Source organism: Furipterus horrens, unplaced genomic scaffold (assembly GCF_987537825.1).
Source record: "Furipterus horrens unplaced genomic scaffold, mFurHor1.1.pri manual_scaffold_17, whole genome shotgun sequence".
Lineage (NCBI taxonomy): Eukaryota > Metazoa > Chordata > Mammalia > Chiroptera > Furipteridae > Furipterus > Furipterus horrens.
The window spans coordinates 55,316,537-55,388,625 of NW_028327187.1; the positions used below are offsets into that span (position 1 = coordinate 55,316,537).

Below are 72,089 nucleotides of genomic sequence, written 5' to 3' on the forward strand. Positions count from 1 at the left end.
CTAATTGGAAACATGCAACAAATTCTGGGAAAAGTAGTTTTTCTTAGCCAAGTTCACATGGAACAGAGTTTTCGTAGCCCTGCCCTTGTCAACTTGGCACCCATACACACTTCCAATTAAAGAAAAAAGCAAAGCCTTGCCTTCACCTATCATAATGCAACTATTCCATGTACACTTGAGAACATTCTAGCCCTCTTTATAACATGAAATTCAAATTTTTATCCATCTTAGGTGATTCTCATGTTCCTGAGTCCTCTTTCATATCCTATAACATGTACACTGAAATCAAAGGTAAGCATAATTCATATATTATGTGTAAATAGAAATTAATATGGGAAAAGTAAAGTAAAATAAAAATGGTTAATATAAACTATGCTATATTGATATCAAAGATATTGATGACTATTGCAGTCCAGTGTTTTGCAACTCATCTGGTGGTAATAACTGGTGTTTTCAACTATCTTTATCCACTACTCATTCTATATTTTCATTGTCCTCTGCAAGACACTTAGCTGGTCAAGATTCTTTGCTCTGTGGAATGACCTAATTCTTCAATCCTGGAAGGTCTGGATTATTAGCAGTCCTGTTTATATGGACTTTTGTATTTTTGCATTAACATTAGTCACAGGGCATGGGTGTACTATGAGATATTCCTGGGTAAAACCTGCAATGCAAACCCCCATTGTGTGCAGCAGTAACATTTTATCATGATAACCATGATCTATCAGTCCAATTAGTACTGTAACCCCTCTTCTTTCCTATTGATCCAGTGACATGAGTAACCGAAAATGGCTAAGTGGTAATCTCAACTACATGTTCAATGGAACCATCGTGACTCCAATGGTGGAAGCATCCATTCATTTGAAAATTGGGGCATTTGAAGCAGGAAAGCCTAGTTCATTGGGATACGAAGAAAGAATTGTGCTTGTTTTTTAGTAGGGGAATAATGAGAGTATCCACTCACACTTTCACTTTTTGATTCCCAAACCTAAAAATCCAGGCTACTGGAGAAAAAAACCACCATATTTGGATGCTAATTTAGAGAACATACCACATCACAGAGGTCACTGTCCTGCCCCATTAGATGATGGCTTTTAGCTGGCTCTTTAACTAAGTCATCTAAAGGCCATAGAGCTTTCCATTAGGCCAGCTGTTTCACAGCGATGGGAAACACAATCAGAACTGTGAATTTCATGAATATCAGCCAATTGCTATACGCTGCTGTAAAATAATATTTTTTTCAAAAATGATGTTATGTAAAATAGTATGTTGATATAACAATTTATAAGATTTTGGATGGTAGCTTTGGCAAAAGCATTTCAGGAAAGGAAGGTGAAACTCTATTTAGAGTGTGTGTCTATTCCTGAAACAATGTCCCTTCCATTATAGAAGTCCATAGTAATTGACCTAAAACCAGGTAGCTCTCTAGACCCCTGAGAAATGGTGACACATTGTGTTGATATCCAATGTAGCTGTAGTCAGATCAGGCATGTTAAATGAAGGTCCATGTTTCTGAGCCTATGCATAACCTCCATTCCAGCTGGCATGGACACTCTTTCATGAACACATTAAATGAAGATGGGTATTTGGAGGGAAAATGGCAGCTGATATTCACAGAATGCATCTTCTTATCTACCCAATTGTTAAATTTTTACTCTGATGATGTTGCTGTTTGGTGAACATTCACATGAAACACAAATACCTTCACACTTTGTTCCTATTGCATAAGTATACAAAAATACTTCCTCCTTGCATCTTTTTATTACCCATTTTACAATCATGTTGCTTCCAATGGAAAATCAGTTAAGCCATTAAACAATTTCCAAGAACCAGGGTAGATTTATAACTTTGTCTCCACATTTTCTTCCATTCAAAATGAGGAATATTCTCTGGCATTTCTGTTAATTAGGTGTAGAGTTATATCCTCCAATAAACGTATTTTCTCTTAAGGATATGCAATGGTAGTTACTGTTGTTTAGAGCTATAATCTCTGACTGATACAGACATTGATATGAAGAATTAGGTTTCATACCATAAAAATTAAGGAAATTATGAAACTTTGAAGTTGATGATCTGGTCTATTAAGAGTAAAAGCAGTGGAAACCCCAATTTATATTCTAGTATGGAAATATGAAATGAAATAACAGAGCCCATAGAATTAACTGAAATAATAAAACAACCAATTAAGTAGTCTTCTGAAATATATAGCCTTTTGAAGTCATGGCTTTGAAGGACCTCATTGTTGCCATAGAAATCTGAAGGTTATAAGGAATTCAGAGTTTGTGCCATGAGTTGAAAGCTTCTGTTGGTATAAGAATGTTCAAGGAAATAAATGACATGATCAAAGCCCTAAATTCCTAGCTTAAGTGTTCAAAGCAAATACTGAACAGAGTCAAAATGCAGATAGAATTTCTTATCTAATGCAGCTAGAGGACTAAATTAGCCAAATTTATATTTAGGACTTGATCCTGTGAATTACAAAATTTCAGAATTAATTGATTTCCCAGCATGGACTGGTTACTTCTTTCAAAGTTAGTCGTTGAAATAAAAAACTGAAAACTTAAGGATGGGAAAATTGAGAAAATTAAAGGAAACTCAAGCCCAAAATACCCACTTGAACTTCCCTTGCTGATAGAATGGTTCCTCTCTTTGTCCAATGAGGCTGTTTCTCTCTGTTTAAATACTCCATAATTTCCATGCCTGTGATACGTAAATTGCAATGAAAGGACAGTTTTTCTAACATCACTACCCCACATTCATTATTCTCTTCAAGCATATAATTAGAGTAAGATCTCATTAACCCCATAATTGACGCAGAGGAACAAATATCAAGTCAAAAGTAGGAGAAAAATGTTTATACATTAAAATAAATTTGAAATTGTGGAATTTTAAACAGTGGTATTATTAAAACAAAATTGTTAGAAATTTCTGTTGGAATGGATAATGAGGTTTTTTCATCCCGAGGAAAAGATACATAATTTTAGACCTGATTGAATGTATTGATATAACAATACTTTCTAGAAATTCTGCAGTCAATGTGCTAGCTCCAGAAGCTTTACACAAGACTGAAATTAGTGTATTATCATTATTATTATTATTTTTTAATGTTATTTTGCATCCCTAATTACTTTTGTTTTTTAAGTATATTTTATTAATTATATTGTTACAATAGTTCCAATTTTTTTCCCCTTTGCTCCCCTCCGCCCAGCACCCCCCGTCCCCAACAATTCCCTCTCCAAGTCCATGCCCATGGGTCGTGCATACAGCTCTCCTGTCTCACCCCTTCATATATTCTTCTTCTTTTTTAAAAAAATAATTAATTAATTAGTTAAATATTTTAACAATAAAAAATAACAATCCCTCCCTCTTAGACTTAAGACCCTTTACAATCTTATAAAGGACAATGGACGAAGGTCTCGAGCTCCTCTAGCTGCTTCAAGCTGGACATGGTCCTCATCCTACCTACCCGTGGGTCAAGAAATCCCTAATAAGAGTGGGGGTGTGGAGGGGAGGGTGGCCTTCCCACAAGGGGAAGGATCGTGATGACCCCAGGTTGCTTGGCTGTCTCTGGACAACGGCATGCTTGGTTTAACAGGTTGGCATACCTGTTGTATTCTGGGGACAACAGGGTTAAAGGACATCATTCAATCTGTAACCACTAGATGACAAAAGACAGGTATTAATTTTTCAATGTCCCACATTAGGGAAAAGAAGGGCTTCTTTGGAGGAAGGTATGCCAGGTACATCTCACCTGTCCAAAACCCTTTTGCCCATTATACTTATTTTGGACTGAGGGAAATATTTTAGGTTTCCCCCCTCTCAGGCCTCTGGGCTCTTTCTGTCCAAGCCATTAGGATAGAAAAGAGAAACCAGTTTTAAAGTGAAGCCCACAGACCACCCCGTTCTTCACCAACCCAGCCACTTAGTTAAGCCAAACCATTGAGTCTCAGGAGGCAGCAATGCAGACAGGATTAAGTGAGGCCTATACGTACAGACAATCACTCAGGTAATGAGATCGTAGGCTTATGCCCTTTGAAAACAGAAAACACATGTTAATTTATGTAACATAACCCACATACAAGTCTCTAAATCTGTAGGACTGTCTTATCAGAAAGACATCCAGTTGCAAGGCATTTGACATTCTTCTTGCCTGTAAATTAAACATCTTTGATAATGCCACAGACATAGTTTAACTTTCAAATGAAAACAAATTTTAAATGAAAAGAAACTTTAAAGACGGTTAGTTGCACTACTTTATAGTCTACCACTGGGCATTGTGATCTTTGAATCGTGATTTTTCTCCCGAAGATTACCCTCCTTCTCATTAAAGGGACTGCATTAAGTCCATTTTTAATTTATCCTGTTCATTTGCATAAACACAACAAGAGCAGCAAATGATCACTTATGATCTTTAGTTCTGCTTTGCTGGAACTTACGCAAGGAACATTTAGGGTGACCTTCAGTCTCCCCTTCAAGGCACAGAAGCAGATCCACATACCTGGCATTCAGCCTTGCCTGTAAACACCTGTCTTTTCCAGGTCCTCCTGGTTTTCCATTGTGCCTTAAGGTCCATTCTAGCCATCTTTCAGGAAAACAACCTTCATTCCTTCCCTGGAAAGATTGTTATGGACCGCTCATCCATCCAAGGTACCAGGCCTTTTATCTCGTGGACTTTTATTACCTTTGAAAGTCAGTCCCAGTTGCTCAGGGCTTTTTGGTAACAACCAAAGCCCAAGCATGTCTCCTTTAGACATGACATTCTAGTCAAAGTCTTAGTTAAAAAAGAAAAAAAAAAACCTCTATTAACAATTGGTCTTATTAGTTTTATGCAAAGAAAGTTAGGTCATTACTTACTTCTTTAGAATGCCAAATTCTGTAGGGATCAGATAGGGAGAAAAATATACAGTGTGAAGGAAAATCCTTGTCCTAATATTCACTGAACTTGCATTTCTATTCTTTATATTTTTATTTTTCTCCCCACTAAAAAATTTTCTGTTTGTTTTTCCATTACAGTTGTCTCACTTTTCTTCCCCTCTTGCTTCCCTGCACCCTGCCCCCCTTCTTCCACATTCAATCTCCACCCAGTTGTCCATGTCCATGGGTCATTTATACATGTTCTTTGACTAGACCCTTCCCCTTCTTACCCCTTCACTCCCTCCCATCTCCCCTTTTGTTACTGTTAGTTTATTCCTTGTTTACATACCTCTGGTTCAATTTTGCTCATTTGTTTGTGTTGTTCATTAGTTTCCTGTAACAGGTGATAGCATAAGGTAATTTTCTTTTGTTGCCTGGCTTATTTCGCTAAGCATAATTCTCTCTAGTTCCAATCATGTTGTTGCAAATGGTAGAAGTTCCTTCTTTCTTTCAGTACTTATTCATTGTCATTTTCCCCCTTTGTACTTGTGTTCGTCTCTGTCTCTCTGTTTCTTCATCTTAAAGCAGACTCTTTAGCATCTCTTGCAATGCTGGTTCTTCTTTTGTCTCGGAAACTCCTTATTTCACCTTCCATTTTGAATGAGAGCCTTGCTGGGTAGAGTATTCTTGGTTATAGGCCTTTGTTTTTCATTGCTTGGAATATTTTTTGCCATTCCCTTCTGGCTTGTAGTGTTTCTGCTGCGAAATCTGATGATAGCCTCATTGGAGCTCCCTTGTATGTTATTAGTTGTTTCTCTCTTGCTGCTTTTAGGATTCTCTCTTTGTCTTTGAATGTTGGCATTTTAATTGTGATGTGTCTTGAAGTGGGCCTGTTGGGGTTCATCTTCATTGGGACCCTCTGTGCTTCCTGGACTTGCACGATTATTTCTCTCCTCATGTTAGGGAAGTTTTCTGTCATTAGTTTTTCAAAGAAGTTTTCTATCCCTTGCTCTTCTTCTTCTCCTTCTGGAATTCCTATGATATGGATATTATTACATTTCATGTTGTCCTGCAGCTGTCTTATAGCCTCTTCAGTCTTGTTCAGTCTTTTTTCATTTTGTTGCACTGTCTGTGAGTTTTTGTCTACATTGTCCTCCAGCTCGCTGATCCGATCTTCTGCTTCCTCTAGCCTGTTTTTAATTCCTTCTACTGTGTTCTTCAATTTGGAGATCGTATTCTTCATTTCCTCCTGGCTCTTATTGATAGCTTCCATGTCCTTTTTGATGCTGGTATAATGCTCAGTAAGTTCCTTATAGTTCTTCTGGAGTTCACTGTAGTTTTTCTGGAGTTCTTTGTAGTTTCCGCTGAGCTCATTGAGCTTCTCCATAATCCATGCTTTCACTTCCATATCTGAGAGTTGGCTCCCCTCTATTTCATTTAGCACTCTTTCTGGGGACTCTACCTTTCCTTTTGATGGGGGGTTGTTTCTCTGTCTCCCCATTTTTGTGACTCCTATTGTTTGTTGGTGCTTCTTAGAATTATCTGCACTTCCTGGATCTGCCTCTGGTGGCATCAGATCCTGTACCAGTCTGGGCCTAGGCAGCCTGTTGGAGACTTCCAGGGATCTACTGCCTTTGTCTGGCTTCTTTAGTTGTTAATCTATTCAATCTGTGATTAGCTGTCAGGCTTAAGGACCTTGGGTATGGCAGCTTAATTCCTGTAGGCAGGGCCTTTGCTTCCCCTCAGGCTGACGCCACTTGGCCGGGAATGGTCTGCCTGAAGCACCGGGGATGAGTCAGCACTGGGACCCAGCCGGCCGCTTCCCCAGCTCTCCCCTTAAAGCCACTACACCAAACTCTCCCCAAGCATTTCCAGTCCTCTCTGTCTTCCCTCTGCTTGTGCCCAGGGTAAGTGGGGGCAGTATATTTTCATGTGATCCGCTTAAGGGCTCTTTTTCTCTAGCTGTTTCTCTCCGGCTAGCAAGAAACCCTGTGGCTTTTCGCTTTTCTCAGCTGGATACTATTTTACTTTCCACTCTGTTGCTGTAGGCTGGGAAGCTCAGCTGGGGGTTTAGACCCTGCCCTTCTCAGGGGGAATCCCTGGCTGCTGAGCTGTTTCTCAGTCCCTTCACCTGCTACCCGTGTGAAGCCAGCCAACCCTTCCGGGTCTCCGTACTCCCTACCTGTCACGTTTTGATATAGCGGCCTTTTCTGTCTCTCCGTGGTTATAAGACTTCTCTCCAGCTGGTGCTCGGTTGGTTATTCCAGATGATTTCTCCAAAATTACGTTGTAAATCCAGACTAGTTCTAGGAGGAAGTTAGTGTAGCTTCCACTTACTCCTCCGCCATCTTGTTTCTCTCATTATTATTATTTTTAATTAGTTAATTAATTTGGGGGGAGGATCCCTGCTCTATAACAATTCCCCCCATTCATACTTAAGACCCTTTATAATCTTATAAAGGACAATGAGCGAAGGTCTCTTGCTCCTATAGTTGCTTCAAGCTGGACATGGTCATCGTTCAACCTACCCTTGGGTCCAGAAATCCCTAATAAGAGTGTGGTTGTGGAGGGGAGGGTGGCCTTCCCTCATGGGAAAGTGTCTTGCAGACTCCAGGTCAGTTGGCTGCCCCCAGACAACGGCATGCTCGGTTTAACAGGTTGGCACCCTTGCATTCTGGGGGGAACAGATATGGCAACAGGGTTAAAAGGCATCATAAAATCCATAATCACTAGGTGACAAAAGGCAGGGATGAATTTTTCAATGTCCCTCATTAGGAAAAAAAAAAAAAGACTTCTTTGAAGGAAAGTGTGCAAGGGACGTCACATCTGTCCAAAGTTCTTTTGCCCACTATAGTTAGTTTGAGCTGAGGGGAGTATTTTAAGTTTCCCGCCTCTCAGATCTCAGGGCCCTTTTTGTCCAAGCCATTAGGATAGAAAAAAAAAAAAAAAACAGTTTTAAAGTGAAGCCCAAGTCCACCCAATACTTCACCAACCCAACCAAATTGTTTAGCCAAACTGTTGAGTCTCTGGAGGCAGTGATGCAGACAAAATTAAGTGAGGCCTATACGTACAGACAATTACTCAGGCAATGAGATCATAAGCTTATGCCCTATGAAAACAGAACACACATGTTACTTTACGCAACATAACCCACAAACCAGTCTCTAGATCTGCGAGACTTATTGGGAAGACATCCAGTTGCAAGGCATTTGAAATTCTACTTGCCTGTAAATTAAACATCTTTGATGATGTCACAGACATAGTTTAAATTACAAATGAAAACAAACTTTAAATGAAAATAAAGTTTAAAGAGAGTTAGCTGCACTAGTTTATAGTTTAACATTGAGCATTGTGATTTTTCTTGAGTCATGATTTTTCTCCTTAAGATTACCCTCCTTGTCATTAAAGGGACTGCATTAGGTCCATTTTTAATTTATCTTGTTCGTTTGCATAAACACAACAAGAGCAGCAAGTGATCACATATGATCTTTAAGTCTGTTTTGCTGGAACTTACACAAGAAATATTTAGGGAGACTCTCAGTCTGCCCTTCAGGGCAAAGAAGCTGAGCCACATACCTGGCATTCAGTCTTGCCTGTAAACACCTATCTTTTCCAAGTCCTTCAGGTTTTCCATTGTGCTTTAAGATTTCTTCTAGCCATCATTCAGGAAAGCAACCTTTGTTCCTTCCCTGGAAAGATTGCCGTGGACCAGACAACCATCCAAGGTACCAGACCTTTTTTCTCATGGGCTTTTATTACGTTAGAAAGTCAATCCCAGTTCCTCAGGGCTTTTTGGTAACAATCAGAACCCAAGCATGCCTCCTTTAAGCATGACATTCCAGTCAAAGTCCTGATTAACAAAACCTCTATTAACAACTGGTCTTATTAGTTTCATGAAAAGAACCTTATGTTATTACTTCTTCAGAATGTCAAATTCTGGAGGGATCAGGTAGGGAGAAAAATACACAGTGTGAAGGAAAATCCTTGTCCTTCTAATATTCACTAGAATTGCATTTTCATTCCTTAATTTTTATTTTTCTCTCCGAAAATTGTTGTTTGTTTCTCTTTTTTATTACATTTGTCCCACTTTTTTCCCTATTGCTTCCCTGAACCCTGCCCACCATTTCTCCCACAGACAGTCCCCACGCAGTTGGCAATGTCCATGGGTCATTTATACATGTTTTTGACTAGATCCTTACCTTTCTTTCCCCCTTTTATCCCTCCCCCTCTCCCATTGTCACTGTTAGTCTACTCTTTGTTTACATACCTCTGGTTTTATTTTGCTCATTCATTTGTGTTGTTCATTAGTCTCCTGTAATAGGTGATAGGATAAGGTATTTTTCTTTCATTGCCTGACTTATTTCACTAAGCATAATTCTCTCTAGTTCCATCCATGTTGTTGCAAACGGTAGAAATTCCTTCTTTCTTTCTGCTACGTAGTACTCCATTGTGTAAATGTACCACAGGTTTTGGATCCACTCATCTACAGATGGGCAGTTAGGTTGTTTACAGCACTTGGTTATGGTAAATAGTACTGCTATGAACATAGAGATGCATAGGTTATTTTGAATTGATGTTTCAGGATTCTTCAGATAAAATCCTAGCAACAGAATTGTTGGTTCAAAAGGCAGTTCCATTTTTAATTTTTGTGGAAATTCCAAACTTTTTTTGTAGAGTGGCTGCACCAGTCTGCATTCCCACCAGCAGTGCAGCAGGGATCTCTTTTCTTAGCATATCCTCACCAGCACAAGTTGTTTATTGATTTGTTGATGATGGCCAATCTGACTGGTGTAAGGTGGTATTTCGTTGTGGTTTTTATTTGCTTCTCTCTCACGGCTAGCGATGTTGAGCATTCTTTCATAAGCCATTGGATCCTATGTATGTTCTCTTAGGAGAAGTGTTTTTTCTGGTTCTTTGCCCATTCTCAATTATGTTGTCTGTCTTCTTGGTGTTGAGTCATATAAGTTCTTTATATATTTTGGAGGTTAATCCCTTGTCTGAGGTATCATTGGCAAATATATTTTCCCATATGTTTGGTTTTATTTTCATCTTCCTGATGCTTTCTTTTGATGAGCAGAAACTCTTTAGTTTGATGTAGTCCCATTTGTTTATTCTTCCTTTTATTTCCCTTACCTTAGGATATATATTGGTGAAAATATTGCTACATGGGATATCTGAAATTTTCCTGCCTATGTTTTCCTCTAGAACTTTTATGGTGTCACAGCTTACATTTAAGTCTTTGATCCATCTTGAGTTTATTCTGGTATATGGTGTAAGTTGGTGGTCTAGTTTTATTTTTTTGCATGTCCCTGTCCATTTCTCCCAACACCATTTGTTGAAGAGGCTCTTTTCACTCCATTTGATGTTCTTTCCTCCTTTATCAAATATTAGTTGACAGTATGTTCCTGGATTTATTTCTGGGCTCTCTATTCTGTTACACTGATCTATATGTCTGTTCTTTTGCTAGTACCAGACTGTTTTGATTACCGTGGCCTTGTAGTATAGTTTGATATCAGGTAATGTGATTTCTCCTACTGTTTTCTTCTTCCTCAAGATTGCTGTGGGTATTCAGGCTCTTTTTTGATTCCATGTAAATTTTTGAAGTATTTGTTCTAGGTTTGTGAAATATGTCATTGGTATTTTAAAAGGATTGCATTAAATCTATAAATTGGTTGGGACAGTATGGACATTTTAATGATGTTGATTCTTCTCATCCATGAACATGGTATATGCTTCCATTTATTTGTATCTTCCTTAATTTCTTCCTTTAGTGTTAATAGTTTTCTGAGTACAGGTTTTTTACCTCCTTGGTTAAGTTTATTCATAGGTCCTTTATTTTTCTTGTTGCTATGGTAAATGGGATTTTTATTTTAGCTTCTATCTCTTAGATTTTGTTGTTGGTGTACAGAAATGCCTTGGATTTCTGAATATTGAATTTGTACCCTGCTATTTTCCTGAATTCACTTATTAGGTTGAGTAGTTTTTTTGTGGAGTCTATAGGGTTTACTATGTACACTATCATGTCTTCTGCAAATAATGACAGTTTTACTTCCTCTTTTCAAATTTCGATGCCTTTTTTTTTTTCTTGCTGATTGCTGTGGTTAGAACTTCCAAGACAATGTTGAATAGGAGTGAAGAGAGTGGACATCCTTGTCTTGTTCCTGACCACAGAGGGAATGCTTTCAGTTGTTGCCAATTGAGCATGATGTTGGCTTCAGGTTTCTCGTATATGTCCTTTATTATGTTGAGGTATGCTGGCGAGGATGTGGAAAAAGGGAACCCTCCTTGCACTGTTGGTGGAAATGCAGACTGGTGCAGCCACTGTGGAAAACACTGGACAAGCCAAGAATGATGGTTCCCTGTGGAAACATCAAGCTGTGGTACTCTGGGTATTTGTAATCCACGCATTGAGAATGTATTAATTGTTTCCATGCTCATGTATAGCATTTTAAAACCTTTCATACTATTTAATACTCTATGTATATAGTATTAAATCATCAGAGAAGGAAAACTCTGATTCCAAAAAACCTCCGCTGCCTTGCGGCATACCTCTTCAGGGAAAAGGCTAAGGGAGTAAACCCCGACAGAAAATCCGGAGCCGGAGTCCCTAAGGCGGTTTGACGTTGTAGTCAACACCGGCAACTCCTGCGGCGCACCTGAAGCCAAGCTGTATTGACTCTGTCTTTCCCCTTGGATCCTTCAGCTGCGAAGAGAGGGGGGGTCTGCTGCATGGGCAACAGCTGGCCCTCCATATCACCCTGCCCAGGCTTTGTAGCTTCACTGGAGAGGACACTCCAGCGTCATTGCAAGATGTTGTCTCAACACGGGAGGAGACAGATACCGGTTATAAGCTCATCCGACTGGCAAAGGAAACGAGCGCCAGGGGTCTTCTCTGACAGTGGGAGAGGTCATCGCACCTCACTGGACAGCTACCGCCCGCCTCAAGCTGGGCAGCCCCCAGCCAATTAGGCGCCGTCTCGCCATGGCTCGCCTGCCCCACTGGGTGCGTGGGGATCAGAGAGGCGTCTCTCGAAAAGTGGGCCACAAAACACTCGCATCAGGCAATTCCAAGCAAAAAACAAGAAAGAAGCCTCCAGCTCTTCGCCTCGCTAGCTGTAACATCAGGACCATGTGTCCCGGACTTACTGCTGACCTTCCGTGGATCAATGATGCCAGGAAAACCGCCGTCATCGACAGGGAACTGGCACGACTAAACATCGACATTGCGGCTCTACAGGAGACCCGGTTGGCCGACAACAGAACTATCAGAGAAACCAACTACACCTTCTACTGGCAAGGGAAGTCTTCGGACCAACCAAGACAGCACGGTGTTGGGTTCGCTGTGAAGAACACGCTTGTTAACTCCATAGAGCCACCCACAGGAGGCACAGAGAGATTACTTACCTTCCGATTGTCAACAACTTTTGGCCCAGTCAGCATTCTTAGCGCGTACGCCCCAACCCTCTGCACCACCACCGAAGAGAAAGAACAGTTCTACCATGCACTGGACGAAGCGTTATCCAAGATCCCCAGAAGTAACGCTCTTTATCTACTTGGAGACTTCAACGCAAGAGTAGGAGCCGACCACATGGCCTGGCCCACCTGCCTCGGAAACTTTGGGAGAGGAAAGATCAATGAGAATGGTCAGCGACTGCTTGAGCTTTCGTGTCATCATGGCCTGTGCATGACAAACACATTCTTCAAGTGCAAAGAGATCCACCAGGTGTCATGGAGGCACCCCCGCTCCCGCCACTGGCACCAGCTTGACCTCGTCATCACCAGAAGAACGGATATTGGCAGCACCCTCCTCACCCGCAGCTACCACAGTGCAGACTGCGACACGGACCATGCCCTCGTGGTAAGCAAGGTGCGCATAACGTCGAAGAGGTTGCACCACTCCAAGATGAAGGGTCGCCCACGCATCAACACCAGTTGTGCCAGCAACCCAGTTAAGACCCAGCAATTCATCAACAGGATGGAAGATGCACTCGGCGAGGGAATGGCGGCAGACGACATTATCGAATCCAATTGGTCACGTCTCCGCGACGCCATATACAACTCCGCCATTATTGCTTACGGGAAGAAAGAGCGGAAGAACGCTGACTGGTACGAGGCTCACTGGGAAGAAATGGAACCCGTGATCGAGGCTAAGAGGAAGGCCCTACTGGCTTACAAGGCCACGCCCACTCCCAGTACACTTCAAGCTCTACGGGCTGCCAGGAACAAAGTCCAGAAGACCGCCCGCCACTGTGCCAACACCTATTGGCTAAACCTGTGCAGAAGCATCCAGGAAGCCGCCGATATAGGCAACACATGAGGAATGTATGAGGGTATCAAGAAGGCAACAGGCCCAATCCCCTCCAAGATCGCCCCCCTTAAGTCCAAGACAGGTGAGGTCATCACTGACCAGGAACAGCAAATGCGGCGATGGACCGAGCACTACCTCGAGCTGTACTCGACGAGGAACACCGTAACAGACACTGCTCTTAACGCCATCCCAGACCTACCAGTCATGGAGGAGCTAGACACCCCACCTACTGCGGCAGAGCTCGGCAAAGCCATCGACCGCCTCGCTTGCGGGAAAGCACCAGGAAGCGACGGAATCCCTCCAGAAATCCTAAAGAGCGGGAAACCAGTCCTGCTACAGCCGCTCCACCATCTACTCTGTCTCTGCTGGAAGGAGGGTTACATCCCCCAGGATATTAGAAACGCCAACATTATCACCATGTACAAGAACAAAGGAGACCGCAGCGACTGCAACAACTACCGGGGCATCTCTCTCCTCAGCGTCGTCGGCAAAGTATTCGCCCGGGTCGCTCTTGCCCGCCTGCAGACCCTTGCTTCCCGCGTCTACCCAGAGTCCCAGTGTGGCTTCAGAGCTGGCCGATCAACAGTGGACATGATCTTCTCCCTACGCCAGCTGCAGGAGAAGTGTCACGAGCAGCATAAACCACTCTACCTCGCCTTTATCGACCTCACGAAGGCGTTTGATCTGGTCAGTTGAAGCGGACTCTTCAGCTTGCTACGGAAGATTGGCTGTCCACCACATCTGCTTGCTGTGGTCATGTCCTTTCACGACAACATGCACAGCACGGTGTCCTACAACGGCGCAACCTCTGAGGCCTTCCCAGTCAGCAGCGGAGTAAAGCAGGGCTGCGTCCTCGCGCCTACGCTGTTCGGAATCTTCTTCTCCATGCTCCTCCAATACGCCTTTAAGGACTGCAGCGAGGGTGTCTTCATTCACACCAGATCCGATGGCAAGCTCTACAACCTGGCCCGTCTACGAGCCAAGACCAAAGTCAAAGAGGTGCTCATCCGTGAGATGCTCTTCGCCGACGATGCAGCCTTGACATCACACTCCGAAGAGGGACTCCAACAGCTAGTCACTTGCCTTTCCCACGCATGCAAGGAGTTCGGACTAGCCATCAGCCTGACGAAGACGAACGTTATGGCTCAAGGCACGGGGACTCCCCCATGCATCACCATTGACGGATACACCCTGGAGGTTGTCAACGATTTCACTTACCTCGGGTCCACCATCTCGAGCTCTCTGTCAGTCGACTTGGAGGTCAACCGGAGAATCGCCAGGGCAGCCACAGTTATGGCCAAACTGAACCGGCGAGTGTGGAACAATTCCAGCCTCACTGAGAAAACCAGACTACGCATCTACCAAGCCTGCGTACTCAGCACTCTCCTCTATGGCAGCGAGACGTGGACCACCTACGCAAGGCACGAAAGGAAACTCAACAGCTTCCACATGAGGTGCCTGCGACGCGTCCTGCATGTCGCCTGGCAGGATAAGTTTCCCAACACCGAGGTGCTGAAGCGAGCCAACATGAGCAGTTTGCATGCAGTTCTTAGTGAGAGACGCCTCAGGTGGCTCGGCCATGTCAAAAGAATGGATGCAGGCCGTATTCCCAAAGACCTCCTCTACGGCGAGCTAGCAGAAGGCCAGAGGATGACAGGGCGCCCAAAACTGCGGTTCAAAGACATCTGCAAAAAGGACATGACGCAATGCTCCATCAATCTCAACACATGGGAAGTTCAAGCAGACGACCGCCTAGCCTGGAGGCTCGCGGTCAGGCAAGGTACGTCACGCGCGGAGGCTGTGCGCAACGAGGAGGCGGTCCAGAAAAGATCGAGGCGGAAGCAGCGTCAACAGCAGCAACAACAGCCATCTGCCTTCACCTGTAACAAGTGCGGCAGGGATTGTCACTCCCGAGTCGGACTGCACAGCCATTCTCGGCGGTCCAGATAGACTCTCAAGAAGCTTCGCCATCGTCTCTTAAGACTGACGGCTGCCGACGACGACGGGATGCTCCTTCTATTTCCATTTTGCTGAATGTTTTCATCATAAATGGGTGTTGTACTTTATCCAGTGCTTTTTCTGCATCTATTGATATGATCATGCGGTTTTTGTCTTTCATTTTGTTTATGTGGTGTATTACATTTCTTGATTTGTGAATATTAAACCATCCTTGTATCCCTGGGATGAATTCCACTTGGTTGTGCTGTATAATCTTTCTAATGTGTTATTGGATCCTCTTTGCCAATATTTTGTTGAGGATTTTAGCATCTATGTTCATCAGTGATATTGGCCTGTAGTTTTCTTTCTTTGTTGTGTCTCGACCTCGTTTTGGAATTAGGGTAATACTGGCTTTATAGAACAAGTCTGGACATGTTTCCTCTTATTTAACTTACTGGAATAATCTGTGAAGGATCGGAGTTATTTCTTTGCTAAATGTTCTGCAAAATTCACCTGTGAAGCCATCCAATTCATGGCTTTTATGTGCTGGGAGTTTTTTGATGACTGCTTCAATTTCACTGGTTGTTATTGGTTTGTTGAGACTTTCTGCTTCTTCTTGATTCAGTTTTAGAAGATTATATGTTTCCAGAAATTTGTTCATTTCATCCAGGTTGTCAATTTTCTTGTGATACAGTTGTTCCTAATAATTTCTTACAGTCCTTTGTATTTCTGTGGTATCGGTTGTGATGTCTCTTCTTTCATTTCTGATTTTATTTATTTGGGTTCTCTCTCTTTTTTCCTTGATGACCCTGGTTAAAGGCTTGTCAATTTCGTTTATCTTTTCAAGGAACCAGCTCCTACTTTTGTCGATCTTTTGAATTGTTTATTTGGTCTCTATATCATTCAATTCTGCTCTGATCTTGATGATTTTCTTTCTTCTACTGGCTCTGTGCTTTGCATGTTGTTCTTCCTCTAGTTCTTGTAGTTCCAGGGTTAAATTTTTTTATTAGAGATTCTTCTATCTTTTTTAGGTAGGCCTGTATTGCTATAAACTTTCTTCTCAGGATCGCTTTTGTTGTGTCCCATAGGTTTTGGGCTGTTGTGTGTTCATTATCATTTTTTCCCGAAACTTTTTGATTTATTCCTTGATATCATTGTTAATCCATTCATTATTTAATAGCATGTTATTCATTCTCCATGAGTTTTTATGTTTTTGAGTTTTTTCTTTGAAGTTCATTTTTAATTTTAAGCATTATGATCTGAGAAGATGCTTGATATAATTTCAATTAACTTTAATTTGTTGAGGCCTGTTTTGTGTCCTAACTTGTGGTCTATCTTTGAAAATGTTCCATGTGCACTTGAGAAGAATGTATACTTTGCTTCTTTGGGGTGAAAAATTTTATATATATCAACTAAGTCCATTTGATCTAGAGTGTTGTTCAATGCCTCAATATCTTTGGAGTTTCTTTGATTCAAAGATCTGTCCATTGTTGACAATGGGGTGTTAAAGTTCCCTACTATGAGTGTGTTGTTGTCTATATCCTTCTTAAAGTCTTTCATAATTTTCCTTTCATATTTGGGTGCTCCTATCTTGGGTGTATATATGTTTATAAGGGTTATATTTTGTTGATGGATTTTTCACTGTAGTATTATGTAATGTCTTTCTTTTTCTCTTTTTATTGCCTTTGCTGTGAAATCTGTTTTGTCTGATATAAGTATTTCTACCCCAACTTTTTTTTTTATGTCCATTTGCTTGAAATACTTTTTCCATCCCTTCACTTTTAGTCTCTAAATCTTTTGTTTTGAGGTGTGTCTCTTGTAGAAAGCATATATGTGGGTCATGTTTTTGTATCTTTTCCGCTACCCTATGTCCTTTGATTGAAACATTTAATCCATTTACATTTAAGGTTATTATTGACAGATATTAATTCATTTCCCTTTGTTCCTGTGTTTTTCTCCATGCCTCTTTTTCTTAGTTTTCTTAAAGCATCCTTTTTAGCATCTCTTGCAATGCTGATTTGGTGGAGATGTATTATTTTAGTCTTCCTTTGTCTGAGAAACTCCATTTTTCACCTTCCCTTTTGAATGAGAGCTTTGCTAGGCAGAATAATCTTGGTTTTAGGCCTTTGTTTTTCATTTCTTGAAATGTTTTTTGCAATTCCCTTCTGGCTTGTAATGTTTCTGTTTAGAAGTCAGTTTATAGTTTTATCGGAGCTCCCTTATATGTTATTTGCTGTTTTTTTCTTGCTGCTTTGAGGATTCTCGCTTTGTCTTTGAATGTTGCCATTTTAATTACAATGTGCTTTGGAGTAGGCCTTTTGGGGTTCATCTTCATTGGGAACCTTTGTGCTTCCTTGATTTGCATGACTTTTTCTCTCTCCAGGTTAGGGAAGTTTTCTGTCATTACTTTTTCAATCAGGTTTTCTATCCTTTTTTTCTCTTCTTCTTGATATTTTATCCCTATGATTCTAATGTTGTTTAGTCTCATGTTGTCCTGCAGTTCTCTTAAAATCTTTTCATTCTTTTAAATATTTTTTCATTTAGTTGTATTGTGTTGGAATTTTTTTTCTACATTGTCCTTAACTCACTGATCTGATCTTCTGCTTTGTTTAGCCTGCTTTTGGTTGATTCTACTGTGTTCTTTTTATGCTGGTATAGTTCTCCGTAAGTTCCTTGTAGCTTCCCTACAATTTTTTATAGTTTCCTTGGAGTTGTTGGTAATTTACCTGGAGGTTGTCATAGTTTTCTTTGAGGTTGTCAAGTTCATTGAGCTTCTTTATAACCAATTTTTAAAATTCCATGTCTGATAGTGTGCTTACGTCTATTCCATCTATCTCTTTTTCTGGGGATTCCTCTTTTCCTTTCATTGGGAGGTTATTTCTTTGTTTCCCCATGTTGAACTCTTCTTGTTTGTTTGTTTTTTATTAGATTTGTCTGCTTTGATTTCCCGCTTTCATGATATGAGGTTCTTTATAGAAGACCTTAGAGATTCAGTGGTGTGGTCTCTTTGATCTTCTGAACCTGATGTTCTGGGGATATCCTTTATGTCGTTTGTTCATGCCCTGGCTGGTTTAGCTCAGTGGATTGAGCGTCGGCCTGCGAGCTGTGTCGCTGGTTCGATCTTCCAGTCAGGGTACATCAGAGAAGGAAAACTCTGACTCCAAAAAACCTCCGCTGCCTTGCGGCATACCTCTTCAGGGGAAAGGCTAAGGGAGTAAACCCCGACAGAAAATCCGGAGCCGGAGTCCCTAAGGCGGTTTGACGTTGTAGTCAACACCGGCAACTCCTGCGGCGCACCTGAACCCAAGCTGTATCGACTCCGTCTTTCCCTTGGACCCTTCAGCTGCGAAGAGAGGGGGGGACTGCTGCATGGGCAACAGCAGACCCTCCATATTACCCTGCCCAGGCTCTGTAGCTTCAGCATCATCGCAAGATGTCGATTCAACACGGGAGGAGACAGATACCATGTCACTCCCGAGTCGGACTGCACAGCCATTCTCGGCGGTGCAGATAGACTCTTAAGAAGCTACACCATCGTCTCTCGAGACGGACGGCTGCCGACGACGACATGTTGTCTGGTTGTATTTCAGTTACTCTTTGGTGGATCCTTCCCTCTGGCTAGTTGATTGAGAGTCACTCTGCCCACGTTGTCTTGAGTTCTTTTGTGGAGCTGCTGTTAAAACATAAGCACATCACTCAAGCAAAAAATCTATGCCCTCGAAAATATCCCCCACCCACAATCCCAGTATCAGCAGCAAACAAACCAGTATTAATATAAATGCAAATAGATTAAGACTCTTATATTATAGGAGAAATGGACAGGAGTTGTTTTAAATGAAAGGAAGATGATTTTTGAGAGGGAAGATGATACAATAATAATAGTAGCGAGTAGGGTCAAAGTATGCAAGATAGCAAATAATATTTACAGTGTATGTTTACAAAGGAAGGGAAGAATGGAGAATGAAATGAGAAAGTGGAAGTGTATAGTATTAGGTTTATTTAGCAGTTATATGCTATATGTTTAGTGTGAGAGGGAAGATAAACAAAACAGACAAATAAAAAGACAGGCAAAAATTAAAGCAGAAGGATAGGAGGAATAGTAGGTAGGAAACAGATTAAAGAGCTTTTTAAAAAAATAAAAATAAAATAAATAAATAAAAATAGAAAGAAAGAAAAGAAAGAGAGAGAAAGAAAAGAAGGGGAAGGGAAGAAAAGAAAGAAATGAAGGGGAAGGAAAAGAAAGAGGGGAGAATTTAAAAAATTAAAAAATTAAAAGAAATAAAAAATAAAAATAAAAAAAAAAGAGTTTTTACTCAGTTCAACCTTTAGGTGCAGTTTCCTTTTTTTTTTTTTTTCTTTCTTTTTTTTTTCTGGATCTGCCCCTGGTCAAAATTCCATGGGTTTTAAATATTTTCTGGTTAGTTGGCTGGCTCTGGGTTAATCCAACTTGATTCTGGGGTTGTTAGTCTCTTACTTGTGGGCCTCCTGCCACTCTGCTGTGAGTCGCATTTAGTTGTCTTCTCCTGCAGCACCCTCAACTCTGCTCAGGCTTGTGTAGCAACATTTTTCTGCTGGTGGGCCAGTGTGTGCATGCCTGTAATATCTGCTCTGCTTCCAGTTGTGTCTTTATTTCCAAGCTACAGCATCCGCTTGTGTCCCTGACTATACACATGCGCGCACCACCTGCCAGCCTGGGGTCCCCACCCAGTCTGCAGTTCCACCGCAGCTTTCCACTATGGGCCCCTCTCCATGGCTCAAAGCTGTCCCTTTGCTTAGTGGGGCCCTGGCACGAGTGCTGCGTGTGCCCAGAGCATAGAGCTTTTATTCCCGGATTGCAGCCAAGGGGGTCCCCACCTAGACTCAGTTCATACAGTTTCTCCCAGTCCGGGTTATTTACTGTCCTCTCATGCCTCTGGCTTTTTCAGCCAAACCCTCTCACTGATTCCCTGCGAGACTTCACTGGCTGGTGCATCCCTGGCAGGGGGAGGCCTCCATGTAGCTCCTGGCTAACGAGCTGGTCAGCAGCTGCCCTCCTCGGGTGCAGTACGGCAAACACACAACTCCCAGAGGCCCAGCAACTCAGCCTGGAGTGCATAGCCGAACTTTCCGCCCTCCTTCACACTGCTCCCACACTCCCTTCCCTGTTCACACTGTCTGAAATCCGCACTCACTCCTCTCCGTGTTTGCATCCCAAGTCCTTCCGTGATGGGAGTGAGCAGACAACACCGCTATCTACTCTGTTGCCATCTCATCAGTTACCTGGGCCCTTCTATTGTGATTGAGTCTTCATTGATGTTGGCTTAATTGTGTGTGGGATTAACCTTCATGCTGGCTGACCATGAGATCACCATGTACAGCTACTGTGTGTGTGTAGTCTCAACGTGACTTCTTGTAGAGCTCCTTGGTTTTAAATCTCCTCTTCAGTCAGTCTTCAGTTGGTGATTCAGGATAATTTTCTCCCAATTTAGCTGAATTTCCAGTTTAGTTCTGGGAGGAGGTGAACTCAAGATCCACCTACCCCGCTTCCATCCTGACTTCTGTTCCAATAATTCCTGCATTCATTCACTTCTCATTTCAAGGTTCCTGAAATAGCAATATGTTCTAATCTCTAAGCTCCAGCTGCACACATTCTCTTTCCAATGGCTTTTACAAAGTTATTAAGATTTCTCTAATACTTGATTGCTCATAAACAGCATAACTTAAGTAGCAACTTTCCACCTACACAAGTTCCATTTGTTCTTTTAAGTCCTAATTTGAGATGCTATCTTCTCAGAGGCCTTCCCTGCTTTACCATTTTATTATTTTTTATCCTCATCCGAGGAGAGAGAGAGAGAGAGAGAATCATCGATGTGAGAGAGAAACATTGATTGGGTGTCCTGACTGGGGATCGAACCTCCGATCCAGGTCTGTGCCCTTACCAGGGATTGAACCCACAATTTTTTGGTGCATGGGATGACACTTCAACTAACTGAGTCATTTGGTTAGGTTGAAACTATTGTTTTAAATTTGTTTTAAAGAACATCTTACACATTAGCAATCAATCTATTTCATCTTACAGAGAATGCATTTCTAGAAAGCAGAACTGATCAGTAGTCAGGAATTGGGGTGGGTATGGAGTACAGGGACTGTGTAGACTGAGGTGTAAGAAGAGAATCAAGATAATAGTTGAAGGGGAAGAGAATTAACAGATTCTGGATTCTTGCTGTGTGCAAGACACTACATAAGAGATTCCAAACACCACTTTTAAATTTAATTTGATATTCTCAATAACCACATGATGTGGGGATTGTTAATCATTCCCCTATAGAGGTGAGGAAATTGAGGTTCAGGAATATTAAGTAACTTGTCCCAAATTACACAGTCACTAGGTAGCAAAGACATGACAGGAGCTCAGGACACCGGAGCTCAAACAGAAGAGTCTTCGGGGCGGAGGGTGGCCTTTCTCATTCCATTACTACTGGCTAGTAAAGCTCAGCTGCATTAGATGCATCAGAATACATGCTGTGCCATTGTCTAACTATGCCACTAGAGGGCACGGGTTTGGAAATTTTCTTCCTAGACTGCCTGTTTCTCCTGCTGCAAACTCCAGAGGTGAGAAAGTAGACTGTGTGTGGTATACAAGTACTGATCTTGGACTGACTTCAGTGCTGGGAGATCTGAGCTTTCCTTTGCCTTGCTACGGGACACAATGCACCAGTGACCATCTCTTATGTGAGGTGTGCCCCTTCCTCTTCAGTTTGGACAGCGGGTGTCAGGTAGTTAGAAAGATCCTTTTGGTGCAAGGCTGATATTTAACATTCACCTCTGAAATACCAGTCTTGAGTGTGACAATTTCCACATAGTAGGAGCTCTGTCTATGTTGCCTTGAGAAGATACAATGTCACAACACAATCACCCTCTATCTAGTCACTTATTTGGCAAAATCCCCCAGTGATGTTCTATTGCCCTCAAGATAATTTTAGACACTTTAACTTGGCTCCCAAGTCCCACCATAGAATACAGTCTAGACTTATCTCAAACTACCCACATTCCCCAACCCCTCACAAAATATACATGTCCTTAATGTAGTCCTGAAACAGTCAGTGTCTGGAATTAGATTCTTCATGCCATGATTTTCACATGGTAAATATTCAATAAGCATGAGTTTCTGTTACTACTGCTAGTACTGGAGCTAGAAACTGGCAAGGCAAGGTTGAACTCAGGTCTCCTTACTGAGTCTACTGTTCTTTGTTACCCTTGCTTCTTTGCAGCATACAGTTCAGTAAACAGTGAATACTGAATAGTGAAATCTTTGATTCTGCTGTTCTTGGTTCTACTTGCATTCCCTGTTCGAGTTCTGCAATGCAGGGGATAGCACAGAGAATTTTAGTAACCAGAGAACAAGACTTGTTTCCTCCTGAACAGACAGATGTGTGTAGCATCTAAAGTCTAGGGTTGTAAGCTACTTTTACATCATCTACTCCAAACAAATGCATAAATAATTTATACAGCACCTGTTAGAGAGGCTTATCTAGCCTCTGCCTATGTGTACCTTTCCATGAAAAGACTGATGATTGCAGAATTTTTGGCTCTCATAGAGAGATCAGTCTTTGTCCTGTTGCCTCTTGGCCTTTTTATCCCTGGTCTTCATTCTATCTGCTGAAAACACACACTTCCTAACACACTCTTTACACTACAAGCTCTGAGAAGCTTCTTTTGTTATAGATGAAGAATCTGGTAGCCAAAGCAATCATTCAAAGTTCCATCCTTATCATCTTTCACTTTGTTCCTTTTGGCCTTGGTTTAGTGCATCAGCTTTGAAAACATCATCCCAGAGTTGACGCTTGGATTAATGAGTAACTAAGAGTGCTCTACTTTTGCAATACAGAACATGTTATAAAGATGGAAAGATTTTGTTTTCTGAGAGATGCGAGTGGATTCTTTGGTGTGTACTGTGAGTATGTTTTTTTTCTCTTTGGAAATTTTGAACATTTGTATCAGCAAGTCAGAATCCCAAATAACCATGGACTCCAAATTCCCAGCTCCAGAGGCCAAGGTATAAAAGTAGTCATCTGATAATTAACTTCCTATCAGCCTCTGTGAGTTTACAGAAAGAGAATTCTGATGACAATGTGGAGATTGGATATAAAGGTAGAATCAGGAGGATTGCGGTGGGAGAGACTGAATTCAATATGACCTGCTAGGCACTGGTGAAGTAGTTCAGGCCATGATATGAGGCAGTGACAGTAGCAAGGGAGAGAAAGGAGTTTTGATTGGTATTTAAGAGATAGTACTCTCATTAGATGTGGGGAACAAGAATGAAAGGAGCCCCTAGGATGACTCCTAAGTTTCTGGCATGGGAGTCTCAATAGATAGTAATGTAGACTAATGATGAGGAACAGATTTGATGTCTAGGGAGATTATGTGTTTACCTTTGGAAACTGAGATTTCCGAACTGAAATTGAGGTATGTGTGGAACATTCTGGTGGATATATCCAATGGGTAGATGGACAAATGGCTGGGAATACAGGAGAACAATTTTTACTAGAATAGGTAGTTTTGTGTGTTGGCAGTTGTGTTTCTGGAACTGGATTATATCACCCAAGAAGAGAATGTGGGACTGTGGAAATATTCCTATGTTGACCCCATGAATTTCTTCCTTCTGATCCATTCTCACTGAATTCCACAGCTAACTTCCTTTACTCCACTGCCTTGTACTCTTCTGGGCTCAGAGAATCTCACATTATATTTACTATTTTCTGCTCTTATAATTAAAAAATGGCATGAATGAATGTAAAACTAATAATGTAAGATGTCTTGAAACTTAGAATGACTCTTTTGATGATACTGATGGTGAGAGAGATCTAAAATGCAAAATGTTATACTTTTATCTTCCTGTTGCTTGAAAATACTCTTGTGGCTTCCATCTGTTGTGTGAATGCATTTATCTCAACTTACGACCTTGTGTAAAGCTCTATAAACTACGGCCCTTCTATTTAAACTAAACATATTTTGTGAAAATTATTTTTCTTTTTTATGTTATCCAAATAAAAGTACAGGTATGTTCTCATCTCATTTATTATAGATTTTATCTTAAGAAAAAGGTCAAATTAAAAAAAATTCAAAATTCTAATCTACAAAAAATAATGTAAGCAGGTGGAGTGCTAGTTTATCTAATGAGTCTTCTCTCTCCAAAAGGCTGCCTCTGGTTCTAATAAAAATTAATTCTGTTTTAAGAAATTTAATTTACTCACAGAGTTTTCATATGTTGCTATTACATCTTAATAACTATTTATGACATTACTTCTATGGCCCCAGCAAGCCACCTTTTCTAGTCCCTGCCCCTAGATGTTTCATCTGTTTTTCAGGGGAAAGATACCTCCACAAGGCTGCTGGTGAGCAAACCTTAAATATTTTCTATTGTTTTACTAATTAGAATGGGCAATTATTAGGTGTTTCTGGCTCTGAGTTTTCATCCAGCTAAGATCCCCTATGGTTCTCTCACCTGATTTCTTATAGATTACCATCCTTCCAAAATGCCACTGTTCCTCTATCTGGTTTACTTGGTATTTGGTCTTCATTGTGCACCACCTAACAGCTCTGAAGGCAAAGTAACCACCTGCCATTTTCCCCAACAAAATGCCACTGTCTATAAGATGTCATCCATCAATGCTGACTTTGCATTCAACCTGTACCGGAGGTTCACTGTGGAGACCCCAGATCGGAACATTTTCTTTTCCCCTGTGAGCATTTCTGCAGCTTTGGCCATGCTCTCCACTGGGGCCTGTTCCAGGACTCAAACTCAAATTCTGGAAATCTTGGGGTTCAACTTCACAGATACCCCAATGGCAGAGATCCAGCAGGGCTTCCAACACCTGATCTGTTCACTGAATTTTCCAAAGAAGGAGCTGGAACTACAGATGGGAAATGCCCTCTTCATTGGGAAGCACCTGAAACCATCACCAAAGTTCTTGGATGATGTAAAAAACCTCTATGAGACTGAAGTCTTTTCTACCAACTTCTCCAATATTTCTGCAGCCCAGCAGATAATCAACAGTCATGTGGAGAAGCAAACCAAAGGGAAAGTTGTGGGCCTTATCCAAGACCTCAAACCAAACACCATCATGGTCCTGGTGAACTATATTCACTTTAAAGGTAAGGCTCTAAGACATCTATTTCTTGTTCAGTGGTCTGATAATTTGGTAGGGCACTAGGGGAAGCTCATAGTCTCTTCTTACTAGCATCAGTAGGTGTCCTTCATACCATAATAACCATCTCTACTTGACATAGCTGTGTGTAGTTTTGGATCTTCCAGAAGGGATACATAGCTCTGTGAATGAGACCAGGAGTTTCCTAAGGAGAGGGCACTTTCAGTGAGGCAAGTGACAATGGTAAGATCATCCTGCTCACATCTAGCTAGAGAATAACGGTTTCCAAAATATTTTGTGAGTGTGAGTTTGGACACTTGGCAATAGGTAGCCCTCATGTGCTGTGCATTCTTGGGCATGTTCATAAATGCTTCTATCATGTACTATGCACCACTATATACCAAACACCATGCTATGTGTGTAGTTTACACACTTTGTTTTATCTGATACTCACAAGTGCCCAGGTTCACAGAGTTAAGTTTCACAGTTGGTATTCCCATCCAGGTTTGTCTGAATATAAACCTGGTGCTTGTAACAACAAGAATCATGTGACTCTTTTCTGAAGGTGCTGTGCCCAAATGATATCTTCTGGTTCTACAGCACATGTCAGCCACGTTTGGTGAAGGCGGGAAAAATTCTTGGCCACAAACCACACACTTGTAGATGGATAAAACGGCAGAACAGATCTTTTGTCTCATTTCACCCTGTGTGTTGGATGTGCTTATACCTTTTTACGGAAGAGGAAACTGTGGCTCTGAAAGGTTTAGTGTAAGTATAGTGGTTTTGAACACAGACAGAACATATGTTGAACATGGAGCTCAACATTTCTAGGTTTGACTCCTGGCTCTTTCATTGGTTAACTGGGACATCATGAAAGACACTTTATCTTCTTGAACCTCCATTACTCACTTGTAAAACTGGTTGACAGTAGGTACCTACCTCTATGGTGGTCTTAATTAGTAGATGAGATGGCTGATGGAAAAGCTCCCACTGGTACTAATACTGGTTTAAAACAAATTTGTCTTTCTGTATTTCAAGCCCAGTGGGCAAATCCTTTTGATCCATTCAAGACAGAAGAAGGTTCCAGCTTCTTAGTGAACAAGACCACAACAGTGCAAGTGCCCATGATGCACCAGATGGGACAATACTATCACCTGGTGGATACAGAGCTGAACTGCACGGTGCTGCAAATGGACTACAGCAAGAGTGCTCTAGCCCTATTTGTCCTTCCCAAGGAGGGCCAGATGAAGTGGGTGGAAGGGGCCATGTCATCTAAAACACTGAAGAAGTGGAACCGCTTACTTAAGAAAGGGTAAACATCTTAGATGGTGTGAGAATTTGAGGGTGGGCTTCGTGGTACACGTAAGATTGAATTAAGGAGAAATTCAGAGGCAGGAGAATTACCCTGAACTGTTTAATAGCTGTGTGATGACCACTAAAGTATGCTGAAGAAAAACTGTATGAGTCTCTTTGCTGGATACTTTATATACCTCATTTCATCTAAGTACGTGAACAAAATAACAAAAAAGATAGTATAATAGGCATTTTTCAAATGAGGAACTCAGGGATTGAAAAATGAAAGGAACTCTTCAAAGTCAAACAGCAAGTCAATTGATGCCTTTCCCAAGGCCAACTAGTTTGGGATAAGGATGAAATTTTTACATTAAGATGTGGATGCACAGCCATACTGGGCTGGGAGAACAAGATTTAAAAAAATAAAATTATTCAGGTGTTTTTGCTATCCATTGGAATTCATGTAATTGGCTCCCCAGCCTTGGCCAAAACCCTATATATGTTTATTTTTGGTTCTGAGTCTCTACTTCCAGTGCTGCAGTCCAACATTGGCTGAATGAAAGCTCATTCCTTCCAGGATATATTCTATGGTTTTGGTGCCATGTGTTGACATATGTAGCAATGGTTGTCAATATCTAGGGGAGGATCAGAGTCTAATCTAATATTATAGAAACAGAAAGAGTAAGGGAATCATGTGTTTAGTGTTCTGATAGTTATGTGTTTCTTCCCCTTTCCCCACAGGTGGATTGATCTTTTTGTTCCAAAGTTTTCCATTTCTGCCACATATGACCTTGGAGCCATCCTTCTGAAGATGGGCATCCAGGATGCTTTTGCTGACAATGCAGACTTTCTTAAACTCACAGAGGACAGTGGTCTTAAACTTTCCAAAGTAAGTTCGTAGATTAGAGTCCCTGAATGTATGAGCTGAAAAGGCCATTGAGAGTCAGTTAATCAACTCTCTCATTTTATCAATGAAGATTCTGAAGCACAGGGAGTCAGAATGATTCCTCCTAGGGCAGATTCATTCCAGGGTCATTCTTTTTACTCTTAAGCTAGTCACTTTAATAGTTACTTCCATCTCTGACCTTCATGTTCTAAAATAATTGGTAGAAGAACTTAATGATGAGAACTGGCTCTAATGAGATACAGTTTTGGAAGAAATGACAGGGTCAAGAGAAAACTTAATAAGTGACTTATAGAGGAAGAAAGCCATGGAGAAAAACATGGTTCCATGACCGCTAGCTCTAAAATATCGACATATTCATTAGTTACACTTAGCCAACTAGCCTTCATATTTAAGCATTATCAATATAGTATGGTAAAAGGGTAGCTCCCTTTTCTTTTTCATTTCTTGCTTCTAAACCATTACAAAGACTATTTCTGTTTTTTGAGGTGATCAGCAGTGTTTGTTTCCCCCCCCCTCCACAGGCTGCCCACAAGGCTGTGCTGCACATTGGGGAAAAGGGAACCGAAGCTGTAGCTGTCCCTGAAGTCAGATTTCTGGATCAGGTTGAGATAACTCTCCTTCACCCTATCATCCAATTAGATAGATCTTTCTTGTTGCTGATTTTGGAGAAAAATACCAGGAGCATTCTCTTTCTAGGGAAAGTTGTGGATCCAACAAAAGTGTAGTTGAGAGAGAGACTGTAGGCTAATTGCATGTACTTAATACAATGGGAAATAAATAGTATAGCCCGATATGATTATGTGTTCTGGATGTGCTTTCCTTTGGGCAGGGGTAGAAGACTGGACCCTAGTTAAACAGCACTGGCTGTGAAATAGGCCACTCCTGTGACCAAATATTCAGATAGTCAATGAGTGACTTATTACTTAAAGTACAAGAAGGTTCCGTGTCAGTACATTTCTCTTTATCAGAAATATCCCAGTTAGCTCTAAAGAATTTGATTGGATTGGCAAATGCTCTCATTTTCTGCCTTCCAGAGAATAGTAGAAATTTAAATCAGGTTCTTATATCCCTATATTCTAATCATAAAACAAATAAATATAAAACAATACAAATACAGTGAATTACATGTGGACTTCTTTTGCTTTTTAAAAATTATTGCTTATTTGTTTGTTTATTTATTTATTTATTTTTAGAGAGAAGGGAAAGGAGAAAGAGAGGGAGATAAACATCACTTTGTGGTTGCCTCTCATACATGCCCCCAACTGGGGACCTGACATGCAACCCAGTCATGTGCCCTGACTGGAAATCGAACCAGCAACACTTGGCTCACAGGCCGATGCTCAATCCAGGGCTTTACATGTGAACTTCTTAACCCCCCTTCCTTCCATCTCATCAGAATAGTTCTTTGTGTACTTGCCAAAACAACTGCTGATTAATTGTAAAAATGTGCTTCCACTATAGAACTGAGCCATAGACTGAGAGCTACTGCTAGTAATGTGGCTTTTGTGACTTAACAAGCATGTGACAAAGTAACAACAGAGACAGAGATGAACTTTCCTGTACAAACCCACCTCTCCCTCAAAAATATTCCCTTATCACTAATTTATGAGTTTGAAGTGGAGAAAAAGAGTCATTCATTCATATCATATCTCATAGTCTTTTTTTCCATATTATAGTCAGACTCCTTTCCAAATGTTCCACTCCTGTCCCATTTCTCTCAAGTACAAAACTCCTGATTAGTCTGTCTTTTTGTCTACTTTTTACCAAAGTTTGATATCTCCCAATCCCTCGATCCTTCTACAACCTCCCCTTGTCTGTTCATGCCTTCCTACCCCCAATGACCAAACTAGATTTCATCTTAGACAATTTGTGTTTAAGGCCTCAGTATTAGAATTCAGTACAAGTAAACAGGACAGTGCATGTTAATGATGTAGTGTCTAAAATTCTAGCCCTGGGGTAAAATTCTTCAGCAACAGGGAAATAATAACAAATACCTGCGTTTTTTTTTCCAGACAATGTGCTAAAAGATTAAAATAAATATGTCTGTTTAGAAAAGTATATAGCCCACAAGCAGTCTAGTGTTTTCTTATTAGATCGGTTTGCACAGACACTTGCTTATTCTTGGAATAGTTTAAATTTTAATTTTATGGATAAGAAATTGAAAACCCAAGGAAGGAAAGTGACTTGTGGTACAGAAAATTCATTGCTAACACAAAGTTTTGTTTCACTGAAGTTGCATTACAATCCTGGCTCTGTTATTTACACGTTTTTGTGATCTAGGACAAGGTACTAAAGCCTGCACATCTTATTATCTTTGATTGTAAAATGGGAACACATAATAACGATGTCATCGAGATTTTGTAAACATTCCATGCTACAAAATATGTAATGTGCTTATCACAGAGCCAGACATCTGATAAAAAGCCTTGTAAATATTAGTTGTTATTCCTTTTGGTCAACATCAGACAGTGGACTGGTGTCAGAACAAAGGTTGTAGTGTGGGTGTCCTGGTTTGTAAATGTATGTTCTCTAGCTCAGGTCCTATCTCCAGAGGACAGAGTAAATGCCATATAGGTCTCTTAGTAAACCTCCCCAAATGAGTTGGATCACAGGTTGTTCTGGGAGGAATATCAGTATCTCCAGGGGGAATCGGGGATTACCAAGACACCGTCTTTCAAGTAATTCATGTATACCATTGTAGACAAAACCCCATTCAAATAATTCATTCCTGCCGCTAGATCATGAAGGACTACTGCTATTAACTTTATAAATCTCAGCTCATTTTAGCAAACTAGGAATTAAAAAAATCTTCCTGAACCTCGTAAGGGTGATCCATAAAATAACTACAGAAGAAATGTCACTTGTGAACATTTTAAGCCGAATTGCTACTAAACTTGGATCAAGACAAAAAATTCTCTATATTATTACTTCTTTTATTTTTTTTCTTTTAGTTTTTGGTTTTTCAATTACAGTTGTCCCATTTTTCCCTTATTGCTCCCCTCACCCAGCACATCCCTTTTCCCACAATCATATCCCTCCCCGTTGTCCATGTCCATGAGTCATTTATACACGTTCCTTGACTAGACCCTTCCCTTACTTATCCCCTTTCTCTCCCTCCCTTTTCCCCCCTACTGACTACTATTCTACTCTTTGTCCTATTTAGTTTGTTTGTTTGTGTTGCTCTTTAGTTTCCTGTATTAGGTGATATCATATGGTATTTTTCTTTCTTTGCCTGGCTTATTTCATTAAGCATAATTCTCTCTACTTCCATCCATGTTGACACAAATGGCAGGAGTTCCTTCTTTCTCTCTGCTACATAGTATTCCATTGTGTAAATGTACCACAGTTTTTGGATCCACTCATCTACAGATGGGCACTTAGGCTGTTTCCAGCACTTAGCTATTATAAACAGGGCTGCTATGAACATAGGGGTGCATAAGTCTTTTTGAATTAAGGTTTTACAATTTTTCGGGTATAATCCTAGCAGTGGAATCACTGGTTCAAAAGGCAGTTCCATTTTTAGTTTTTTTGAGGTAATTCCATACTGTTTTCCATAGTGGCTGCACAAGTCTGCAATCCCACCAACAGTGCAGTAGGGTTCCCATTTCTCCACATCCTTGCCAGCATTTGTTGTTTGTTGATTTGTTGATGATGGCCATTCTGACAGGTGTGAGGTGGTATCTCATTGTGGTTTTTATTTGAATCACTCTGATAGCTAATGACGTTGAGCATTTTTTCATGTGCCTATGGACCTTCTGTATGTCCTCTTCGGAGAAGTGTTTGTTCAGGTCCTTTGCCCATTTTTTAATTGGGTTGTTTGTTTTCTTGATATTGAGTCATATAAGCTCTTTATATATTTTGGAGATCAGTCCCCTGTCTGTGATATCATTGGGAAATATGTTTTCCCATATGGTTGGTTTCCTTTTCATCTTGCTGATGTTTTCTTTTGATGAGCAGAAACTTTTTAGTTTGATGTAGTCCCATTTGTTTATTCTTTCTTTTATTTCTCTTGCCTTAGGAGATATATCTGTGAAGATATTGTTACGTGAAATATCTGAAATTTTCCTGCCGATTTTTTCTTCTAGGACTTTTATCGTATCACGGCTTACATTTAAGTCTTTAATCCATCTTGAGTTTATTATCGTGTGTGGTGTAAGTTGGTGGTCTAGTTTCATATTTTTGCACGTCCCTCTCCAGTTCTCCCAACACCATTTGTTAAAGAGGCTCTTCTCACTCCATTTTATGTTCCTTCCTCCTTTATCAAATATTAGTTGACCATAGAGGCCTGGGTTTATTTCTGGACTCTCTATTCTGTTCCACTGATCTATATGTCTGTTCTTATGCCAGTACTAGACTGTTTTTATCACAGTGACTTTGTAGTATTGTTTGATGTCTGGTATCGTGATTCCTCCTGCTGTGTTCTTCTGTTTCAAGACTACTTTGGCTATTTGGGGTCTTTTTGGGTTCCATATCAGTTTTTGGAGTATTTGTTCTAGGTCAGTGAAATATGTCATTGGAATTTTAATAGGGATTGCATTGAATCTGTAAATTGCTTTGGGTAGTATGGCCATTTTGATGATGTTGATTCTTCCCACCCAATAACATGGTATTTGCTTCCATTTTTTTGTATCTTCCTTAATTTCTTTCTTCATTGTTGCGTAATTTTCTGTGTACAGGTCTCTTATCTCTTTGGTTAAGTTTATTCCTAGGTATTTTATTTTTCTTGTTGCTATAGTAAATGGTATTTTCTTTTTTGTCTTTGTCTCCGATATTTTATTGTTGGTGTACAGAAATGCCTTAGATTTCTGTATATTTATTTTGTACCCTGCTATTTTGCCAAATTCACTTATTATATGGAGTAGTCTTTTAGTGCAGTTTATAGGGTTTTCTAGGTATACTATCATGTCATCTGCAAATAGTGATAGTTTTACTTCTTCTTTCCCAATTTGGATGCTTTTTATTTCTTTTTCTTATCTGATTGCTGTGGCTAGGACTTCCAACACTATGTTGAATAGAAGTGGAGAAAGTGGACAGCCTTGTCTTGTCCCTGATTTCAGGGGGAATGCTTTCAGTTTTTGTCCATTGAATGTGATGTTGGCTTCAGGCTTCTCATATATAGCCTTAATGATGTTAAGGTATGCTCCCTCTATTCCCATTTTGCTGAGTGCTTTCATCATAAATGGGTGTTGTACTTTATCAAATGCTTTCTCTGCATCTATAGATATGATCATGTGATTTTTGTCTTTCATTTTGTTTAGGTGATGTATTATATTTATTGATTTGCGAATATTAAACCATCCTTGCATCCCTGGAATGAATTCCACTTGATCGTGGTGTATGATCTTTTTGATGTATTGCTGGATCCTGTTTGCCAAAATTTTATTGAGGAATTTAACTTTTATGCTGATCAGTGATATTGGCCTGTAGTTTTCTTTCTTTGTTGTGTCTTGACCTGGTTTTTGAATTAGGGTAATACTGGCTTCATAGAAAGAGTTTGGTATTTTCCCCCTTCTTGGATTTTTTGCACTAGTTTGAGGGGGGTAGGAGTTAGTTCTTCTCTATATGTTTTGTAAAATTCGCCTGTGAAGCCATCCGGTCCAGGGCTTTTGTGTGCAGGGAGATTTTGGATTAGTGTTTCAATTTCCTTCTATGTTATTGGTCTGTTGAGACTTTCTACTTCTTCTTGATTCAGTTTTGGAAGGTTATATGTTTCTAGAAATTTGTCCATTTCTTCTAGGTTGTCAGATTTCTTTTCATACAGTTGTTTGTAGTAATTTCTTACGATTGTTTATATTTCTGATGAGTCAGTCGTGATTTCTCCTCTTTCATTTCTGATTTTGTTTATTTGGGTCTTCTCTCTTTTTTCTTGATGAGCCTGGCTAAAGGCTTGTCAATTTTATTTATTTTTTGAAAGAACCAGCTCCTAGTTTTGTTGATCTTTTGAATTGTTTGTTTGATCTCTATGTCATTTAATTCTGCTCTGATCTTGATTTTCTTCCTTCTTCTTCCCCTAGGCTTTGTTTGTTGTTGTTGTTCTAGTTCTTGTAGTTTTAGGATTAGATTTTTTCTTTGAGCTTCTCCTGTCCTTTTCAGATATGGCTGTATTGCTATGAACTTCCCTCTTAGGACTGCTTTTGTTGTGTCCCATAGGTTTTGGGCTTTTGTGTCTTCATTGTCATTAGTTTCTAGAAATTTCTTGATTTCCTCTTTGATGTCATTGTTAACCCATTCGTTATTTAAGAGTGTGTTATTCATTCTCCATAAGTTTGGGTGTCTTTGATTTTTTTCTCTGAGGTTGATTTTTAGTTTCAAGGCATTGTGGTCTGAAAAGATGCTTGATATGATTTCAATTTTCTTGAATTTGTTGAGGCTTGTTTTGTGTCCTGTTATGTGGTCTATCTTTGAAAATGTCCATGTTCATTTCAAAAAATGTGTATTTTGCTTCTTTGGGGTGAAAAGTTCTATATATATCAGTTAAGTCCATGTGTTTTAATGTGTTATTCAGTGCCTGTATATCCTTGGTGTTTCTTTGCTTAGATGATCTGTCTTTTTTTGATAATGGAGTGCTGAAGTCCATGAGTGTGTTGTTGTTAATATCCTCCTTGTGGTCTTCTAATATTTGCTTTATATATTTGGGTGCTCCTATGTTGGGTTCATATATGTTTATCAGTGTTATAAATTCTTGATTGATTGTTCCTTTAAGTATTATGAAATGTCCTTCTTTGTCTCTTTTTATTGCCCTTGCTTTGAAATCCGTTTTCTCTGATACCAGGACTGCTACCCCAGCTTTTTTTTTCAGGTCCATTTGCTTGAAATATTTTTTTATATTCCTTTATTTTCAGTGTATGTAAATCTTTTGTTTTGAGGTGTGTTTCTTGTAAACAGCAAATATGTGGGACCTGTTTTCTTATCCATTCCGTTACCCTATGTCTTTTAATTGGAGCATTTAATCCATTTACATTTAAGGTTATTATTGACATGTATTTATTCATTTCCTTTTGTACCTCTGTTCCTCTACTCTTTTTTTGTTTTTTCTCTTCCTTTTTCTTTAAATATTCATTTTAGCATCTCTTGCAATGCTGGTTTGGTGGAGATGTATTCTTTTAGTCTTCCTTTGTCTGAGAAACTCCTTATTTCACCTTCTATTTTGAATGAGAGCCTTGCTGGGTAGAGTATTCTTGGTTGTAGGCCTTTGTTTTCCATTGCTTGAAATATTTTTGACTATTCCTTTCTGGCTTGTAATGTTTCTGTTGAGAAATCGGTCGATAGCCTTATTGGAGCTCCCTTGTAAGTTATTTGCTCTTTTTCTCTTGCTGCTTTTAGGATTCTCTCTTTGTCTTGGAATGTTGCCATTTTAACTATGATGTGCCTTGGAGTGGGTTTTTGGGGGTTCCTCTTCATTGGAACTCTCTGTGCTTCCTGGACTTGCATAACTTTTTCTCTCATCAGGTTGGGAAGTTTTTTTGTCACTATTTCTCCTATCAGTTTATCTATTCCTTGTTTTTCTGATTCCGCTTTAATTCTGATTATCCTTATATTGTTCTTCCTTATGCTATCCTGTAACTTCCTTACCTCTTCTTCATACTTTTTTAATCTTTTTTCATTTTGCTGTATCATCTGAGAATTTTTTCCTACATTATCTTCTAACTCACTAATCCAATCCTCTCCTTCGTTTAGTCTGCTTTTGACTGATTCTACTGTGTTTTTCAGTTCAGAGATTGCATTCTTCATTTCTTCCTGGTTCTTGTTGATAGTTTCTATGTCTTCTTTTATGCTGGTGTAGTTCTCTGCAAGTTTCCTGTAATTTTCTTGGAGCTGTTGGTAACTTCTTTGGAGGCTGTCATAGTTGTTTTTAAGGTTGTCAAGTATATTGAGTTTCTTCACCATCATTGTTTTGAATTTCATGTCTGACATTTTGGCTGTGTCTATTCCATCTATCTCTCTTTCTGGGGATTCCTCTTTTCGTTTCATTGAGAGATTTTTTCTGTGTCTTACCATTTTAGATTTTTCTTGTTTGTTTTTGTTGTTTGGATTTGTCTGCTTTGCCTTCCCATCTTTGTGGCATGAGATTCTTTATGGAAGATCTGGGGTTTTCAGTAGTGCAGTCTCTTTTATCTCCTGAGCCTGATGTTCTTGGGGTACCTTTTATGTCGTTTTTTTTATGCTGTCTGGTTATATTTCAGATGCTTTTTGTTAGGATCTTCCTTCTGGCCAGTTGATTGAGAGTCACTCTATCCACTTTATCTTGAATTCTTTTGTGGAGATTTCAGTTCAGCCTTTGTGTGTTGTCTTGTTTTTCTGTATCCACAGCTGGTCTAATGAGGTGGGTCAGAGGTTCCTGTTTCTTGCAGTAGTGGACCCCTGCACGGCGCGTTCCTTAGGTGCCTGTTGGAGCTAGCCATGTGTCCTTGCAGGCACGTCTGTGAGCCGGTAAGGCGGCCTGAGAGCTTGCCTCAGGCCTGCCGCGCAGCACTCCGGGAGTTTCTCAAGGTGGCCGAGGAGCTAGCCTCAGGCCTGCTGCAATGTGTTCCGGGAGTTGTTCTCTCACTGGCCAGTGCTGGGCCCCAGACACTTGTGCCCAGTGGAAATGAGCAATTGGTGCCTTTTGATGTCCGTGAGGTGTTTTTGTGCTTGCACGCCCCTGCTAGCCCAAGGTGGCCAGGGAGCTAGCCTCAGGCCTGCCGGGCAGTGCTCTGAGAGTTGGTCTCTCACCTCTTAGGGTGGGGCCCTGAACACTTGTGCTCAGTAGAAGTGAATGTCTGTGAGTCACTGCTGCCTGCTGTCCCAGGGCCACAGCCGCCCACCGTTCCCGCACCCGCCTGAGCGGGCACGAGCAGAGCCTGAGCAAATGCTTTGTGCTGCAGCCTGGCACTCGGGCCTGGCGTGCACTGGAGCTGGCTAGGGACGACTGCGCAGTCTTCTGCATTTCCAGGAGTCCCTCCTTGTGCCCATTGGTGCACTGATCTTATGTCTGTTGGGGTGTGTCCAAGGGGCACCTGGACTCTCGCTCTGCACACCTGGGCCAGTGAATGAAGGCACTTCCCTATGCATGCCCACGACCCAAGGGGAGGGTTGGGGAGTGGGCAAGTGCACTTCTGCGCCTGCGCTCCTCAAGAATGTCCTGTCACCCCCAAACTTTCCCCCTCTCCGCAGTTCACAAGAGAAAAATTCAAAGGAAAAATTACGATTTCACTTGCTCAGCAGCACGCTGTCTCCCATCTTCCAGCGCCAATGCCACCTGGTCGAGTCCCGTCTCTGCCAGTGGTCAGAGATCCGCTTTCCTCCTGACTTCCCTCTGGGGAAGCCTGTGGTTGCCCAAAAGCCTTTGTGTCCTTTCAGTCGCAGCTCAGCCAGCCACCCCAGTCAGGAATCCCGTTTTGTTTCTTTTTCTTCCACTATCCTCACTAAACAGGTGGTTCCCAGATGGTTTTTCTCTAATCCAGCAGTGCCAAGGCTCGACTCTTCCCAGTGTCTAGCTGTTCACTGGGATGTTCTGTCTGCAATTATTCCAAACTACAGACGGGTCTCGGCAGCCTGAGAGTGCAGCCTCCCCTCACTCCTCTGCCATCTTCCCATCCTACATATTATTACTTCTATTTAACATTATTCTGGAGGTTTTGGTCAATGCAGAAAAATAAGGAAAATGCATAAATATTATAAAGAATGGAGTGGAAAGGGAGAAACAAATTTGTCTACACAGAAGAAAACAATAAAAGAAAATCTATAGATAAACTTTTAGAAAAAATGGAAGAACTTATTGGGGAATAGTACAAGAGAGTAATATTATCAGTTGAATAGAATTCACCAACTTTATTTATCTTTTTCCATTGTGATAAAATTACAGCCATTTAGCGTCCATGCTATGCTACATTTCCTAGCCTCCCTTGCAGTTCAGCGTAGCCATAAAACTAAGTTCTCATCAATAGAATATGAGTGTAAGTGATGTATGATATTTACTGACAAATATATTGCAATAGGTGGGTACCTACTTCACTCTTTTTCCATTTCCTTTGAACTGGATTGTGGATTTACTTACGATCCAGTTTGATGACCTAGAAAATGGAGAGCTCCTTGGGAACCTGGTGAACTATATGTGCTTCTTTTCAAAATAATATTTTAAATGGCATTTTTAAGATTACAAAATCCATCAATAAGATGGAAATATAATTATAAAAATAATACATTTTAAATTACTAATGTACTAGTATGTGTGTATCCACAATAACATTAATTAATAAGACCTTATAATAGGCATAATAAATAGATGGCTTCCAAAGTAATAGGAGGTATAAATGATATTTCAAGATCTCTGTAACAATGATAATGTGCTCTGAAATTATGTGCACTGTGTATGTGACCAAATCACAGATACAGCTGCCACTAATGTGATTAGTGACCCACATTAATAAATGAACAAAATGCTAAGTTTTGTTTGGTGGCTGGTAAAATTAAAGACAAATTTTTTCATAAAGAAATGTATAGATCCTCTGAATTTCATCCTTAGATTTTTTGAAGTTTCTCCATAGACCTTCTCCATGGACTCCAGGATAAAAACGTCTGCCTTGTCAGAAAACAGGCTAGAAAAGATCTTGATTTCTAAATATTTACATGGAGAAGAACTGCTCGCTTATCTAAAATGCTTATGTCAGATTATTAGGTGAGCAGAAATAAATTGTTATCTTCTGTAGGAATCGTATTTATTGCTGAGTATATATATTAAGCAGTCTGGCTGTATTACTCTGATCAAGAGCCATAGGAAAACATCACAAACTAATTGGTTTAAACAAGATAAATTTACTTTCTCACAGTTCTGCAGACTAGAAGTCTATGATCAAGGTGCTAGTAAATTGTATTTCTGGTGAGATCTCTCTTCCTTATTGTAGACTTCATGCTATGTTCTCGCATAACCTTTCCTCCAATTTGTGTGAGTGTGGAGGGGGAGGGAACACATACATTCATTTCGCAATGCTACCCTTATTCCAAGTAATAGAGAAATTGGTAGCACTAGCAGGGGTGTTGCAGACTGTATTCTCTAGGAAGCAGACTCTGACGCAGGGTTTATTGTATAGTAAGTTTAGTGTCATTGGGGTTGATACTTTGAAATATCTGGGTCTTCATATACTCACCTCAATAAGTTATTAGATATAAGCCAGAAACCTCTCTGCAACAGAGGCTGTCCCTTAACGGGCCAAAAGCAAGAGATTGTATTGACAAGACCCCTAAGTTCTAGAACGAGTCTTTTCTTGAAGAGGAATCTGTATGGTGCACCTCCATGCCCAACACAAGCCACTCCTTATGCTGCTGAAATCTACTTCTTCATGTAAGTCTAGAGAGCATATCCTCCAGGGTACTCCACTATCCATTCCAGATTCTACTTCCTCTCAATTTGTCTCTGTAGCTCATCTGTTTACATGACTAAGACCCTCATCTCTGATAAGTCTTGAGCCACAGGTTACCATGGTCTTCTCTGGCCAAGGTCACTGCACATGTCCATTTCTCATAGAAGTTAAGCAAAGGAATACCAAGAGGCACCCATGTCAATCAGTTGGGTGCCAAGCATGTTTAGTTTGCCCTCATTGTGTAAAGCCATCTCTTCCTCCTTTTTTTATTTTTAATTTTATTTTTTGGTTTTTCAATTACAGTTGTCCCATTTTCCCCCATTGCTCCCCCCCACCCAGCCCATCCCTTCCCCCGAAATCATATTCCTCCCCGTTGCCCATGTCCATGAGTCATTTTTACATGTTCCTTGACTAAACACTTCCCTTACTTATCCCCTTCTCTCTATCCCCCCTGCCCCCTATTGACTGCTATTCTGCTCCTTGTCCTATTTAATTCGTTTATGTTGTCCTTTAGTTTCTTGTATTAGGTGATATCATTATTCCTCCTTTTGATGATCAGTCAATCACCCCTGTCTAGATGGTATAATAGAAAGTCTTTATTCATTTTTTAATGTTTGATTGCTGACATCTTTTCAGTCTTACTTCAACCTCTTCCCCTTGTGCCTCTTTCCCTTATCTAGGCAAGCTGATAAGAAAGTCAAGGTATTCCATCTTTTGGTGCTGATGATGGAACCAAATTTTGGGTGGTGATTCATTCTATGTCTGTACGATGGCCACAGGAGATGGTGATTTCCCTTATTTCCTACAATTCCCTGAACAAAAGAAGCCTTAAATATCCAGGCAGCACCCACAGTTATAGTTCAATGGGATTCTTGCTGAGTTTCATGGCAGAAGAGTTTCAACTTTGGGGATCATGACCTGAAGCCCGGCAGGGTCCAGACTTGTCAAGACAGAAAATTCTGTCTCTGGACTGCCTTTGAACATTATACTACAACATCAGTTTTTCCTTGTATCTCCACTCTGCTAGTCTGCCCTGAATTTTGGAGTTGCCAGCTTCCACAATCATGCAACCTAACTCCCTAAAATAAATAAATCATATATATATATATATATATATATATATATATATATATATATATAGCATTATTTATATTGCTAGAAACATAAAATATGCATGTGTATATATATTATATTTCAGTACAATAAATTGGAGATATTTTCTGAAGCAGCTTACAGAAGTTAAAAATATATTGCTTTATTTTCTTGTTACTTCACTGAAATTTGTTCTCAAACACTATCCTTTGAATAGCACAGAAATTTATCTATTCATTGCTAGGCAAGTTCACTTACTTACAAACTTTTTCCTGTTTTGTGTAAACACATGAATAAATTCTAGGTTTATTCCAATCTTTTTATCCTACCCAACTCCCCCACAATATTATCACTAACACAGAAAGAAAGGACTCAGTCATGTATTTCCCTTATAACAGGGTAGAGGCTTCTTGTCTGAAATGATTAGCATTTGTATACAGTGGCATATGTTGATATTTTCTTTCCACACAGACTGTTATCCATCCCTATTGGGATTCATTGAGTTGGTTCCAGTACTGCCATTATATTCATCTCACAAGGATTCCTTAATGCATTGACCTAATTCCAATCTCAAGTTTTTTTTTTTAAATCACCTGGTGCTCATCAAAACTTTCAGGCATCCTCACCCCCTAAGGGATGTGAGGACTGAGAGCTACTCTCTTCACAGCACACAGTACTGCTAGGACTTCTATAAGGTTGTCCTCATGCATGTGCATGTCAACACTTCACATTCATTATTAGTTTTTTTCAATAGTGTCATGTTGTATGTGTGGCTTATCTATGCAGCTTTCAGATTTCCATGATGACTCCTAGAAATTGAAGCAAAACTTATGAAGCTGTATTTTTAAGTATTCTATACCTGGAGCTCAGCCAAAACAGGTAAGAAGTAAGGGTAAGAGCAGGTGTGGGATTCTTTCTCAAAGACCAGTATATCTGCTAACATCTGCTGCCTTGAATAAGTGGCACAGACAAATGATTTGTGCAAACAATCTGGTACTTCTCGGAATGTAGAAAACCACTCTGTCCTGGAGAACCAAGCTCAGAGATGTCTCTGATGTGCCTTAATGCAAGCCATGTCTGAGACTCATGGATGAAAGGAGAGAGTCCAAGGACAATAGGTTTTACCTGAAGTGGCATGTGTCATATATCACTGGCACTGATCTAGTAGAGCAGCCACTGAGAAGATATCTGTGTGAAGAACCTAAGGCTTGATGGGATGATAGGGTAAAAGTAATGTTGGAGCTGACAGGGAGGTTAGTTTTAAGGCCCTCCAGGATAGGACAAAAAGGCTTTTCTAGACTCTGTGGTAAAGGCTCTTAGTGTGCAGAAAACACCCTAAATTTACAAATTGGGTAAATAATCCTCATTCTGAGGAGTCAACTTAACCTGTCTTTGTTCAGTCTCTTTACAATGCTTTGGAGTCTTATCCTTAGAAAATGACTCAAAATTATTTGACAGACAGGGTTATTTAAGCAATCTGAGAAAGTGTTTTACCATTCTGAGGCAAGACTATCCAATTTGGGTAAAAAGAGTTTGCTTTGGTAAACACTGTCCAACATTAACACTTGACCCTTAAGAGAAGAGAAAAGTAGTAAAGCAGAGATTGAATAAGAGGTAGTAAAAGAGCAGTTGTGGAAATAAACAACAGAAGTGAACAGAATAAGAAAAGATTATATGTGTTATCAAGTGTTTACTATGTGTAAGATACTATGTTAAGCATCTTACAGATGTTATCTCAATTAATTTTTGTGGAAACCCTATTGAGGAGTGTTGCAAAGTCAGCTAGCTCTCCTGCTCTCACCTCTATAGCAAAGGGTTATTTCTTGCAAATAGTGATCCAATGAGGGCCTACATTTTTCACACACCTGTGTGCAGCTAAATGGGGTAATGTGATTAATTCCCATGGTAAACTGAATAATGGCCCCCGAAGTTATCTTCTTCCTAATATATGGAAACTTTGAATTTTAATTTTGTGTAGCAAGAGGGACTTTTCAGATATGAGAAAGTTAAGGACCTTGAGATGAGTTTATCCTGGATTATCTATTGGGCCCTGAATGCAATCACAAATGTTTCTTTAAGAGGGAGGCAGAGAAAGATTTGACCATAGGAGAAGGTGATATAATAACGGAACAGAGAAAGATTTGAAGATGCTATGTTTCTGGCTTTGAAGATGGAGGAAGGGACTATAAGCTGGTAATACAGCATTAGAGGCTGGAAAAGGCAAGGAAATAGATTCTGTCCACATATCCTGCAGTTCGAGTAAAGCCCTGTTGACAACTTGGTTTTGACTCAGTAGAACTATTTAGGTTTCATGACCTCCATAACTTAAGAAAATAAATTTTTGTTGTTTTAAGCCACTAAGTTTGTGGTTATTTGTTACAACAACCATAAAAAGTGAATGTAGTTCTCACCAATGAAATGTGAGCAGAAATGGTACCTGGACCACACTGCAGTTTGTAAGGGCCCTAGGTTCTTTAAACACCACAGACCCTTTCCTCCATAAAATTATATTTTATGACAGCATTGGTACAAATATAAATAAAATTCAGCCTGAATTTGCTATCACATAGTCATTATTATTGTGTCCATTTTGTCTCTGTATTTAAAATAAATTAAAATTAAACTAAAATAAATTAAAATTAAATCTTTTTATGGGCCTTCAAAGAGTATCATGATTCCTAGGCCCTGTGACTACTGTGCCTAATGGATAAGCCAGTAATGTATGTCACTTCTGAACCATGGAAGTTATGAGGCCTGCGCGCCTTCTCCATTTTGTTTTTTTGGAAAAGGTCCCTCAGATCTCAGTAGCCTTCACTAAAAAAATTATGTTTTCTTTGAGTAGCCATGTATATAAAAATTACCTTCTTCCCAAGAATACCTACATTGTACTGTTATATGAATAAAAAAGTAACTTTCATTATCTTATGTCACAGAAATTTTGGGGTATTTTTGTAACACCAACTAACAATATACTAAAGAATACAGAGATTGGTACACTGACATAGAATTCATTCATAGTAAAAACCTACCACATGTGGCTTTGGCTTAGTGGTCAAGTTGTTTGCAAGGAATTTTAAATTGGTTGGAAACTAGGGATATAGAGACTCAAGTGCAGTAAACATTGGTTGAACTTATCATCCATGATAACTTGTAAATCAAACCGAAGACCAATATCCCGAATTTCTAGGAAGAAGGATTGGCTAATAGAATGCTGATAGTTTATATTGGTTGTTACTTGCTGCCTTTAGCAAGATGTGTCAAAAAAGGGATGTTCATCGCAAGAATTATCTGGTTTGAGATTAAAGACAGAATGCAATAGAAAGAGTCCTAGTCTGCGCAGGTTAACAGGCACTGGGTGACTTAAACAACAGAAATAAGTTTTCTCATAGTTCTAGAAGATAAAAGACCAAGATCAAGATACAGTAGAGTCATTTTCCAGTGAGTACCGTTTCCTGACTTGCAGACAGGTACCTCTTACTCTATTTGGACATGATCTTTCCTTGGTGCATGAATATATATATATATATATATATATATATATATATATATATATATATATATATATATAGAGAGAGAGAGAGAGAGAGAGAGAGAGAGAGAAATTTCTCTCTTTTTTTTCTTATAAGGTCACCAATCCTATCATATTAGGACTATACTCTTTTTTAAAGTATATTTTATTGATTATGTTGTTACAGTAGTTCCAATTTTTCTCCCCTTTGCTCCCCTCAGCCCAGTACCCCCCTTCCCTCCAGCAATCCCACCCACCTTAGTTCATGTCCATGGGTCGTGTACATATGGTACTCAGCTTCACCCTTTCCTATATTAGTCTTAACATCCCCCTGTATATTTTGTACCAATCGTTTATGCTTCTTTGTCCCTGCACCATTTCCCCATTTCTCCCCCACACAGCTGATAACCCTCCAAATGATCTCCATACCTATGATTCTGTTCCTATTCTGGTTTGCTTAGTTGGATTTTGTTTTTATTTTTTAGAGTCAGTTGTTGATGGTTGTGAGTTTGTTGTCAGTTTAGTGTTCATGGTTTTGATCTTTTTCTTAAGTAAGTCCATTTGACATTTCATATAATAATGGCTTGGTGATGATGAACTCCTTTAGCTTCACCTTGTCTGGGAAGTACTTCATCTGCCCTTCCATTCTAAATGATAGTTTTGCTGGATAGAGCAATCTTGATTGTAGGTTGCTTTTCATCACATTGAATACTGCTTGCCAGTCCCTTCCTGCCTGCAAAGTGTCCTCTGAGAAATCAGCTGATAGTCCTATAGGCACCCCCCTGTAGGCAACTCTCCACCTCTCTCTTGCTTCCTCCAGGGCTATGTCATTTCCTTTCACCTTTGGTATCTCAATCATGATGCGTCCTGGTGTGATTCTCTCTGGCTTTAGCTCGCCTGGGAACCCCCATGCTTCCCGGATGTATATGTCCATCTCCTTCGCAAAATTTGGGACGTTTTCCTCATTCTTTTCAAATCTTGCTTCCTCATTCTGCACTGGTTGACTGTTTTTTTCTTTCTTATGTTCCAAATCATTGATACGAACCCCAGTTTCCTTCCCTTCACCATAGTTTTGTGTGGATTTTTCTTCATTTCACTTAGGATAGCCTTCACTTCTTCTCTTATGTGTTTCCATACTCAAGCATATCTGTCAAGCCTGTGGGCATCTTTATCACCAGTGTTTTGAATTCTGTGTCTGTTAGGTTGGCTATCTCCTCGTTGCTTAGTTCTCCCATTGGAACCTTGATTCATTCCCCGTTTTGGGCCATACTTTTCTGTCTCCTCATTCTGACAGGCTCCTGTGTTTGCCTCCATGTTTCAGGTAGAGCTGTCACTCCTGTTAGGTTGTAAGGGGCGGAGCCTTAGGGATTCATCAGTACAGGGTGACCTGTTCACCACATTGTGGCGCTGTATGTGTGGGAGTGGTCCGAGAGGGAACAATGCTGCCTGTCCAGCACTCGCCCCTTTTCCAGGCACCTCTCCTACTTCCTCACCAGACTGGCACCTCCCTAGCTGCTGCCCTGGATGTTGTTCCCAGAGTTCATGGGTCTGCGGACATTCTAGGACTGTCGGGGTCCTTTAAACAAGTGAACTCTGCTGAGACCAGCAGTTTCTGCCTCCACCCCAACCCCCACTGGTCTGCACAGTCAGAAGCAATGAGGCTTGATTTTCCCTGGTGCTGAGACTGTAGGTTGCGAGGTCCACTTAGGAGCTGGGAACGCTCCCCAGGTGTCCCTCCTGACTTTTTAAAACATGTGACTGTGCTTTCTGCCAGCCACCCGCTGCCGCCACTGCTGCCGCTGTTGCCGCCACCACACCGCCTCCTCTCCGCCCTGGCTCTGCTCCTCCTACTAGTCTGGATGATCACCTCTTCTTTATATCTTTGTGTGCTGGACTTCCATGCAGTTTGATTTTCTGGAACTTTTGGTTGTTTCTAGTTTTGAGGTAGTTGTACTCCTTCTTAGTTGTGGAGGGAGACACAGCGTGTCTGTCTACACCTCCATCTTGGCCAGAAGTCTCAGGACTACACTCTGATGGCACATTTTACTTTGATTACCTTCTAAATATCTTATCAACAAATATAGTGTCATTGGACATTAGGGACTCAACATATAAATTTTGGAAAAGACATTATTTAGTTCACAGAATTTTACCCCTTTCTCCCATAAATTTATTCTTTGTATGCAAAATACATTCATTCCATCCAGTGGCCTCCAAAGTCTTGATTCATTCTAGAATCAACTCTAAAGTCCAAAGTCTCATTTAAATATCATCTAAATCAGATATAGGTGACACCCAAGGTATATTTCTCCTTGAGACAAAATTCCTCTTCAGCTATGACTATGAAATCAGACAATTTATGTGCTTCCAAAATACAATGTTGAGATAGGCATAGGATAGACATATTTATTTTAAAAGGGAGATGTTGGAAGAAAGAAAGGGATGACAGGTCCCACACAAGTCCAACGACTAGCAAGGCAAATTTCATTAGATTCTGAAGCTAAAGAATAATTCTCCTTTCAAAACTCTTTCCTCCAGGCCCAGTGGGGTGGGAGCATTTTCTCCATGGTTCTAGGTGGGAGGTTCTGCCCCAGCAGCTCTATTGAGCCAGATTCCCACCCACAAGTCTAAAGGGGATCCTGCTGATAAGGCTTGAGGGAGAGTCCATCTGGCCTATTGAAAATGGAGTGGTGGCTCTGATGATCTGTGAATTGTTTTCAGGATCATTTTTCTCTCTTTTTGAAGAAGAATAACTCTATTCTATGCTCTGTTAAGTACAAGAAGTCTTTTCTTCATTTTGTCCCATCTTCATCCCCTTCAGTTCAATCTGGCACTGTTTCTACTAATATAACCCTGTAAACACTTTGTCAAGTGACAGTCCAGCCACAACTGCTTTCTAATTTTTTGAAATATGAATAAACTGATAATTTTCAAGATCTTCAAGTTCTTGCTCCTTTTTGTTTAACAACTCCTCCTCGAATTCATCTCTTTCTTTTCACATTTTACTATAAGCAGTGAGGAATAACGCCACAGATAGATATCTGTGGGGAAAATGGAGTCAGTCAGGCTCCCTCATCCAGACATATGGACATGAATAGCTCGGCAGCGCTAGCTAGAAACTTACATGTGCAGAGGGTTCATCATTTGTAACCAATGTTGTCATACTCTGGCACGCAGCTGGCTTTGTCTATGCTTAGTATATAGGAAGATGGGATTTTTCCACCTGCGCAGATCACCCCAGTACACAAAATAAAGGCATGTCAGATATCCAAATGGCTCTGCGTATTTTCTTCTATCTGCCCGAATCCCAAGTGAACCTGCCTGGCCTCGAACAGTTACAGAACAATTGGCGTAGTCATTGGTAAGTTTTTTAGCAGCACAGTATGGAGCTCCTGATGCCCCCCGAGGGGGGCTTATATGGGTGGCCTGTCACTAGCATGTGGTATTTGGAGGCAGGTCTCTTTGTGGCTTGGGCTCCTCTCCAGGACTGGCCTGAGGTCGTTGGTGATCCTGACACAGTAGAGAAGGCCCTGTGGATAGTTGGGGAGAAACCTGGAAAAGCTGAGTGCTTGGGTGGCCTTGGAGGCCATGAGCTGGGTGTTTCTTTCAGCTTTATGAGCTGAGATGGAGATGGTGCTTTGCGATATGATGAAATTCTGAGAGCTCCGGGAGAAGAAAGAAGCCTTGGAGGCTCACATTCATGCACCGGAATGGGACCTCAAGATGATAGAATTGCGGTGACCCACCTTCCCAGTTGTAGCGGACTACTCAGAAGAGGGGAAAGAGGAGCCCGCTTCCCTGCCAGCCCACCTGGTAGTAGTACAGAAGATGAAATAATAGCAGCCTATGGTGCCTGGGTGGGGGGGTCAGTTGGCCCTGCCCAAATAGTTGAGCATACCTCATATCACCCCCTATACCTAGGCTGAGCTAGTAGATTTGGGGAACCAGTTTCAACAGTGGCCCGGGGAGCCTTTAGCAGCATGGCTCTTCTGCCTTTAGGGCTTAGGAGTGGACAGAATTATGTGCATTGATAATAAAATGGAAAAGTTAGTGTCCGTTATGACATACCCCTCCCTGTGCCAGCAACTACAGAATAGCTGGTGGCAGGGAGGAGGGCAGGGGTTCCACTCCCTGTTAGACTGGATTATGGCCACAATCCATATGGTCTGGGCAGGTGCAGGAGACATGCCAGACCCCGAGATTAACTGGCAGTCTTATGCAAACCTAGTACAGATCTTATGGGAATTGGGCATGCATCAGGCTATGTTTAACCTGAACACTAATGGACTGGATGATGAGTGGTTTACCACAGCGATGAGGGTTTCAGTGTTGCAACATGCCACCTCTGTCTCTTTTGGGTCTCTTATGGCCATTTTGGCCCAGTATGTCAGGTGCTTCATTAATGAAGTCACTACAATGGTGGCAAGTCTGGGAGAGGCGGAGAGCCAGAGAGTCAAGAAGAGGGTCTGAACTGTATCTAGAGCCCTCTCCTCCCCTCAGGTAAAGAGTGAACCCGTGAGGGTGCCTTGTGCCCAGATATGGATGGATCTTCTAGGAGCTGGAGTTGATTGAAACAAGTTTGGTAAGCTGAATGCCTATCTATTAGAACTGTGGAAACAGTTGTAAACTGACTAATGTTTCCAGTGGCCCCAGAAGAAGAAGGAATCAAAAGAGCAGTCTGGGGTTGTGTCCTGGGAGATCCATGCTGTGTGTCTTGAAGACAACAAAGCTGTGCCAGCTTCCTCTTGAAAGGACGGAGATATCTTTTGGAAATTTTAATAGGGGGAGGTCTGAGGGATCTGTCGGCAGTGGACTTGCAGGGACCAAAGGCCACATGTAGAATTGGCTATACACTAGTCCCTTAAAAATGTCCAGTGGGTCCTAGCCCTAGTAGATATGGGAGCAGAATGTACTCTCCTGTATGGAAACTTTTAAGAAGTTTCTGGGGCTTGGGACCCATGCAGATGGTTATGAGAAGTGCAGTGTCAAAGTGAAAGCTGTGTGGCTTTCACTGAGTTGGGCAACTGCCCCCCACACTGTGAATAATCTGTTTATGTGTCCCTCATTCTTGAGTATATCTTAGGCATTGATGTACTTCAAGGGTCGTGGTTACAGACCAGTGATGGGGGTGGGGAGTTTTGCCTACAATTGCAGGTGGTGACAGCAGTTCTGTGGGAACATGCTGAGTATTCCCCCTTGCAGTCGCTGTCCCCATGGCTGCTGACAGCAACTAAGTAGTACAGATTGCCTGGAGGGCATAAGGAAATCATGGCCACTATAGGGGAGCTAGAAAAGGTGGGAATTGTTAGAATGGCCCAAAGCCCCTTAAACTCCCCTGTATGGCTGGTGTGTAAGCTTGATACATGGAAAATGACAGTAGATTATTGGGAGCTAAATAAGGTTATTCCCCCAATACATGCAGTAGTTCTTTCAAGTGATGGATTTGATGGACCAGCTAACTAATGAGTTGGGGAATGACCATTTTGTGGCTGGCTTGGCAAATTTTTTTTTCCCATTGACATGGTCCAGAAAGCCAAGATCAGTTTGCCTTTACCTGGGAAGGCCAGCAATGGACTTTTATGGTGCTTCCACAAAGGTATTTGCACAGTCTGACTATTTGTCATGGGCTTGTGGTTAAGGACCTGGCCAAGTGGTCACAGCCTGCTGCAGTGCACCTCTTCCACTATATTGATAATATTCTGTTAACAAGTGATCCTCTTTCAGAGCTAGAGAAAGCAGTACCACAAGTGCTGTCACATCTGAAGACATGTAGCTGGGCAGTCAATGAGGCCAATTTGCAGGGGCCTGGATTGTCTGTCAAATTCTTGGAAGTTTTCTGGTCAGGTAAGACAAAAGTTATCCCTGATGTACTGATAAACAAAACTCAAGCATATCCTACTCCCACCATGGTGAAGCAACTCCAGATATTTCTGGGTTTGCTTGGATACTAGAGAGTGTTTGTATTGCACTTAACTCAGATAATTCACCCCCTCTATACACTGGTAAAGAAAGGGGCAAAGTGGGACTAGACCCCAACATGGAGCAAGTATTGCAGGGAGCAAAACGTGTCATTAAATGTGCTCAGGCTTTGCATGCTCTAAATCATACTAAGCCCTGTGAATTAGATGTGCATGTGATATAGGAGGGCTTTGGATAGGGCCTTTTCTAGCTTCAGAAACCCTTGGGGTTTTGGTCCCAGTTGTGGAAAGGAGCCAAAGTCTGGTACTCCTTAATTGAGAAGCAACTAGCGGCAGTATATGCTCCTCTGTTAGCCACGAAGGCTATAACAGGAACTACCCCTGTGACAGTAAAGACTATGTATTTTATTGGGGGATGGTTTTGAGACTGGATAGATAACCCATGCAGTGGGAAAGCCCAGATGCCCACATTAGCTAACTTGGGGGCTTATCTGCAGCAAAGGAGTATTCTCTCCACTAGCCCCTTACAAGCTGAGTTACAGGAAGTATTAGGCCCTATTACCTATGGAGCTGAGAAATCTACTGCTCCTGTGACAGTAGAAGAAATAGAACCTAGTCCTTTCCATGAAGGGAAAGCACCCATCCCTGCAGGTGCTTAGTACACCGATGGGTCTAGCAGAGGCCAGCCCGCCATGTGGACAACTGTGGCAATCCAGCCAGAGACAGACACTATCTTATTTGACACTGGAGTTGGCCAGAGTAGCCAATAGGCAGAGCTGAGAGCCATGTGGCTCATGGTTGTGAATGAGGCCTTGTCCTTGACTATTTAAGCAGATAGTTGGGTGGTGTACTTAGGCTTAACTCTATAGATTTCTACTTGGCATGCTAATCAAGGGATACTTATACACAGGCTTTTATAGGGACAGGCCTTGTGGCAAGAACTATAGGAATTAGGTAATCAGAAACAGATTACTGTGTATCATGTGACTGGGTATGTTCCCCTAGCTTCACCCAGGAATGATGAGGTCAACACCCTAGTCAAGGTGAAGTGGCTAGAAACAGTGCCTGGTGGCCCATCTAGGAAGGAAGTTACCCAATAACTGTACTGACACATTTTACATGCTGGGCAAAAGACCATGTAGTCAACTGTAAAATCCTCGGGTTACCTGTCACCTTAGCAGAGGTACAGAAGGCTTTTGAGACCCTTGTCGTCTGTTCACAAGAACATCCCCGAAAGCCTGAAGGAACTATTGGACAAGTGGCGCAAGGACAAGTACTACTGACTCTGTGGCAGATTGATGTGATTGGACCTTTGCCTGGCTCAGAGGGGTATAAGTATGCAGTCACATATGTAGACATGGCCACTGGACTACTGGCTGCATACCTTGCACACCATCCAGATCCGAAAGTGGTAATCACCGCATGAGAGCACTTATGCACTTCCTATGGGTGACCCCTGATTATTGACAATAATCAGGGAATGCATTTTACTGGGCCCTAGTACAACAGTGGGCCTGTAACATGCAGATAGACTGGAAATTTCATGTAGCTTATCACCCCCAAGCTGTGAGAATGATTGAATGATATAATGGTCTATTGAGGCAAGGCCTACAAGTCATGGCTGCTACCCTTACATTGAGGGACTGAACAAAATGCTTGTGAACTGTCCTCCAATCTCTAAATAAGAAAAGTAGGAGGAGAGATCCGGCTCTGGTGGAAGTGTTACTCCATTGGACTGATGCTCCTATCCAACTGCAAGTTCAGACCAAAGATGCTCTCCTAAAACCAGGCATAGGAAGACAAGGAAGTATCTTATTGCCTGCACTGGAGAGCCTGGAGTGAGGCCAGACAGCTATTAGGACCAGGCCTTGGGATATAAAAGCTCCCCACATGCGTTGTCAAGCTTTTGTTGCCCCTTGGGGACAAGGAATAAATAGAGAGAAATCTGCATGATAGTGCTGTTGGTGATTGGACAATGGCTCCATTGTTATGAGTAACATATCCAGGCCCAGCAGACCATTAAACACTCCTCCATGGTTCCTTTTTTATTTCTCTATTATGAGTTCTCTCCTCCTGCTGCAAGTAGATGTTGAGTCCTGGATTGAGGTGTGGAAGGTGCTGTACTTGAACCCTGAGAGGCCCCCTTTGCCAGTCACTGTTATTGACTGATCAGAAACTTGCATATATATTGCCTTAAAGAAGGGATTTGCCACTGTTGGTTCCAGTAACTGTTTTGTCTTTTCACCTCTAGGGTGCAGACTAACACCTTAGTTGAATGGGTACATACTTATGTTGCAGTGGCCAACCAGTCATCCTGTTGGATCTGCACTGAAATTTCTCTCAGCATATCTGCTGGCCTCCCTTGGCATATGTCTCTGGCTACTGCAGCCAATTGGGCTTGACTACAAAGCCAACGGAACAGTACACACTCCTTGTGGAATGTAACATGGGCTGACATCTACTCTGGGGCAGATCAGCAGTACAACCGGTCCTGACTGGCAATTGGCTATGCCATATGGGATGGGTCAGGGTGGCTCACAGCTGAAGCCATGGAGCTGGCAGGACCAGCTCCCCTTTGTACTGAAAACCCTAAAGGGAAAGCCCAAGTGGGCTGGATTCCTATAGCTTTGTGTCAAACTCATACCACTGAGCGTTATTGTAAAGCAAGGATTAATGAATGGGTGGGCCACAGTGCCCATTGGAGCCCTTTGGATATGTGGCTCACATAGGTGGCCTTATTTGTCCAGGAATTGGGCCAGCCAATGTACTCAGGGCTGGCCTTATCTGCCCACCTGAGTCCAGAAAACCCTTGTAATCTGGCCAGCCAATTGGGAAGTGTTTAAGGCATGACACCAGGTAAAGCACACCCCCAGTGGTACTACCCATTAGCTATTTTTCCCCTCAAGTTGCATTCATAGTAACAGAAGTCAAGATAATTCCATTTGCATTGCACAGCACCCAGGCACTGAATGTAACGCATGATACCTTAATCTTCTTGAATGAAGAAGTGTATCAGTTCTGAAAAGTAGCTTTGCAAAATTGCATGGCCCTAGACATGTTTACTGACTCCCAGGGTGGAGTTTGTGCCCTGATTGGAACCAAATGTTGTGTATACATTTCTGATGTCAACCAAAATGTCAGCCAAGCTTTGAAAGCATTCACTTCTGAAATGTCTGCCATTGAACACCTTACTGGAGACTCATTGCAAGAGTGGTGGGCATCCCTAACCTCTGTATGGCAGTAGGCCCTTGCTGTATTAGGAGACAGTGCCTGTCTGTTAGTCGCTTGTTGCTGTAGTCTCTATTGTTGTGGTTTATGGGTGCAGGGCTCAGGTGTCCTTGCCAAGGGATACTTGCAGAAAACAGACCTCACATAGATTGAATGGTGAGGAATCCTGAAAGGGTAAGAGTGTGGGGAAAATAGAATCAGTCAGGCTCCCTCACCTGACTGTCTGGGCATGAATGGCTCAGCAGCACTAGCTAGAAACCTGCATGTGCAGTACACTCACTGTTATATAACTAATTATGTCACACTCTGGCACACAGCTGGCTTTGTATATGCTTAGTATATAGAAAGACAGGACTTTCCACCTGTGCAGATCACCCCAGCACACAAAATAAAGCATGTCAGGTTGCCCAATGGTTACACATATTTTTTCCTTCTGCTTGAATCCCGGGTGAACCTACCTGGCCTTGAACAGGTGCAGAACAACATCCAATTTAATCAGTTGTGAGTTTGACATTTCACAAAACATTAGAGCACAATTAATCCAACTTCTTTGCAACTTTATAACAAGAGACTTAGTTCCTCAAGTTTCCAGTAACTTGTTTCTCATTTCCTATTAAGATATCACTAGAAACAACCTTAATGACCATATTTATAAGACTCTTTCAGTCTCTACTCATTACCCAGTTCCCACGCCACTTTCTCATTTTCATTAGTTGCTAAAACAGCACTTCAGTTCTCAGTAACAATATATGTCTTAGTCTGCTTAGGCTTCAATAACAAAAAAACATTGACTGGTTAAAACAATAAAAATGTATTTTTGTCAGTTCTGGAGCCTAGAAATGTAAGATCAAGGTGCAACAGGATTACTTTTTCATGAGTACTCTCCTCCTGGCTTACAGATGGCCAAAATATTACTCTGTCCTGGCTTGGCCTTTCCTTAGTGTGTGCAAATGGAAAGCAAGAGATCTCTCCCTCTTCTTCTTGTAAGGCCCCAAATACTATACAATTAGGACCCCAATATTACACCCTCATTTTTACCTTAATTGCATCTTAAAAGATGTCTCCACATATAGTCACATTGGGGTTTAGAGTTTCAACATTAAAATTTAGGAGGGACACAATTCAGTCCATAAGAAGGGCCTTGTAGGGATTTTTTTAAAATTTATTTTATTTTTTCTCATTTTTATTTTTAAGTATATTTTATAGATTATGTTGTTATAGTGGTCCCAATTTTTTTCCCTTTGCTCCCCTCAGCCATTACTAGCCTTCCCTCAAGCAATCCCAACCCCCTTAGTTCATGTCCATGGGTCATGCATATAAGTTCTTTGGCTTCACCCTTTTCTATATTATTCTTAACTTTCCCCTGTCTATTTTGTACCAACAAATGATTCTTAATCCCTGCACCATTTCCCCATTTCTCCCCTTTCCTTCTCCCAGCTGATAACCCTTCAAATGATCCCCAGACCTATGATTCTGTCCTTATTCTGATTTGCTTAGTTGGGTGTTTTTAAGTTTTAGATTCAATTGTTGATAGTTGTGAGTTCATTGTCATTTTAGTGTTCATAGTTTTTATCTTCTTTTTCTTAACTAAGTCCTTTTAACATTTTATATAATAATGGCTTGGTGATGATGGACTCCTTTAGCTTTTCCTTGTCTGGGAAGCACTTCATCTGCCCTTCCGTTCTAAATGATAGCTGTGCTGGATAGAGTAAATCTTGGTTGTAGGTCCTTGCTTTTCATGACTTTGAATATTTCTTTCCAGTACCTTCTTGCCTGCAAAGTTTCTTTTGAGAATACAGCTGATTGTCTTATAGGTACCTCTTTGTAGGTACCTCTCTGCTTTTCACTTGCTACATTTAAGACTCTCTCTTTATCTGGAACCTTTGGCATTTTAATTATGGTGTATCTTGGTGTGGTCCTTTTTGGGTCTAGTTTGTTTGGGATGCTCTATGCTTCCTGGACTTGTACGTGTATTTCCTTCACCAAATTTAGGAAATTTTCCTTCAATATTTTTTCACATAAGCTTTCCATTTCTTGCTCTTCCTCTTCTCCTCTGGGACCCCTGTAGGCAATAGTCACAAGCCGTCTTCTGGGGGGCCTGCAAGCGGGACCCCCGCCCAGGTGTCCTGTGACCTCAGCCTGTAAGAACTTGCGAGTCTTGCCGACGCCACCAGCTGCACACGGCTCCTGGTGGCTAAGTCACAGAATCAAGAGAACAAAGAGGGCTGAAGACCTAAGCCTCCTTCCCATAGTGATAACGTCGAGTGGTGCAGACCCTTGGACCCTTACCCGCACACAATTCTTGGGGGCCAGTTTACAAGTCTCTAAGAACAAAAAAGCTTGAAAATTAGTTTTTCCTCTCTCCTAGCAACTATATCGGATGTGGAACAGACCCTTGGACCTTTGTAATTTACCACTTTGCTCTGTAGCTCTATAGGTTAATGTTTATCCATTTTAGTGGAAAAAAATGTTTGTTACCATGTAAGCCTTTTTAGTTTCTATTTAGTTTTACTTAAAAAAAAATTTTTTCTGCAACCCAATAAAAGAAACAGAGGGCTATGAATAATCGCTAATGGCCAGAGCGAGCCACAGTCCTCCGTGCATAGCTGGCCACTCATCCTGCTTGCTGGACTTAATCTCAGTGTCTCTTTCCACAAATGTTCACGCAACAGACCCCTATGATTCGAATCTTGGCATATTTAAAGCTATCCCAAAGGTTCCTAAGCCTCTCCTCATTTTTTTTTCAGTTCTTGTTTCCTCATTCTGTACTAGTTGACTGTTTTGTTTTGTTTTTTTTCCTTATGTTCACAATCTTTGATTTGAACTCTGGTTTCCTTCCTTTCACAATTGGTTTTGTGTGGATTTTCCTTCATTACATTTAAGAGAGCCTTCACTTCTTCCATTATGCCTTTTCCATACTCAAGCATACCTGTCAAGCCTGTGAGCATCTTTATCAACAGTGTTCTGAACTCTATGTCTGTTAGGTTGGTTATCTCGCCGTCACTTAGTTCTCCCATTGAACCTTGATTCGTTCCCCCTTTTGGACCATATTTCTCTCTCTCCTCATCTTGACAAGCTCCTGTGTTTGTTTGCTTCTGTGTCTTAGGTAGAGCTGTCACTCCTGTTATATTGTAATGGGCGGAGCCTTAGGTATTCATCAATACAGGTGACCTGTTTCACCATGTTGTGGCGTTATATATGGGGGAGGGGTCTGAGAGAGAACAGCGCTGCTTGCTCAACACTCGCCCCTTTTCCAGGCACTTCTCCCACTTCCTATATGGAACTGGCTCCTCTCTAGCTGTGACCTTGGCCATCGTTCCCAGAGTGGGTGGTTCTGTGGGTAGTCTAGGATGGTGGGGGCCCATTAAAAAAGTGGACTTTACTGAGAGACCAACAGTTTCTTCCTCCTCCCAAACCCCCACTGGTTTATACAGTCAGAAGCAAGGGGGATTTATTTTCCTTGGCACTGGAACTGTGAGCTGTGAGGTCTAGTCTGTTGCTAGGAGCACTCACAAGGTGTCCCTCCCTATTTTATAAAATGTGTGACTGTGCTTGCCAGCCTGCTGCTGCTGTCACTGCTGCCGCCACCACCACACCACATCCTTGCCACCCAGGTTTCGCCTCTCTTACCTGTCTGGATGAGTATTTATTCTTTATATCTTTGTTTGTTGAACTTCCATGCAGCTCAATTTTCTGGAACTTCTGGTTGTCCCTAGTTTTGAGGTTGTTGTATTCCTTCTTAGTGGTGGAGGGAGACACGGTGTGTCTCTTTGTAGGGTTTTAAATGTCAACTACTTCTGGACTTTAAATAGAAAGACTTCAGGCAGAAAAATTATGAAAGCCAAAAACCTAATTAAGTCTGTTCAGTTAGAATGAAAGTGGAAGAATAGAAACCCTAAAAGCACATTTCTTCAAAAATAACAAACTGGCAAAACCAGGCAGGATAAATTTTTTCTAAACTCTGGATGCTAAATAAAAGCTTATAGTTATAATTATAATGCTTAATCAATAAAACATAGGTGAATCTCAGTAGCAAGAGAGTTTTTGAAATTTTAAATTATCCTGATCTCATATTCTGCTCCTTATCTCAATGGTGGTCTTGAAGACAACAGCCTATATTCTAGGTAGAGATACTAGTACTACAGTGAAGAGAATGGAATTTTTTCCTTAAAGAATTATTATGGCTGTTTGCTTTTATGTCTCTTGTGGTTTCCTGGAGAACGGGATGGGAAAGCTTGTTTTACTTCACCTAACTGTGAATTCTTCCACTGATGAGATGGCTAGCAAGGGGTCAGTTGTTGAAAACATTTAGAGGCTAATGACTTAGTGCTGCTTGAAAAATATCAGTAATAGATGGAGCAAACTAAAGACTATTCGAAAAGTTTAGGAGGCAAGATTGGGAAATGAGATACTTTGGAAAATAAGATCCTTCAAAAAATCTCTGGAATACTTTTGGGAATTCATAAGTCCACCCACATGCCCACAGCTATGTACATTCTCAGAAAAAAATACCTTAGAAAAACTTAGGCCACACTTGTGGTTGACCTTCAAACTCTGTGTAAACAGGAAATAGATGCTAAGACAAAGCTGTAAATTGCATGCTGAGTATTAGAGGCATCACACACACACAGTCCATTTAGAAAGATTTTGTTTCTTCATTTCAGGCATATGAAGAAATCTATGTATATTCACTATCTCGCAATTAAACTAATGGATCAAAAACTTCATTGGCTGTACATGAAAAAAATAATAAACTTTAAAAATTAACTCAGGCCCTGGCTAGTGTGGCTCAGTGGATTGAGTGCCAGCCTGCAAACCAAGGGGTTGATGATTTGATTCCCAGCCAGGGTACATGCCTGGGTTGTGGGCCAGGTTCCCAGTTGGGGGTGCAAGAGGCAACCACACATTGATGTGTCCCTTCCTCTCTTTCTCGTCCCCTTCCCACTTCTCTAAAAATAAAAAAGTCTTTAAAAAAATAAAAATAAAAATTAACTCAGAAAAGTTACTAAATAAACCAACAATAGCAGCCAAAATAAGCAGAGACAAAAAACTCTGCGGAGGAGGAATTACTTGTTACCCAGAATTGCCACATAATATTCAAAAAATGCCCAGTTTTCAATAAAAATTTACGTTGCATAAAAATAAACAAGCATGTAACAGCCAATATACTGGGGACAAATAGGACTTAATAGAAACTCTCCCTGTGGAGCCCACACAATAGAATTATTATATAAAGATTTTAAAATAACTATTACAGATACACTCAAGGAACTAAAGAAAACCACACAATAATAATGAGAGGAAACCTTGATAATGATGTCTTACTGAATAGAGAATATTGATAAATAGTTTGAAATTATAAAAAGAAACCAAAACAGACATTCTAGAGTTGAAAAGTACAACAACTGAAATAAAAATAACTTCACTTGAAGGGCTCAATAGCAGATAAAAAACAAGCAGAATAAAGAATTTTCATACTTGAAGATAGGTCAATTGAGAATCAGGAAGAAAAAACCAATGAAGAAAAATGAGGGGGGAGATCCAAGATGGCGGAGGAGTAAGTGGAAGCTACACTAACCTCCTCCCAGGACCAGTCTGGATTTACAACTTAATTTTGGAGAAATCATCTGGAATAACCAATGGAACACTAGCTGGAAAGAAGTCTTATAACCACGGAGAGACAGAAAAGGCCGCTACATCACAACGTGACCGGTAGGGAGTGCGGAGACGCGGAAGGGCTGGCTGGGCTCACACGGGTGGCTGCTGAAGGGACTGAGAAACAGCTCAGCAGCCGGGGATTCCCCCTGAGAAGGGCAGGGTCTAAACCCCCAGCTGGGCTTCCCAGCCTACAGCGACAGAGTGGAAAGTAAAATAGTATCAGCTGTGAAAAGCGAAAAGCCACAGGCTTTCTTGCTAGCCGGAGAGAAACAGCAGGAGAAAAAGAGCTCTTAAGTGGATCACATACGAAAATATTTTGGCCACCACTTACCCTGGGCTCAAGCAGAGGGAAGGCAGAGAGGACTGGAGACACTTGGGGAGAATTTGGCACGGTGGCTTTGAGGGGAGAACTGGAGGAGCAGCTGACTGGGTCCCAGTGCTGACTCATCCCCAGTACTGCGGGTAGACCATTCCCCTCCAAGTGGCGTCAGCCTGAGGGGAAGCAAAAGCCCTGCCTACAGGAATTAAGCTGCCACACCCACAGTCCTTAAGCCTGACAGCTAATCACAGATTGAATAGATTAACAATCAAAGAAGACAGACAACAGCAGTAGATCCCTGGAAGTCTCCAACAGGCTGCCTAGGGCCAGACTGGTACATGATCTGACGCCACCAGAGGCAGATCCAGGAAGTGCAGATCATTCCAAGAAGCACCAACAAACAATAGGAGTCAAAAAAATGGGGAGACAGAGAAACAACCTCCCATCAAAAGGAAAGGTAGAATCCCCAGAAAGAGTGCTAAATGAAATAGAGGGGAGCGAACTATCAGATATGGAATTCAAAACATGGATTATGGAGAAGCTGAATGAGCTCAGCGGAAACTTCAAAGAACTCCAGAAAAACTACAAGGAACTCACAGAAAATTACGTGAGCATGAAAAAGGACATAGAAGCTATCAATAAGAGCCAGGAGGAAATGAAAAATACGATCTCTGAATTGAAGAACACAGTAGAAGGAATTAAAAGCAGGCTAGAGGAAGCAGAAGATCGGATCAGCGAGCTGGAGGACAACCTACACAAAAACTCCCAGACAATGCAACAAAATGAAAAAAGACTGAACAAGACTGAAGAGGTTCTAAGACAGCTGCAGGACAACATGAAACGTAATAATATCCGTATCATAGGAATTCCAGAAGGAGAAGAAGAAGAGCAAGGGATAGAAAACCTCTTTGAAAAACTAATGACAGAAAACTTTCCTAACATGACGAGAGAAAGAGTCACGCAAGTCCAGGAAGCACAGAGGGTCCCAATGAAGATGAACCCCAACAGGCCCACCTCAAGACACATCATAATTAAAATGGCAACATTCAAAGACAAAGAGAGGATCCTAAAAGCAGCAAGAGAAAAACAACTAATAACATACAAGGGTACTCCAATAAGGCTATCATCAGATTTCTCAGCAGAAACACTACAAGCCAGAAGGGAATGGCAAAAAGTATTCCAAGCAATGAAAAACAAAGGCCTACAACCTAGAATACTATACCCAGCAAAGCTCTCATTCAAAATGGAGGGTGAAATAAGGAGCTTCCAAGACAAAAGAAGGCTAAAAGAATACATCTCCACCAAACCAGCAATGCAAGAGATGCTAAAAGGTCTGCTCTAAGAAGATAAAGAAACAGAGAGAGACAGAGAAGAACACGAGTACAAAGGGGAAAAATGACAATGAATAAGTACTTATCGGTAATAACCTTAAATGTAAATGGATTAAACGCTCCAATTAAAAGACATAGGGTAGCTGAATGGATTAGAAAGAATGACCCACATATATGCTGTCTACAAGAGACCCACCTTAGAACAAAAGATCTACACAGACTGAAAGTAAAGGGATGGAAAAATGTATTCCAAGCAAATGGACATGAAAAAAAAGCTGGGGTAGCAATACTTATATCAGACAAAACAGATTTCACAGCAAAGTCCATAAAAAGAGACAAAGAAGGGCATTTCATAATACTTAAGGGAAAAATCCATCAAGAAGATATAACCCTTATAAATATATATGCACCAAACTTAGGAGCACCCAAATATGTAAGGAAACTTTTGAAAGACTCAAAGAAAGGTATAGACAACAACACACTCATAGTAGGGGACTTTAACACCCCATTGTCAACAATGGACAGATCTTCGAAGCAAAGAAACACCAAAGATATGGAGGCACTGAACAACACCCTAGATCAAATGGACTTAGTCGATATATATAGAAGTTTTCACCCCAAAGAAGCAAAATATACATACTTCTCAAGTGCACATGGAACATTTTCAAAGGTAGACCACATGGTAGGACACAAAACAAGCCTTAACAAAGTCAAGAAAATTGAAATTATATCAAGCATCTTCTCAGATCACAATGGCTTAAAATTGGAAATCAACCTCAAGGAAAAAACTCAAAAACATTCAAACTCATGGAGAATGAATAACATGCTATTAAATAATGAATGGGTTAACAATGACATCAAGGAAGAAATCAAAAAGTTTCTGGAAACTAATGATAATGAACACACAACAACCCAAAACCTATGGGATACAGCGAAAGCAGTCCTAAGAGGAAAGTTCATAGCAATACAGGCCTACCTAAAAAAGCTAGAGGAATATCTAATAAAAAATTTAACCCTACAGCTACAAGATCTAGAGGAAGAACAACAAGCAAAGCCCAGATCAAGTAGAAGGAAGGAAATCATCAAGATCAGAGCAGAATTAAATGACATAGAGTCTAAACTAACAATTCAAAAGATCAACAAAAGTAGGAGCTGGTTCTTTGAAAAAATAAACAAAATTGACAAGCCTTTAAGCAGGCTCATCAAGAAAAAAAGAGAGAGGACCCAAATAAATAAAATCAGAAATGAAAGAGGAGAAATCACAACTGATACCACAGAAATACAAAGGATTATAAGAAATTATTATGAACAACTGTATGGCAAGAAATTTGACAACCTAGAGGAAATGGACAGATTCCTGGAAACCTATAGTCTTCCCAAACTGAATCAAGAAGAAGCAGAAAGTCTGAATAGACCAATAACAGCTAGTGAAATTGAAGCAGTAATCAAAAAACTCCCAGCACACAAAAGCCCTGGACCGGATGGCTTCACAAGCGAATTCTACAAAACATTTAGGAAAGAACTAACTCCTATCCTTCTCAGACTATTCCAAAAGATACAAGAAGAGGGAAGACTGCCAAACTCATTCTATGAAGCCAGTATAACCCTAATTCCAAAACCAGGTCAAGACACAACAAAGAAAGAAAACTACAGGCCAATATCGCTGATGAACATAGATGCTAAAATCCTCAACAAAATATTGGCAAACCGGATCCAGCAACACATTAGAAAGATCATACACCACGATCAAGTAGGATTCATCCCAGGGATGCAAGGATGGTTTAACATTCGTAAATCAATAAACATAATACACCACATAAACAAAATGAAAGACAAAAACCACATGATAATATCAATAGATGCAGAAAAAGCATTTGATAAAGTACAACACCCATTTATGATAAAAACTCTCAGCAAAATGGGAATAGAGGGAGCATACCTCAACATAATAAAGGCCATATATGAGAAACCTGAAGCCAACATCATACTCAATGGGCAAAAACTGAGAGCATTCCCCCTGAGATCAGGAACAAGACAAGGATGTCCGCTCTCCCCACTCCTATTCAACATAGTCTTGGAAGTTCTAGCCACCGCAATCAGACAAGAAAGAGAAATAAAAGGCATCCAAATTGGAAAAGAGGAAGTAAAACTGTCATTATTTGCAGATGACATGATAGTGTACATAGAAAACCCTATAGACTCCACAAAAAAACTACTCGACCTAATAAGTGAATTCGGCAAAATAGCAGGATACAAAGTCAATATTAAGAAATCAAAGGCATTTTTATACACCAACAATAAAAACTCAGAGATAGAAACTGAAAGAAAAATTCAATTTACCATAGCAACAAGAAAAATAAAATACCTAGGAATAAACTTAACCAAGGAGGTAAAAGACCTGTACTCAGAAAACTACATAACATTGAAGAAAGAAATTAAAGAAGATACAAATAAATGGAAGCATATACCATGCTCATGGATGGGAAGAATCAACATCATTAAAATGTCCATACTACCCAAAGCAATTTATAGATTCAATGCAATCCCTATTAAAATACCAGCAACATATTTCACAGACCTAGAACAAATACTTCAAAAATTTATATGGAACCAAAAAAGAGCCCGAATAGCAAAAGCAATTTTGAGGAAGAAGAACACAGTAGGAGGAATCACAATACCTGATATCAAACTATACTACAAGGCCACGGTAATCAAAACAGTCTGGTACTGGCATAAAAACAGACATATAGATCAATGGAACAGAATAGAGAGCCCAGAAATAAACCCAGGTTCATATGGTCAACTAATATTTGACAAAGGGGGAAAGAACATCAAATGGAGTGAAAAGAGCCTCTTCAACAAATGGTGTTGGGAGAACTGGACAGGGACATGCAAAAAAATGAAACTAGACCACCAACTTACACCATACACCAGAATAAACTCAAAATGGATCAAAGACTTAAATGTAAGCCGTGATACCATAAAAGTCCTAGAGGAAAAAATAGGCAGGAAAATTTCAGATATCCCACGTAGCAACATTTTCACTGATATATCTCCTAAGGCAAGGGAAATAAAGGAAAGAATAAACAAATGGGACTACATCAAACTAAAAAGTTTCTGCTCAGCTAAAGAAAACATCAGCAAGATGAAAAGGAAACCAACCATATGGGAAAATATATTCGCCAATGACATCTCAGACAAGGGATTGATCTCCAAAATATATAAAGAACTCATACGACTCAACACCAAGAAGACAGACAACCCAATTAAAAAATGGGCAAAGGACCTGAACAAACACTTCTCCAAAGAAGACATACAGAGGGCCCATAGACATATGAAAATATGCTCAACATCACTAGCCATCAGAGAGATGCAAATAAAAACCACAATGAGATACCACCTCACACCAGTCAGAATGGCCATAATCAACAAATCAACAAACAACTTGTGCTGGAGAGGATGCGGAGAAACGGGAACCCTGGTGCATTGCTGGTGGGAATGCAGACTGGTGCAGCCACTATGGAAAACAGTTTGGAATTTCCTCAAAAAACTAAAAATGGAACTGCCTTTTGAACCAGCAATTCCATTACTGGGATTATATCCGAAAAATCCTGAAACACCAATTCAAAAGAACCTATGCACTCCAATGTTCATAGCAGCACTATTTACAATAGCCAAGTGCTGGAAACAACCTAAATGCCCATCTGTAGATGAGTGGATCAAAAAACTGTGGTACATTTACACAATGGAGTTCTATGTAGCAGAAAGAAAGAAGGAACTTCTACCATTTGCAACAACATGGATGGAACTAGAGAGAATTATGCTTAGCGAAATAAGCCAGGCAACGAAAGAAAAATACGTTATGCTGTCACCTATTACAGGAAACTAATGAACAACACAAACAAATGAGTAAAATTGAACCAGAGGGCATAAGCCTATGACCGCATTACCTGAGTGATTGTCTGTACGCATAAGCCTCACTTAATCCTCTCTGCAGCGCTGCCTCCGGAGACTCAACAGTTTGGCTGAACTAAATGGCTGAGTTGGTGAAGAATGGGGTGGTCTGTGGGCTTCACTTTAAAACTGAATTCTCTTTTCTATCCTAATGGCTTGGACAGAAAGGGCCCAGAGGTCTGAGAGGGGGGAAACATAAACTATTTCCCTCAGCCCAAACTAAATAAAATGGGCAAAAGGGTTTTGGACAGGAGAGATGTGCCTAGCACACCTTCCTCCAAAGAAGCCCTTTTTTTTTTTTTCTCCTAATGTGGAACATTGAAAAATTAATCCCTGCCTTTTGCCACCTAGTAGTTATGGATTGAATGATGCTTTTTAACCCTTTTTGCCAAATCTGTTGCCCCCAGAACACAACAAGGATGCCAGCCTGCTAAACCAAGCACGCCGTTGTCCGGAGACAGCCAACTGACCTGGAGTCTGCACAATCCTTCCCCATGTGGGAAGGCCACCCTCCCCTCCACACCCCCACTGTTATTAGGGATTTCTGGACCCAAGGGTAGGTAGGACGACGACCATGTCTAGCTTGAAGCAGCTAGAGGAGCTTGAGACCTTCGCCCATTGTCCTTTACAAGATTACAAAGGGTCTTAATATCTGAGAGGGAGGGATAGTTATTTTTTATGAACCATGGGTATGGACTTGGGGGGGGATGCTGGGGGAGGGAGATACTGGGTGGAGGGGAGTAAAGGGGAAACAATTGGAACTACTGTAACAACATAATCAATAAAATATACTTAAAAAAAAAAAAAAAAAAAAAAAAGAAAAATGAGGAAAGCCTATAGTGTATGATTAATTATACCAACATATGCATAATGGGAGTCCAGAAGGAGCAAGGGTTGGAAAGTATATTTAAAGAAACAATGACAGAAATCTCCCAAATTTGATGAAAAATATGAATTTACACATTTAATAAGCTTAACAAACTGTAAGTAGGATAAACTTCATGAGATCCATGCTGAGATACATAATCAAACTGTCAAAAGACAAGGACAAATGGAGAATATTGAAAACAGAAATGGAGAAATAACTTATCAATTGATAAGGGATTCTTGATAAGATTGACAGCCATTTTTTCATCAGAAACCATGGAGAGCAGAAAGCAATAGAAAAATAGATTCAAAAGCTGAAAGACAAAAAAATTGTCAAAAAAAGTTATATGTTCGTTAAACTATCCTAAAAATAAAGGAGAAGTTAAGATAGTCTAAGAGGAAAAAACTTAAGTGGTTTGTTATTAGTAGATTTTTCCTATAAGAACTGCTAAAGGGTGTCCCTGAGGCTGAAATATAAGCACACTAGACAGTCACTAAAATCTACAAGAAGAAATTAAAAATACCATCAATGGTAACTGGATAAAAGAATTAGTATTAATGTACATTTTGTTTGTAACACTTCAGTTTTCTTATGTGATTTAAAAGAAAGTGAAATAAAGCAGTGATTATAAATCTATGATAATAGACATATACATAAAAATAAAGATGTAATCTATGGCAATAACAATAAAGGAGAAGTATATATGAATAAACTTTTAAATATGATATTGAAAGTAGTAATAATCAAAAGTAGATAGTTGTAAATTAAGATGTTAATAATAATCTCTGGGAAACATAAAATAAAATAAGTAAAAAAAAACATACAGTTTAAAAAATAAGCAGAAAAATAAAATAATACACTAGAAGATATGTTTACCAGGAAAGAAAGTAAGTAATTGAGGAACAAAAAATATATAACACATAAAAAAAAATATAGCAAAATTACAGATGTAGGTCCTTACTTATCAGTGATTATATATAAATTAATTAAATTATCTAATTACAAGGTAGAGATGGACAGAAAAAACAAAATTCATAATCCAGCCTAATACTCTGTACGAAAAAAACTCACTTTAGCTGCAAAACCCCAAAATAGTTTGAAAGTAAAATGAATAAAAAAAATACTCCAGAAGTCTCCAAGAGGCTGCCTAGGGACAGACTGGTACATTATCTGACACCACCAGGGGCAGTTCCAGGAAGTGCAGATCATTCTAAGAAGCAACAACAAACAATAGGAGTCACAAAAATGGGGATACAGAGAAACAACCCCCCATTGAAAGGAAACGTAAAATCCCCAGAAAGAGTGCTAAATGAAATAGAGGGGAGCAAACTATCAGATATGGAATTCAAAACATGGATTATGGAGAAGCTCAATGAGCTCAGCAGAAACTACAAAGAGCTCCAGGGAAACTACAAGGAACTCCAGAAAAACTACAAGAAACTTACTGAGCATTACACCAGCATAAAAAACAACATAGAAGCTATCAATAAGAGCCAGGAGGAAATGAAGAATACGATCTCCGAATTGAAGAACACAGTAGAAGGAATTAAAAACAGGCTAGAGGAAGCAGAAGATCAGATCAGCAAGCTGGAGGACAATGTAGACAAAAACTCACAGACAGTGCAACAAAATGAAAAAAGATTGAAAAAGACTAAAGAGGTTCTAAGACAGCTGCAGGACAACATGTAACATGATATTTCTATCATAGGAATTCCAGAAGGAGAAGAAGAAGAGCAAGGGATAGAAAACCTCTTTGAAAAACTAATGACAGAAAACTTCCCTAACATGAGGAGAGAAAGAGTCACGCAAGTCCAGGAAGCACAGAGGGTCCCAATGAAGATGAACCCCAACAGGCCCACTTCAAGACACATCATAATTAAAATGGCAACATTCAAAGACAAAGAGAGGATCCTAAAAGCAGCAAGAGAGAAACAACTAATAACATACAAGGGAGCTCCAATAAGGCTATCATCAGATTTCTCAGCAGAAACACTACAAGCCAGAAGGGAGTGGCAAAAAATATTCCAAGCAATGAAAAATAAAGGCCTACAACCTAGAATACTCTACCAAGCAAAGCTCTCATTAAAAATGGAAGGTGAACTTCCGGCCAAGATGGAGGCTTAGACGGACGCGCTAGGTCTCCCTCTACAACTAGAGAGGAATACAACTACTTCAAAACAAAGGATAACTAGAAATTCCAGAAAATAAAAGTACACGGAAGCCCAACATACGAAGTTATAAACCAGCGGCGCCCTTTGGGCAGGTAAGAGCGAAAGGGGGCGGCGCTGTTTGCGGTCGCACCTGGGACAGCGGCGGGGAGAACAATCCCAGAAGCAGGGAGAACAATCCTGGCTGCAGTTGAACCCCGACCAGCTCGCGACCCCAACGCTGGGGAAAGCAGCCAACACATCGCCTTGAACAGTGAGGCCCAGGGGGGCGGGAGGACGGATCCCGGTCTCCTAGCGGAATAACTGTGTGAATCCATCTTGGACCCCCACCCCCACACAAAGCGCCACAGGGCTGCGAAATAGGTCGCGGACAGGCGCCGGTCGCTGGATTGTGACGACAAAGCACCACGGCGCAGCAAGAAAGGTTGCGGAACGCGCCGGTCGCTGGGTCATTACGAGTACACAGGCACTGCCCCCTACAGCCGGCCCAAGAAAACAAAACGCATCTGTCAAAATGAGGCAGACAACTATAGAAATCCCGGTGGCGCAGCTCACCAGGCAACAGATGAGGAATCTGACAGATGAACAAATAAGAAACCTGTCAGAGGCTCAGTTCAGGGCCATTGTTATCAGGTGGCTTACAGAATTAACAAAAGATCTGGAAAAAGATGAGAAAGAAGTGAAAAACACTCATAACGAAAGGAACAAAACCACATACGAGACAGATGGTGAGGAAAAAAAATCCAGAGTTCCTTTCAACAAACTGGAATATGGAGAAGGAACAAACAGTCAACCAATGCAGAGAGAGGAAATGGGAAGCAACGATGAGAGGATCAGAAACCACTGGGACAGCTATAAAAGGCCCAACATAAGAATCATTGGTTTGCCAGAGAGCGAAGAAGATGAACTAGAACTTGAAAAATTGAGTGAAAATATAATAAAGGAGAACTTCCCAGACTTGGGGAAGGAAATAGACTTACAGCTCCAGGAAGCACAGAGAATTCCAAAAAAACTGGACCCAGGGAGAACCACTCCAAGACACATTATAATCAAAATGTCAAAAATTAAAGATAAAGAGAGAATCTTAAAAGCAGCAAGAGAGAAGAAAAGAATCATGTACAAAGGAGTCCCAATTAGACTATCAGCTGACTTCTCAAGGGAGACCCTGAAGGCAAGAAGGGACTGGCAAGAAATATTCAAAGTAATGAAAATCCAAAACCTACAACCACGAATACTCTATCTAGCGAAATTGTCATTCAGAATAGAAGGACAGAGAAAGTGTTTCCAGGACAAAATAAAACTGAAAGAGTACATTAGATCCAAACCACTGTTATATGAGATGTTAAAGGGACGGGTTTAGAAAAAGGAGGATCAAGACTATGAAATCTAAAATGAAAACTGCATCACAAGAAACAACAGAAGCTAGGGAATTGAAACAAAGGCAAACTAAACAGGCAACGAGAGTGGAAAAAGAACTATAGGTATGGGGAACATATTGGGGGGAGGTCAACAGGGAGGGGGAATGGGGAGAGGGAGGGAGATGATATAGGAATTTAAGGATCATGGTAGGAGGGAGTGGAGTAGACAGGAAGAGGTTGAGAAGAACTATATGCACAACTAATGGACATGATCTAAAAGGGAGGGACAACTGGAGGGAGGGGGGCCACCGGGTGGACGGGAGCAGAGGGAAGGGAAATTGGCGCAAATGTAATATTATAATCAATAAAACACATTTAAAAAATGGAAGGTGAAATAAGGAGCTTGCAAGAGAAAAGAAGGCTAAAAGAATACATCTCCACCAAACCAGCATTCCAAGAGATGCTAAAGGGTCTGCTTTAAGAAGATAAAGAAACAGAGAGAGACGGAGAGGAACACAAGTACAAAGGGAGAAAATGACAATGAATAAGTACTTATCGGTAATAACCTTAAATGTAAATAAATTAAATGCCCTAATCAAAAGACATAAGGTAGCTGAATTGTTTAGAAAGAATGAACCACATATGCTGTCTACAAGAGACCCACCTTAGAACAAAAAATCTACACAGACTGAAAGTGAAGGGATGAAAAAAAGTATTTCAAGCAAATGGACACGAAAAGAAAGCTGGGGGAGCAATACTTATCTCAGACAAAACAGATTTCACAGCAAAGGTCATAAAAAGAGTCAAAGAAGGACATTTCATAACACTTAAGAGAAAAATCCATCAAGAAGATATAACCCTTATAAATACATATGCACCTAACTTAGGAGCACCGAAATATGTAAGGAAAATTTTGAAAGACTCCAAGAAAGATATAGACAGCAACACACTTATAGTAGAGGACTTTAACACCCCATTGTCAACAATGGACAGGTCTTCGAAGCAAAGAAACAGCAAAGATATTGAGGCACTGAACAACACTCTAGATCAAAGGGACTTAGTCGATATATATAGAACTTTTCACCCCAAAGAAGCAAAATATACATTCTTCTCAAGTGCACATGGAACATTTTCAAAGGTAGACCACATGGTAGCACACAAAACAAGCCTCAACAAATTCAAGAAAATTGAAATTATATCAAGCATCTTCTCAGATCACAATGGCTTAAAATTGGAAATCAACCTCAAAGAAAAAACTCAAAGACATTCAAACTCATGGAGAATGAATAACATGCTATTAAATAATGAATGGGTTAACAATGACATCAAAGAAGATATCAAAAAGTTTCTAGAACCTAATGATAATGAACACACAACAACCCAAGACCTATGGGATACAGTGAAAGCAGTCTTGAGAGGAAAGTTCATAGCAATACTGGTCTACCTAAAAAAGCTATAAAAATCTCTAATAAAAAATTGAACCCTACAGCTACAAGAACTAGAGGTAGAACAACAAGCAAAGCCTAGATCAAGTAGAAAGAAGAAAATCATGAAGATCAGAGCACAATTAAATAACATAGAGACTAAACTAACAATTCAAAAGATCAACAAAAGTAGGAGCTGGTTCTTTGAAAAGATAAACAAAATTGACAAGCCTTTAACCAAGTCATCAAGAAAAAAAGAGAGAGGACCCAAATAAATTAAATCTAAAATTAAAGAGGAGAAATCACAACCAATACCACAGAAATACAAAGAATTTTAAGAAATTATTACGAACAACTGTATGGCAAGAAATTTGACCACCTAGAGAAAACGGACAAATTCCTGGAAACATATAGTCTTCCAAAACTGAATCAAGAAGAAGCAGAAAGCCTGAATATACCAATAACAAGTAGTGAAATTGAAGCAGTAATAAAAAAACTTCTGGCATACAAAAGCCCTGGACCAGATGGCTTCACAGGTGAATTCTCCAAAACATTTAGGAAACAAATAACTCCTATCCTCCTCAGACTATTCCGAAAGATCCAAGAAGAGGGAAGACTCCCTAACTCGTTCTATTAAGCCAGTATTACCCTAATTCAAAAACCAGGTCAAGACGCAACGAATAAAGAAAACTACAGGCCAATATCACTGATAAACATAGATGCTAAAATCCTCAACAAAATATTGGCAAACCAGATCCAGCAACAGATTAGAAAGATCATACACCACCATCAAGTAGAATTCATCCCAGGGATGCAAGGATGATTTAATATTTGCAAATCAATAAACGTTACACACCACACAAACAAAGTGAAAAACAAAAACCATATGATCATATCAATAGATGCAGAAAAAGCATTTGATAAAGTACAACACCTATTTATGATGAAAACTCACAGAAAAATGGGAATAAAGGGAGCATACATCAACATAATAAAGGCCGTATACTAGAAACCTGAAGCCAACATCATACATACTCAACGGGCAAAAACTGAGAGCATTCCCCCTGAGGTCAGGAACAAGACAAGGATGTCCACTCACTCCACTCCTATTCAACATAGTTTTGGAAGTTCTAGCCCCATCAATCAGACAAGAAAGAGAAATAAAAGGTATCCAAATAGGAAAAGAGGAAGTAAAACTGTCATTATTTGCAGTTGACATGATAGTATACATAGAAAACCCTATAGACTCCAGAAAAAAACAACTCGACCTAATAAGTGAATTCAGCAAAATAGCAGGGTACAAAGTCAATATTCAGAAATCAAAGGCATTTCTGTACACCAAAAATAAAATCTCAGTGATAGAAACTAAAGGAAATGTCCCATTTACCATAGCAACAAGAAAAATAAAGTACCTAGGAATAGACTTAAGCAAGGAGGTAAAAGACCTGTACTCAAAAAACTACATAACACTGAAGAAAGAAATTAAGAAAGATACAAATAAATGGAAGCATATACCATGCTCATGGGTGGGAAAAATCAACATCACTAAAATGTCCATACTTCCCAAAGCAATTTATAGATTCAATGCAATCCCTATTAAAATACCAATGACATTTTTCACAGAACTAGAACAAATAGTTCAAAAATTCATATTGAACCAAAAAATAGCCCCAATAGCCACAGCAATTTTGAGGAAGAAGAACGCAGTAGGAGGAATCACAATACCTGATATCAAACTATACTACAAGGCCACAGTAATCAAAACAGTCTGGTACCAGCATAAGAACAGACATATAGATCAGTGGAACAGAATAGAGAGCCCAGAAATAAACCCAGGTCTATGTGGTCAACTAATATTTGACAAAGGGGGAAGAAACAACAAATGGAGTAAAAAGAGCCTCTTCAACAAATGGTGTTGTGAGAACTGAACAGGGACATGCAAAAAAATCAAACTAGACCACCAACTTACGTCATACACCAGAATAAACTTAAAATGATCAAAGACTTAAATGTAAGTCATGGCACAATGAAAGTCTTAGAGGAAAATATAGGCAGGAAAATTTCAGATATCCCACATAGCAACATTTTCACTGATATATCTCCTAAGGCAAGGGAAATAAAGGAAATAATAAACAAATGGGACTACATCAAACTAATAAGTTTCTACTCTTCTAAAGAAAACATCAGCAAGATGAAAAGCAAACCAACCATATGGGAAAACATATTTGCCAATTATATCTCAGACAAGGGATTGATCTCCAAAATATATAAAGAGCTGATATGACTCAACACCAAGAAGACAGACAACCCAATTAAAAAATGGGCAAAGGACCTGAACAAACACTTCTCCGAAGAGGACATACAGAGGGTCCATAAACATATGAAAGAATGCTCAACATCACTAGCCATCAGAGAGATGCAAATAAAAACCATAATGAGATATCACCTCACACCAGTCAGAATGGCCATCATCAACAAATCAACGAACAACTTGTGC

At 40.5% G+C, this 72,089-nt stretch overlaps 1 protein-coding gene across 1 annotated transcript; it reads left to right on the forward strand.

The window, feature by feature from the left end:
* The first annotated feature begins 24,604 nt into the window (after positions 1-24,604).
* SERPINA7 (serpin family A member 7) lies at positions 24,605-28,386 on the forward strand. The gene is made up of 4 exons (XM_090264758.1): positions 24,605-25,234; positions 26,266-26,539; positions 27,262-27,409; positions 27,949-28,386. Exons 1-4 carry the CDS (start codon positions 24,616-24,618, stop codon positions 28,150-28,152), a joined length of 1,245 nt encoding a protein of 414 aa, XP_090120884.1. The 5' UTR covers positions 24,605-24,615; the 3' UTR covers positions 28,153-28,386.
* Positions 28,387-72,089: the final 43,703 nt, after the last annotated feature.

What these genes read in the sequence shown, in the direction of transcription:
- SERPINA7 (XM_090264758.1), top strand. Translation starts at nt 24,616, where the DNA reads ATGCCACTGTTCCTCTATCTGGTTTACTTGGTATTTGGTCTTCATTGT. An exon ending in GAACTATATTCACTTTAAAG is followed by an intron (nt 25,235 to 26,265) that starts GTAAGGCTCTAA and finishes CTGTATTTCAAG; the next exon opens with CCCAGTGGGCAAATCCTTTT. An exon ending in AACCGCTTACTTAAGAAAGG is followed by an intron (nt 26,540 to 27,261) that starts GTAAACATCTTA and finishes CTTTCCCCACAG; the next exon opens with GTGGATTGATCTTTTTGTTC.